This window comes from Diabrotica undecimpunctata, chromosome 7, assembly GCF_040954645.1.
Source record: "Diabrotica undecimpunctata isolate CICGRU chromosome 7, icDiaUnde3, whole genome shotgun sequence".
Lineage (NCBI taxonomy): Eukaryota > Metazoa > Arthropoda > Insecta > Coleoptera > Chrysomelidae > Diabrotica > Diabrotica undecimpunctata.
This window is the reverse complement of record NC_092809.1, coordinates 23,607,566-23,679,654: the sequence shown is the minus strand read 5'-3', so window position 1 is coordinate 23,679,654 and position 72,089 is coordinate 23,607,566. Positions and strand designations below refer to the sequence as shown.

The 72,089-nt window shown below is 33.8% G+C and overlaps 1 protein-coding gene across 1 annotated transcript; it reads left to right on the top strand.

Annotated features, from left to right (window-relative positions):
• The first annotated feature begins 16,488 nt into the window (after nucleotides 1-16,488).
• Nucleotides 16,489-69,177, top strand: LOC140446314 (uncharacterized). Its single transcript, XM_072538855.1, has 4 exons — nucleotides 16,489-16,711; nucleotides 50,242-50,952; nucleotides 51,025-51,422; nucleotides 69,049-69,177. The coding sequence occupies exons 1-4, from the start codon at nucleotides 16,489-16,491 to the stop codon at nucleotides 69,175-69,177; spliced, it is 1,461 nt and encodes a 486-aa protein (XP_072394956.1).
• The last annotated feature ends 2,912 nt before the right edge of the window (nucleotides 69,178-72,089 follow it).

The window sequence follows — 72,089 nt, the reverse complement described above, 5'->3', positions numbered from 1 at the left end:
AGTGTTTATGGCTACTGTGATACGGAAATGATCACTATCATATAAATACCTTAATGGGTCCCAATATAATAAAAAAGCTAGCGAAGGACTGCACAAAGAGAGATCTGTAGCAGAAAATAAACCATTTTATAAATTGAACCTTGTGAATTTACCGGTGTTAAGTAAAACTAAATTTAAATATTTGTCAGTTAGATTATTTTTATGAGCTTAATATTTTGGAAATAAAGGTGATTCTGCAATTTTTAGATTATTAGGCCAATAATTACACCTTAATATTGCGTTAAATATATATGTAAGAATAGCTATACATTGTTTAAGCAATTCTTTTAGCATTATTGTTGTTATTAGGTAAATTTCCGGTGACTTTTTGATATTTAGTCTCAATATTTCTTTTTTAAGTTCTTTTGACGTTGTTAGTCTTATTGGCTTTACTGCTTGTATGAGAGCAGTTGCAAGGAGAACGTCTGGTGAATTATTATTTTACTTTTATTTCGTGCTAAATATTTGCTGGGGTACGTCAAGGCACCACATCACCTGTAAGTGTAATTTTTGAATTATGTAGATAATTATATAATTACTGTTTTTTGTAGAAAAAATGGCTAGTGGGCCATCAAAAAAAGTGTCCTACAAAGATCTTAACTTTAAGGATACTGTTATGCAGTGGTTTAGCGATTTAGATAGCGACACAGAAGAGGAAACAAATAATGAAGTAAAATTATTGGACTCTACGTCCGACACAGAGCAAAGCGAAGGAATCAATGACAAGGATTTAATAGTGTTGGAACAGTCTTCTTTTGAGAGTTGTGAAGATGGACAAGCAACTAACGAAAGAAGAGCCTTTTATGGGAGGAACAGATATAAATGGGCAAAGGAACCTGCTTAGAGAACTCATACAAAAATTCTTTCTGTCAATCTAGTCCGAAAAATTGCTAGTCTCAAAGGTAATGCTAGGACTTAAGTTCCAAAAAAAGAATAAGACACTTTTAATGATTTCTTCCATGCATAGAAACAAGGTTACCGATGCTGAGACTGGAAAATAAAAAAAAACGGGTGTGGCAGTCCAGTGGGACTGCCGGTGGAAGTTACACTTCTATACACGCATTCGCCGTAACAAAATTATTTGGGAGTCAATCTGCACAATCATTACATATGTAATGCTATAGGTAAGACATGGCAGAAAGAAAAACATAATTAATAACAACTTACTAACAATTAATAAACTACTTTTGACCTGTAATAGGAGTATAGTAAATGAAGGATTAAATCAATATTTTGATGAAAATGTATAATTTTATTTTCATATATGTATGAAAGGAGTTGAATGCAAAAATTTTTTTAAACATAGTCTGCAGTAAAATTCATTGTTTATTTTGTTATTAATATAATAATACAATACAAATTAAAATGCAATATTCATAAGTATTTAAAAATGACAATAATATACATAAAAAAACACTACAATACAGTGCAACATAATTCAATATAATAATACAATACAAATTAAAATGCAATATTCATAAGTATTTAAAAATGACAATAATATACATAACTTTTTTACTTACGCATATATGTTTAATTTACCATGTAATAATATTAATAAAAAAGTCCTCCCTGACTGGGAATCGAACCCCGGTCTCCCGCGTGACAGGCGGGGATACTGACTACTATACTACCGAGGACATGACACAAACGTATTTCAAAATTGACAGTTCTGGGTCATACAGTGATTTATTGAGATTATTATTTTGAAATAAAAAAGAATAATATAATAATTATGAACATTTAATAAATAATACAAAACATATCACATAAATAATAATATTAATAAATATTTTATTATATATATAATATTGTATGTATATATATATATATAATATATATATATATATATATATATATATATATATATATATATATATATATAATATTAAATATATATACAAAAGGAACATTTTTATATTCGAGAGAGGAAGAGAGAGAAAATATATCTTCTATCTCTCTCTTACTTATTATCTTACATATGTAATGATTTCACAGATTCACTACCATAGAAATTTCCAACGTGGAGCGCGCGTATAGAAGTATAACTTCAAAAATTCATCCCTTCCTAAATTAAGCTTAAACTGCAATAATGCATACAAAACTAGTTAATTATTCTATTTGTCTTTTAAATTGCAATTTAGTGTTGATAATTGAAAAAGGCTTAATAATAATTATTTTTTTCGAGCTACGGCATAGTATAAACCGCGTTTTCTCAAAAGTACATTTTATGACATAGTGTAGTTAACCTCCGACACACACAGATTTGCAAATTTTTTTTTTATTTATTGCTTATTAAATACCCTCACTTGTATTATGTATAAAGGGATATTTATCATATATTTAGAAATATTAGTCATTTTTATCCGATCTTTCATCTAATTTCACTTCTTATTTTTTATAAATTTTAAATACATCTCTAGTGCATAATTTTAGTCACTTCTACTAAAAGTTGGCATACAGAGAATAGAAGAGTGAACTGTAAGTCCGTGGTGTTCATTTTCACGATTTTCACGCAACCTGAAAAAGGGGTGTAGCCGAATGCGTCAACTTCCCTTATTTCAGTAGTTTCGGCGTTTCAGTATATTGCAGACGCTCGAACTAAGCTCTTCGTAGACAGATTTCTGCATAGATTTTTCGAAAATCTTTCTTTTTCGCCGAAATCTTGGATAAAATATAGTGATATTAATTAACGTTAATATAACGGTGTTTTGTTTACTTTTGTGTGGCCGGTTATATTAAAAATAATAAATTGAATTTCGTCTTGATGGGATTATTTTCCTAATACTGTTAAATTACCTGAGTATAATAGTATAGTTAGTTATTTAAAAATCAATATAAATTTACAACTACAATATGGTAACATCGGTCATGTGTGTGAGTTTTGTGTGTAAAACAATTATCATGATTTTGGTATGACCAGAGTGGAGTGTCCCAGCAAATTTGAGAAACACAATATTAAAAAACGAAAGGTATGTCAAAGTTTGTTATCTTTTTGCAGAAAAACCAAATTAATATATGGCGAATTGGTTTTTTTGGGTAATGTTTCTATAGCAACGGCACAGAATTAGGTTTTGTTTCCTTCAAAGGGTATAAAAGGAAGTTTATTGAACTTTATTGTAAGCTTAGTTAATGATAAAACCGGATATTAAGTAATACAATATTTATTTTCATACGACTTGAATCAATAAATTATTTTTAAACATATTCTTTAAGCTCAGTTTTATAGTCTTGAATAATGAAAAGGCCCAATTTAATTTCATATCTAACTAGTTTTACATAATACCTAATTTAAGCTGACTAAAAAAACCTAATAAATTTCTATATTTTATGGTTGTTCAGCAAACATGAATATCCAAATATCTCCATGAAAATTGCAAAGAAATAATAAATGATACATTTAAATCTTTTTGCTTCAAATCACACATAAGAAAAGAATAATTTTTCATATCTGCAGTTCGGTCCTGATAGCGATCAAATAAACCACATTATCAGCTGTTCTGAAATATAATCTCTTAGATGGCAAAAGTAAACCATAGTTTAAAATTTTATACAAAGGCGGAATAGGTAATAAAATCTGCATTCGGCTGGATTTTTATTTAGGGTTGGGCACTTAAAAGTACTATTTAAAAACTCTTTTTACCAAATTTGTAGCTTCCTACTCTATGTAACTTTTGGCAAAATTCTTAAAAACTACTTTTTGTGTATTTTTTTTTGGCTCTTTTGAATGACTAAGTTAGATTTTTCATTTTCGCTCTGGAAAATCGTCCAAATTTAAAAAAAAAACAATTTTTTTATTATTTATTCACATCTTTTCAGCACATAAACTCAATTGTATGTCAATGAATAACGATTTTATATTTTTTTTATTTCTTAGCGCGAGATAACGATTTTTGTTTTCTCTCCATCTATATTCGAGTGGTGATAATCATTTATATATTTTTATGCCAAAAAAGACACTGATTTTTTTTTTTTTGGATCAAAATTAAGCTCAGGAGAAATAGGTAAAAGAAATAAAATAAGACTTACTCACAATCAATTTAATTTTACTACCAAAATGACCAGTTTCGCTTTCTACACTTTGCAAAGCATCTTCAGGTCAAACGGTACAAAGTAAATTAAACGCTGATATTATAAAAAGCCTATATTAGGGTGCCGTCTTATAAAGATAAAGATCAAAAAAATTACAGTAATTATGCCAATATTACATGTCTGTGTTTATTAATACGCATAAAATTGATTAAGCAGACAAAGTAAAAACCCACAAATTGGTAAGAGATAATCTATTGAATTGTAATAAATTAGTAACAAACAAAATACTACTTACATGCCGGTACAAGAATTATTAGTTAATGATTCGTAATACATAGTTCAAACTATCCTGTATTGCTGATGATGGGTGATCTTCAGGTAATATTGTAACTGTCTGACAATTAGCAAGGAAGTTTCTTGAGGGGAGAGATGTTAAAAAATGACAGCTTTGCGGACAGATTTCCGTGGTCAGATAAGTGAAAATTACTAAGTTCTAGGTGAGAACCGCGTTGAGAATTTAATGCTCGACGTTTCGGTACCCATTTTGGAGCCATTTTCAAGATGGATACGGTTCCGTTCGAGTTCGGGGTCTCAATCTGCATACTCCACTCACTCGTGACGTATCAGTATCGTGTTCTGTATAAATACAAGAACTGTCAAACGGCACTGAGGTCTCAATCCACCTACTCCTCAGTGTCGAGTGACAACACTTCAGTCACTCGACACTGAGGAGTAAGCAGATTGAGACCTCGGAATTAATATTGGACAAAATGAACAGCAATATCGAGAAAACCGATACAAATCTGACAGACTAAGAGAAAATAGACGAGAGGTCAATAATACTCATATACAATATGAGGAAGAGAGACAAAGCGACGAAAGCAGAAGCACTGAAGAGCAACAGTCGTTTTTTTACGAAAGTGGTCTCTAGAAACAAAAATCAAACAGGAATTTTTTGTCACCCAAAGGAATTTATAAAACTCGCAGGAAATAATACTCAAAGAAATGAAATAAATTTAAAATTTGTAGATGGATTTGTCAACGAGAAACTAATTAAAATTATGATAGACTGGATCGGAAAAAACGCTAGTCAACAGAAAGTTAATAGAAGAAGTTAATTTAACAAATTTAATTTACAAAATACCTAGGGTAAATTTAGTAGGCGCAAATAAACGGACATTTGTAACGATAAATGAAGGCATACGAATAAACGTATGATTGGGCAAGAAATTTTATGCAATATAATATATGATCATGCCAAACATGTCGCATGAGATGATCCTAGGAGTGGACGAATTGACAGAGAAACATGTAGTAATTATTGATTTTAAAAATAACAAGATGAAACCCACAGAGGAAAAAGAAGAAGAACAGGACAAATTGGGAAAGGGCAGGGAACATGAGAAACGGAAAATGGACGATTCAAATGAAGAACAAACGGTAGAGATGAATTTGGCAACGAAACAAGAACAAAGAAGAAAGAGGAGAAAGCCGCAGAAAAAGGTAAAAATAAAACATGGGAGTCCTCAAAAGATGAGATGAGCCCAAAAGAAGAAGAAAAAAGGATAGAAGAAACCAACACTTAGGATTTCTCATATGAGACGAGCCCAGAAGAAGAAATAAAGGAAGAAGAAAATAAAACATGGGATTCCTCAAAAGATGAGATGAGCCCAGAAGAAGAAGAAGAAAAAAGAATAGGAGAAACTAAAACTTGGCATTCTTCATATGAGAAGAGCCCAGAAAAAGACAGAAAGGAAGAAAAAAATAAAACATGGGATTCCTTAAAAGAAGAGATGAGCCCAGCGAAAGAAAGAAGGAAAACAAAAGACATTCACACATGGCATGTATGGAACGAGATGAGCATAAACGGAAACAGAGAGGATAAATTAGAAACAGTGGTTTTTGAAGAAGAGGTATGTGAAATCGAGGATGCAGAATATACGATAAACATGTATCAGGAATCTGATAAAAAACAAAGAGAATTAATATCGTATTGTGGTATTACCTTGACCACTGAGTGTTTTTCTGTTGTTAATTCTTTTACGAAAAGCATCTCTAAGTACTGTTCATCTTTATTTGCAATCTGGAACTATAGACAGTAAACATTAATTAATTTTAAATATATAATATTTATCTACATTCTTATTCTGAGTTTTATAGGGTTATTATATATAACCAATTAATATATTTTCTTATTTGTATGTTTGTGGGTTATGGCGATTCATTTTCTACAATTAGGTTTAGTTATAAATTAGGCAAATAAAAAATGTTAGAGAAATAATCTATGATACATTTTAAAAAATATGGACTACTTTTACACCATAAGTGATGCCTAATTCGACTTTGGAACCATGACGAAAAATAGAAGAACGATTTCTGGAACTATCCTAACTGTATTAGGGAAATAGGCGGCAAACATATGGTATTTAAAAAACCTCCGAATTTAGGATCTCTCTTTCACAATTATAAAAAGGAGTTAAGCATAGTTTAACTAGCCTTAGTTGATCCAGAATACAGATTTATCTTTGTAGACGTTAGGTTGTTTGGCCGAAATAGTGACGGGGGATATTGCGTTCATCACAGCTTGGAAAAAAAAACTGCTAACAAATAAATTTAATTTAGCGTTGCCTCCAACAGATATTGTTTTACCACATGTAATTGTCGGGGGAAAAGCACTACCCTTATTACCTTATGTAATAAGACCGTATTCAGAAAGTCAAGAAAACAATAATGAAGTAAACAGAATATTTTATTATCGCCACTGCAGAGCTAGACGTGTAAGTTAAAACGCATTTGTAATTATGACGCAAAACTTTAGATTTTTTATAAGATTAATATTTCGTCTGACCATATAGATACAATTACTTTATCTTGCACTGCATGTGATTCTTGTGCTTGGCAACATGGAGAACTTAAGAATGAGGAGGTGCCTAAAGATTTTGATGATATGGTTTATATTGGTGGTAATTTTCAGCGAGAAGCTTTCAACATCAGGGAAAAATTAAACAATTTTTTGAATTTAATCAAAAAATTGTGGCATAGCACCGTAAGAAAATATATGCCGGAAGATAATGTCTTTAAAAACTATTATATTATAAGTACAATAAAATTGGCATATTTTAAATTAATGAGCTAAACTTTAAATTTTAATAAATCTAGTACTAAGCATAATATTAAAAAAGAAAATATTTTAAATTAAAATAATATTAGAATTATTATGTAATAAAATAAATAAATACCACAGCTACCACAGCTTCATGTTTTTTTTGTTCTCGCAATCCAAGCGTTTTCTTTTTGATTCCTGTCATATTAGATACATAGTACCTATTTTTGGGATCATATAGTATAACATATAGAAGTAGATAACGGCATCAGATCATTCTGCAGTTTTTGCCTCTTCTATCATTCTCCACCGATGCCTAGACAGATGATCCAACCCACACACACACACACATGAGTTCATCCCAACCCCTGTGGAACATGAGTGTACCACTGCTAGACAGTGGGACCCCCATGTCCGAAGATCAGACCGGTCTCGTTCCAAAAGAGCAAGTCATTTTGGCTCGGTACCTATCTGACCCCCAGGTTTTTCCACCACCCCTCCTCTACGTCTGACATACGCAGAGGAGGCTTGAACTGTTACGTCGGGCGATTTGGGAAAAGAAACACCCTCCGTTTTCCATGACTTGTGGTTAGGCCACCTATCTGTAGGGGTAGCTTAGTGTAGCTTTTCTCCCTATTTACTTTACTGAGTTTACTATGGCTTTACTTTGGGCTCTGTGACCCTAAAAAAATGTGTGTCCGATCAGGGGGTCGACAGCAAACTGTCGGCCCCCTGTTCGGTTGTTGTGTGCTCGGTCACACAGTCGTCAATTTGGCAAAACAAGTTTTGGTCTCCTTGCCGACTGGGCGATCGATAGGCCTGGCCATCGAGCCCGTGTTTGTCGCACACGACCTCGATGCTCAGTTTTCGCGAGTTGCCTGTGGCAACTTAGTCCTGAAGGGCTATTCCTGAAGGGTCTTTTTCCTTAGGGGCGTGCCTGAGGGGCCTCAGCCTTGTGGCTTTACTTATTAGGATTTTGTCCTGTTTATTGATTTTACTTTATTGGCCTATACAGATTTTTGTTAGTGGGTTTTTGGGTGAAATAATAATAGGGGTAGGGGTTTTAATGGGTGGGTGGGATGTGCATTCCCAAGTGTATAATGCTCTCACACATCCCGTGTATATGTTTTTGGGTTTTTTGGTTTTGTTTTTAACTGGTTAGTGAAATAAATATAACTGAAAAAAAAAAAAAAAACACAAAAGAAAAATTTGGGGGATTGGGATGGGATTTAGGGTTTTTTTTGGTGAGCTAAGCTCTTTTCTGTTTTTTGATTTTTTTTTGTGTTTTTGTGTTTTTGTGGGCCAAATCTGCTAAGCCATAGATTAGGGCTTCTCATGTGAATATCTTTCTTTACGTTCAATTAGGGTTTCCCCTGTATCCAGCCAGCTGTTGTTTTGGCCGTCTATGTACTGTCCTTATATTAGGATCGTAGTTTGTCAACTCTCTTAGCGAACGGTTCGGATGGTTTCTGAGGTTTTCAAAAAGCTCATATGCATGTTCGACCATCATGTTCAGGACGCTCTTTTGCTGCGAATCCCTATATACGTACCTTAGTGGCACATATTTAGGAATTTTAAGAGCCTCTCTGATCATGTAGTTCTGTACAGTTTGGATTTTCTTTCTGTTTGTTTCACATGCATGCCCCCACGCTGCTGAGGCGTATGTGAGGGTTGGCAGAATGATGGCATTTGCCATTCTTATTTTCGTTTTGAACCTCAGATTACTTTTCCTCCCTATAAGCGAGGAGAGTTGACTTTTAAGGATTTTTGCCTTTTGAACTGTTCTGTTTATGTGTTTAGTAAAGGTGAGACGTTTATCTAGCGTTACTCCGAGATATTTGGCGTCGTCTTGCCATTCGACCGGAGTATCGAAGATAGATAGTTCCCTGTTGGGGATTCCGTGCCGTCTTTTGTACATGACTGCCTGAGTTTTGTCCGGGTTGACGGCAATTTTCCACGTAACACACCAAGATTGCAAATGGTCTAGTGCCGTTTGCAAGTATCTAGTGGCCAGATCAGGATTTATGCTGCTAGCAGCTCTAGCAGTGTCATCGGCGTAAAGGCTGAGCATAGTATGTTGATCACCACCAGGGGTATCTGAAGTGTATATGGTGTACAGGTAAGGCGATAGCACGGCTCCCTGTGGCACTCCAGCCTCCATGATTCCGACTTCGGATAGGGTGGGCCCTATTCGAACTCTGAATCTTCTGTTGGCTAGGTACGAGGAGAGGAGACATGTCATCGCTTCACTGTACCCCATTTCGTTCATTTTATACAGCAATCCGTCGTGCCATACTCTGTCAAAGGCTTTACTGACATCTAAGAAGGCGGTTGCTGTATATTTTCTTTCATTATACCCCTTAGTGATGTACTCTGTCAATCTTAGTATTTGCAGTTCGCAGGAGTGATTGCTCCTAAATCCAAACTGCGCTTCAGGGATTGCATCCGTTGCCTCAGATTCTTCTCTTAATCTTGCCAAGATGACTCGCTCAGCAATTTTGCTTACTGATGATAGTAGGCTAATGGGTCGGTAGTTCTGTGGAAAAGTTCCGTCTTTATCCGGTTTCTCTATCATTATAACATGGGCCTCCTTCCACCTGTCAGGAAAGTATCTTAATCTTATGATATGATTGATTATGTTCGTTAGATGAACGATTGCTTTCAGTGGCAGATTTTTTAAGGCCCTGTTTGTGATGTTATCTGGGCCTGGAGCCTTCTTAGCGTTGGTCATTTTGATAAACTGCTGGATTTCCTCGGGGGTGGTATGCCTGAGAGCTATGTCGCCTCTACTTCTCTTTAGACGTCTGCTCCTTCTTTCTACTTCGTCTTCGAAGTCTGGATCTTCATCGGGATGGTAGTTGTTTCTGCATCCTCTTTCTAGTGTATCTTTCATGACCTCCGCTTTGTCTTGTTCAGAATAAACTAGGCCGTTTTCCCCATGTAAGGTGGGTATTGGCTTTTTATCCTTTCGCAAGACTTTAGAAAGCTTCCAGAAACCTGATTTATTAGGGTCTAGCTGTTGGATGAAGTCGTCCCAGCTGTTATTTCTGTGGATTTCCAGCTGTTTTTTAACCTCCCTATTTAGTTCATTGGCAATTCTTTTATCTTCTATGTTCCTAGTCCTGTTTGCCCTTCTTCGCTGTCTGTTTTTCTCTCTTATAAGAGTTTTTAATTCGTTGCTGATGTCTCTGAACCTTCCTCTGGGTGTTGTTGAGGTTTCTTCTTTTGTGCTGGTTTCCAGCGCATTTTGTATGCTTCTTTCGAATTTCAACACATACTCTTCTAGTTCCCGTTTGTTGTTGATGTCAGGAACTATTCCTATTGTTTCAGAGACGATACGTTTGAAGTTGGGCCAGCTTGTCCTCTTTTTCTTGTATGGCTGCACGTAGTTTGTTTCTACGGCGCCTAGAGTTAGCACGATTAGGTTGTGGTTGGAGTCTCCTTCATTGAGTGAGATTATATCGTGTTGTTGTCCCACGTTGTGAAGAATTGCAATGTCCAAATAGGTAGGTAATCTGTCCCCTTCATGGAAGCATGTGGGCTCCATAGGACCTGTGACAACTGTATTTATTTGGTTTTCCAGATATTCACACAAGAGTCTCTCGTTTCTATTACTAGTTCTGTCAAACCAATTGGGCGATCTCGCATTTAGGTCACCAATTATGACGGTTGGTTCTTCTGTATCAAGAATGGCGTCCAGATCCTCGCCCTGGATCGGTTCATTCGGTCGGACATAAGCTGAGACAATCTTCAGCGTGTCGTTGGCCGTAATGATCCGAACTATGGTGGCTTCCATAGTGACCAGACCATCTGGTGTAGGTATTGATTGGTGTTCTATTCCTTTTTTCACCATAATGGCCGTGCCTCCAGAACGTGATCTATGGTCATTCCTGTAGACGCTGTAACCCGGAAATTTGGTTTTCACCCTTTCCGTAAGATGAGTCTCTTGTAAGGCTACAACGTCTAGATTGAGTCTGTTGGTAAACTCATCCAGATCGTTAATTTTTTGTCTCAATCCGCCAGAATTCCATGATCCTATTTGTAGATCGTCCGATTGTACTGGCATTATTGGTTTGTCCCGAAACTGCTCAAGGCGCTCATAACGGTTGTTAATTTCTCAAACATTGTTGAGACGTGGTTTATTTGCTCCTGGAAGGTAGCAATTAGTTTTTCATTCAGCACGTTTGTGTTTATATTTGCCTCCTGTTCCACATTATTGTTCTTTTTGGCCATTTGGGCGTAACTTACGTTTTGTTTTGTAGGAATACTTTGTGTATTCCTATTTGTTGCCTGTTGTTGTTGTGTTGGCTTTCTTTTAGGTACTTTTTTGCACCCTCTGTAGTTTGCCGTGTGAGCCTCGTTGCAATTAGCGCACTTTGGGGGAGTGTTTCTATTCTTTTCGCAGTCTCCTGACTTGTGGTTTTCTCCACATTTTACACATTTCGAACCGCAGTGACAAGCCTTCGAACCATGGAAGAAACCCTGGCAGTTGTAGCACTGCATGATCTCTTTTTTGTTTTTATACTCGTCTTCTATGTACACTTTCATGTAACATAGGTTGTTTATGTTCTTTATTTTCTGGTCATCTGATTCTTTGATCGTGACGTAGAACATCGGCATTGGCTTTTTGTCTCTTTTCGAGATCATGCTAGTCACTCTTATGACGTCTATGTCTTGATCCTCCAATGCTTGGTGGATGGTTTCGACGTCAGTTTTGGCTCCTAAACCTCTGAGCACTACCCTTTTTGTCCTTTCCAGGTCTATAGGATACGCGATGTATTCTATATTTTTATTTTCTTTTCTTTTTAGTTCTTCGTCAAATTCTTCCAGAATTTTGACCATTTTCAGGTAGTTAACTCTATCCTTCGTTTGCATAATAATGCTTCTTCCTGATTTCGCAAATTTGTTTGAGGAACCGATACCTCTGTTTGCTGCTACTTTCAAGATTTGCTGGCTGTAATCCACAGACTTAAGGATTATAGCTGGAGGTTTAGGCTCTGCTTTTTTTGGTATTTCAGTCTCTTGTACTGTTTCTGTTTCAGAAACAGTTTCCGGCTTTTCGATTTTTTTGGGCTTTGGTTTTGGTTTTGTCCCTGTTTCAGTTGACTTATTTTCTTTTGTTATTTCTGCTGGTTCGCAGTTGTTTTTTGGAGTGACTTTGTCAGTTTTTTCTACTTTTTTAGTGCTGTTGTTCTTCACTGTTTTTGTTTTTACGGTTTCGTCTGTCTTTTCGACAGGTTTATCGGCTTTTTTCGCCTTTTTTGATTTTCTGTTTTGTTGTATTTTCCAATCTGAACTTGGTTGGTTTTCTTCTATGTCCATTATTGTCTCTATTTCAGAGTCTTTTCCCTGGTCTTCAGGCTCCTCACTACGGGTGGCTGTTTGCTTTTGGCTTGGCTGTTTTTTATCGTGTTTGGAGTTTATGTCACTAGATATTTTTAGTATCTGCGTTGTTAATTCGCTATTTTGTTTGTCTTTGAAGTCAATGGTTTTTTGTAACTGATTTATCTGACCACTTAATCCCCGTATTTGGTCTCCGTAGGATGTGTGGAGATATTGTATTTCTTTTCTTAGTTGTTCTATTTCTTTTGTTAGCGTTTTAATCGACTGTGCCATTGCATTATCTTCCATTTCTTTCGATTTTTTGGTTTTTCCTTCCTCGGAGTAGATATCTCTTATTGCGTGCTGCCTTTTGTTTCTTTGCTTATTTGTAACAAACTCATCTACGGCGTCCTGAGCAGTTCCTAGATTGTCATTTTGGTTAATTTTCTCTACAAAATTAAGTGCCTGAGGGACATTTATAATTGCTTGGTACGTTACATTTTCTTTTAAGTTAGTCAAAGTGTTTACAATCGGAGTTATAAATATTTCGTTATCCTGAAGGGAATTTATTTTAATGTTATAGTTATTTTCTAGTACCTGAGGGGTCTGTTTTTCATTTCTACTTGTGTTAAAATTTGTTTCTATTGCCTGAGAGGCCTGTAATCCGGAATAAATTACCGTTAGCGGTTCGGTTTTATTGTCTTGTTGACGCTTTACGAAAGATTCCGTGACGTCAGGGTATTGTTGTTCGCCCGCATCTGCCTCCGATTCAGATGTGGGCTCTGGACTGCAGGGGGCGGAGTCAAAAGCCGTATCATCTAAGGACACTAGCTCTGAATCCGTTGGTGGATCGGGGGAAAGGGGTGGAAGGCTTTCGACTTCGTAAGCGGAAGCGCTTGGTGATTGCATGTTGCAATCGACGGAAATTTTGGATTTACTATTTAAAAGACTCTGTTTTTTGTTTTTCCAATCGACCGCTGTCGATTGGATTCTGGGTGTCTCCCAGGCCCTTACACGGTTGTTCACTACCCTATTAAGGCAGGGTTCCTCTTGCTGTTCTCTGAACACAGGCACAGGGGCCGTTTCTGCCAACGTTAAATGCAATTATTCAACGTTCACAGTGTCATCCCTGAACGGACGCTGTGTTTAACCCGATTTTTTTCTTTAACGGTTCCTCAGAGGTCTAACCTCCGAGAGGAGTCGGTAAAAATAACACCCCTCGGTTTAGTTATATTCTGATTTACCATTCATCTACGTATCGATAATACACGGGACGATTTTCGCTTTAGCTACTTCTCGTCTGTACCTCTCTCAACGCTGGCCGTCGCGAGACCCGTACTGTTTGACTGCTCGAGTCGAACTCTCGATGATCCAACCGATCCTTGTCAAACGGTCTTAAGCGGTGCGCGGTGGTTCATTTATTTTTATATATAGCAAAATCTGCTGATTGTTCTTAGCTGAGCCGACCGGTCTGTGACAATTCAATGCACGCCCTCCTTGGACAGAATATGGTGTATCATGGAACTTTGTCCTCTAGTGTTTTCAAAAGTTTATTTGTATTGTCCTTTATGAGGGAAAAATGTATTATTAACAGATTTCGTTTATGCTGTAGAGGTCAGTCAAAAAGTTTTGGTTTTATATATAACGTATGGTCCTAAAGTTTTGGTAAAAATTACACCTGTTCTGATTGAGAAGCAAAATGCATTTAACAAAGAAGGCTATGGAATTAAAATATCATCAGTTATTGACATGTAGTAAACAAAGCAGAATATTTAGGTTCCTGCTCTGCAAAATGTCTCATAAAATTGATATTCGTCGAGGTGTTTATAATATAGTTGGGCGAATGTCGAAACGAGATATTGTTAATATTTATCGAGATCAAAACATAAGCAAATCGACAATTTATCGCACAATCAGAGAATGTGAAGAAGGGATACCATGTGTTAACTTGCGTAAAAGTGACCGACCGCGGATTTTGAACCACATAAGAGAGGCAAGACTGATTGAAGTAGCTAAGAACACAATTGGGGTCTCACAGCGAAAACTGGCCAGAAGATTTTATGTTGGAAAGACTACAGTATACAGGACCCTATCGAGTAACAATATCATCTACCGGAAAAGAACGAAAGCTCCAAAATACACAGATGAACAATTAGAGAGAATTCCGAGATGTTCCGCGCGTTAAGGCGAGTGCATTTCGTCAACAAGTTGATCGTGGTGGACGATGAAAAATATTTTACTTTGTCCAACTCTGAGATGAAGGGGAACGACGGGTTTTACACGAACGATTACGAAAATGTACCTGATGAAATAAAATTCAAAAGTAAGAAAAAATTTGAGGACAAAATTTTGGTATGGTGTGCAATTTCTGAGGCTGGCTTTATCTCACAGCCCTACATTGGTGTTGTTCGAGGCGAAGCCTTAAACGCAAATATTTATATTCAAAGATATCTCTCTAAATTGCTTCAGTTTGTGAACACACATCATGCAAATGATCAAATAGTCTTTTGGCCAGATCTTGCTTCATGTCATTACGTGAGGATCACAAGGGACTGGTACGAAACTAACAACATTACCTTTGAACCGAAAGCAGACAATCCCCCCAACCTACCTCAGACTCGTCCAATTGTAGAGTTCTGGGCAATATTAAGTCGGAAAGTCTATAATAACGGATGGGAAAGACAAAATCAAAATATACAAAAATTAGAGAAATTGACGCCGAGGTCGTCCAAAGGATGATGCAACGTGTCAGGGGAATTATTAGACAAATCGTAAAATAATGGTCCCTTGTCTGTCATTTGAATTTTGATTTTTAATAAGGATAGTTAAGTTAAATTGTTAAATAATTTAATAAAAATATAAGATTATTGTGGTCAGAGTTATATGCTTTTGAAGTTTTTCCCAAAACTTTAGGACCATACGTTATAATAACGGATTGATTACGGCTGTCGCCGCTTCTCCATCTTTTTCTGTCATATGCAGTTGCCTCTTTTTTAGTTGCCTTTTTCTGTCATAAGCAGAGCATGGTACTTGTGAGCGTGATGCATGTTAACATTAGTGCGTCATTCATCAGATTAGATTAAGAGAACTCCATAGGGTACACTCTTGATTTCAAGCAACTTTGGTAATTTAAGATAGATTAAAATTTCTTATTGGTCATTTATGACCAGATTGTAATTATAAAGAAACAGACAAAATCTAATTTAAAATTATCATATTTCATTTTGTGTACACATTTTAACTGTCAAAATCGTCTATAAAGTTTTGGCCAAAAATGGTTTATTTTTTTCTAACTTGATTGTTTTAACATTATATATGGAAGACACAAAATTCAATAAAAAGTAATGTAGGTAGCCTACATATCCGATAATAACAGGCTTACAGAATTTTGATACTTTCCTATTAAAAGATTTTAAATTTTACACAGTATATGATTTCAGAGATAAAGTAAAACTTTGTACTATTAACGTTTAAATGAATATAACGGGCTCATCTAATCTTCTTGAAATTATATTTGCTTAAAAGTATATTAATTTAATGAAATGAGGGCTTATGTTACTGCAGGTAGCTAGCGATAGAAGGTTTTAATAAATTTAATATTTCATTTCGTCTCATATTTGCTCATTTATAGGATTGTATACAATGTGTTGTTTATTTACCATGCCAGTACATTATTAGTTCATCGGCATACATTACGCATTTGATTGTTGAAAGAATATTGCGACCTAATTTGATAATCGCAAGAATGAATCAGGATGTGATTAAAATTGAATCTTGAGAAACTCCATCAAGTTGGACGTGTGGAGAAGAATGAAGAAGAGTGGAGAGCAAATATACATCAGTGCTATAAATTAACATTTTGTGTAATTATATTAAATTATACAGAATGCTTGATATGCTTTTTATGCAAGGCTACTCTACTCTTCGATGACGTTCTCCTTCCGTATATCTTCAAGAATGGCAAAAGCTTCTTTTTGTTTTGCAAATGGGAGATGACGGGACACAGTGTGGTCCGGCATCAACGCAAAGTCCATCAAGTAAGAGGTGTTACCGAAGTGGAAGAAGGCGATCTAAATACGCTGCCCCTGGTGTTGGCCGCCAAGTTATCGAGAGAGAATTGGTCGGACAATCAAGAAGAGAAATATCTCGGCGCAACAGCTGATTTTTTAAAACCAAAAACGTCAAGAGCACACAAAATGTTACAATTGTGGATTGGTAGGCCATCTTTAACGTGACTGCAGACAATATATAAGATCATAGGACAGAAAATTGACCGGCAGTAAACTTCCACTACAGCAACGCAGTCCCATATTCTCAATATCCACAATAACCCTTAACCACTGACATGCGGTATGCCATACCGAGCCGAAAATATATTTTGTTGTAAAACGTGTTTTATAAAAGGTTCTTAGAACACCATCTGTGTACCTTCAAGTAGGGTTTAATTATACCTGCTCTCAACTGCTGCAGTTTTAGTACACGTTTAGTCTTTGAGCTATGTTGACATAAAGTTTTCTTGCGGTATCAAGTACCGCATGTCAGTATTTACGTTTCTATAGTTAAAAGCAGTGTAGTGTATTCTTTTGCTGTTAGTAAAACTAGGTAGCAAGTTCATCCATTTATTCAATTTGCGGCTAAATTTAGCCGCAAAACTGTAAAGCTTTCAGATGATGATTTTGAGGCTGTTTTATCTCAATGGGCTGATGAAGTACCTAGTGAAGACGAATATCATTTAAATGATAATGGTAAGTCATATTTTTATGGCAAAAATCGTTTTAAGTGGTCTACTACAGCACCCTCGAAAAATGTAAGAACTCCGTTACACAACCTTGTAACAAAAGTACCAGCTGTGCGGTCCAGAGATGTAAGAAACGAAACTTCATCATTTTTTTTAATTTTCTTATTTCTGAGGATATAATACAAGAAATACGTAAATGGACAAATAATAAATTACGTGCAATTCGTAAAAACTATAAAAGAATGAATAGACCAGAACTAAATGAAATTGATGAAATAGAACTAAAAGCCTTTTTGGGATTGCTTTTATACTCATCAGCTTTCAAATCCAATGAAGAAGATATAAATTGTATATTTGCTACAGATGGCACTGGTAGAGATATATTCAGATGTGTTATGTCAAAAGAAAGATTTGCAATATTTCTAAAATGTTTACGTTTTGATAACCCTCTGGATAGAGAAGAAAGAAAAATAAAGATCCAACAGCAGCCATTAGTAACATATTTAATATATTCATATTAAATTGTCAAAAACTGTATTCCGTAGGCACATGTGTTTGTATTGATGAAATGTTGGTCGGCTTTAGGGGAAGGTGGCGGGTGTATGATGTATATGCCTAATAAGCCTGTGAAATATGGCATTAAAATAATGTGCCTGACTGATGCACGGACAAGTTGCTTATACAATGCCTATATATATGGAGGCAAGGACACTGACGGAACTGGGTTATCTGAGGAAAAAAAGAAGATGAATAAACCAACTCAATCTGTTCTTCGGCTTGCTAAACCTATTTATGGAACTAACCGTCATATCACAGCTGATAATTGGTTTAGTTCTATAGAATTAGTAAAGCAATTAGAAGTAAAGAAGTTAACGTATATAGGAACCCTCAAGAAAAATAACCGGGAAATCCTTCCGGAATTCCAGCCACACCGATGTAGGCAAGTAAATTCAACTAATTACGGATTTAAGAAAAGTTTATCCCTAATTTCCCATGTGCCAAAAAAATCGAGAGCTGTTTTACTTATTTCTTCGATGCACCATTCAATAGGCACGGATCAGATTACTGGAAAACCAGAAATTATAGCTCATTATAATCGTACGAAAGGAGGTGTCCATACTTTAGATGCCAAGTGTGCCAAATACTCTGTAAAACGTCGTTCTCGCCGATGGCCACTTACTATTTTTTACCGCGTCATTGATATAGCTGCTGTTAATTCGCATGTTGTGTACCAATCACTAGAAGAAGATAATATGGAAAGGCTAAACTACACAAAGGAGTTGGCGAAACAATTAGTTTTACTTCATCTACAAAGAAGACTCGAAAATCCCAGAATCCCGAGAGAATTATTATGTGGTATTGAACGAATACTAGGACAAAAACGCCAAAAAGAAGCAGATTTTGAAGAAAGGCTTGAGAAAAAGAAGACGTGTTACTTATGCCCAAGTGCATTAAAGCGAAAGTCTTTTTATGTGTGCTTTTCTTGTGGAAAACCAGTGTGCTTAAAGTGTACAAAGAAAAATTGCGGACCTTGCGCGCAAAATGACTAGTTATTTTATTGTAATTTTTGGTTATTGTCAGAATTTTGTATTAGAGTCTCATTAATTTAAATCATCAGTCTGTTTCTTTTAACATTATTTTACCATTTGTTAGTCATAGGTAATCAATTTTTCTTTTAATTTAGTTTATAAACGATTTTGTAGTAACGTCCACCATTTTTTTTTAATATTATGCATGCATTCATAATATTCTTGAAAAAGTAAAGTTTATTTTACTTGTAGCAGTATATTATGCTACAGCAATGTGAAGAATCATTCCGTAGTTAATATAAAAAACAAATACAGTGATATAAGATAAATTCATATTAAAAACAAAGGAGAATAGGCAACGGTATGACATACTGCATGTCAGAGTCTACGTCCTGAAACATCCACGTCAGTAGTTAAGGGATAAGCTGAAGTAGTGATAGTTTAGTTGATGGACTTGGGAGCCATGTTATTGAAATCAGAGTAGCAGAGCCATGAACGCGTCATTTTGACCAGAAGTGTTGTAGTTGGGTATAAAAAGATCGTTCCAGTAAGGGTGGCCAACCCAAATGACAAGATTACTTTTAAAAAGGGGCCATGAAACTTGGAATAAACGAGCAAGTTGTAAAAATGACCAGAATAAAAAAAAAACGTGCCATCAGCTAACAGTACATACCAACTTTCTACTAAACTTTTAAAAAACCTAAACAAGTGATTGGGCCATCTATGCGAAGACTGATACCAAAAAGCAGACGAGTCCATCAAATACGAAAGTGACATCTCCTTTAAAAGGAAAATAACTGGCCGCACTAACTTAGTCCAAAATCGGATAACCACTGACAACTCCAACCCGATAAGGCAGGCACAAAGACATATCCCATTTGCAAAACAAAAAGAAGCTTTTGCCATTCTTGAAGATATATGGAAGGAGGACGTCATCGAAGAGTAGAGTAGCCTTGCATAAAAAGCATATCAATCATTCTGTATAATTTAATATAATTACACAAAATGTTAATTTATAGCACTAATGTATATTTGCTCTCCACTCTTCTTCATTCTTCTCCACACGTCCAACTTGATGGAGTTTCTCAAGATTCAATTTTAATCACATCCTGATTCATTCTTGCGATTATCAAATTAGGTCGCAATATTCTTTCAACAATCAAATGCGTATTGTATACCGATGAACTAATAATGTACTAGCACGGTAAATAAACAACACATTGTATACAATCATACAAATGAGGAAATATTAGACGAAATGAAATATTAAATTTATTAAAACCTTCTATCGCTGGCTACCTGCAGTAACATTAGCCCTTACATCATTAAATTAATATACTTTTAAGCAAATATGTTTCCAAGTAGATTGGATAAGCCCGTTCTATTCGTTTAAACATTTATAGTACAAAGTTTTACTTTATCTCTGAAATCATATACTGTATAAAATTTACAATCATTTAAGAGGAAAGTAATAAAATTTTGCAAGCCTGTTATTATCGGATATGTAGGCTACCTTCTTCTTCTTCTTAAGGTGCCCTCTCCTCAATGGAAGTTGGCTACTACAATTTTAAAATCTTCTCTATCTTCAGCTGTTCTTATTAGCTGTTCAAAATTTAGCCCTGTCCATTGTCGGATGTTTAGTGTAGGCTACCTACATTACTTTTTATTGAATTTTGTGTCTTCCATAATATAATGTTAGACCAATCAAGTTGGTCGAATAAACCATTTTTCGCCAAAACTATTATTATTAATATTATATTTTATTATTGGCTAAATTCGGCAATACTCTCTACAATTATTGGAGGTGGGATTTGTGTTTTTCTAGTTTTTCTTCTCTTTGTTGGACATATGACTTTTTGTGGTGAGGTCAATGATGTATCCATTTTACGTTTTTTGAAGTTTTTGACACGTATCCACTCTGTCTCCTCAGCTAATTCCTCCTCGTCAGTATGAAATTCCTCATTCTTAGGTTCTTTCTCTTTGGACTAGTTTTTCTCTAGATCTGCAAATTTTAAAATTTTAATTGCAAGCTTTCATTTAATTTTTGTAAGTTATCTAACTGGAGTTGGAGCTGATTTACTGTATCCGTAGCGTAAATCTTCTCCATTTGCGTCTGTTTCCATGCCATGTACAGCATGTGTTCATTCTAGGACCTTGCATAATTTTCCTGAAAGAGGGTACTATTTTGTTGTATTAACAGTACCTCGTCAGTTGTTTGCGGACCCGCATTTTGTTGGAACATTTAAGCGAGAACCAACAATCATAGCAGTCACTAGGTGCAATTCATTATTTCTAACTAAGCGCCCGCACTATAAACAATTTAAAAGTAATTTGGATTTATCTTACTAGTTTCTGTCACTTATCCATTTTCGACTTAATTATCCAATGATTAAGTCGAATGAATTAGCAGACACGGATACACACAACCTTTATGATATGGGGTTTAATGAATACTAGCAAAAAATAGGCATTAAAAAATCTATGAAAATTTTTTACTTAAAATGTGTCCCTCTATTCATTTGACTTCTTGTTCTAGTTCCATGACCGTTATCGATCGTTGGATATCATGTTGGCTACCATATTCGCTATCGTGACTTTATTGACAGCAGCTCTAAATAACGATGTAGTTGATTTTTCATACCATTGCCTTAGATTTTTCAGCCATGATGTTGTTCTTATTCTACCAGGACCACAACTACCTTGGACCTTTCCCTGAATGATCAGATGTAAAAGATTATATTTTTCAGCATGTCTCATAATGTGACCGAAGTATTCCAGCTTGCGTTTCTTTATTATATTGACCAGTTGTGTTGTTTGGTTCAGCCGTCTAAGGACCTCCTCATTTTTAACTCTGTCGACTCAGCTTATTTTTAGTAGTCGTCTGTATACCCACATCTCAAAGGCTATTAAGCGTCTAAGGATAGCCTCAGTTAGAGTCCACGCTTCCAATCCATACAGCAGGACAGGAAAATTATAGCAAGATGTCATTCGAACTCTAAGGTCAATGCTAAGATCGTGACTGCAAAGTACGTTTCTCATTTTTACAAAGACAACTCGGGCTTGTTCTATTCGGCTTTTAATTTCTGCGGTTAAATCCCAGCTCTCATTGATATTACTGCCGAGATACACGAGTTTCTCTACTCTGTCCAGTGTGGCATCTCCGACTTTTATACCGTCATCCTGTATATAATTTTGTTTGCCAACTATCATATATTTAGTTTTCTTAACGTTGAGTTTTAATCCATACTGATCACAAGTCTGTTTTATTTTGTTCATTAGATTTTGAAGGTCTTCTCCGCAACTAGAAAGCACTAAGTTATCGTCGGCGTATCTAATATTGTTGACGGTTACTCCATTCACAATAATACCTTCGGTTGTCTCCATTAAGGCTTCCTTAAATATTTCCTCCGAATACAAGTTAAAAAGTAAAGGAGACAATATGCAGCCTTGTCTCACTCCTCTTTTTATATTTATTTCATCCGACAGTTCTTTTTCAACCTTTATTCTTGCCACTTGATGCCAGTATAGATTTGTAATTATTCGTAGATCTTTATCGTCCAATCCAGCTGTTTCCAATATTTCTAGCATTTTGTTATGTCGGACTTTGTCAAAAGCCTTTTCAAAATCGATTGCAAAAATTTACACATTTTGATTTATATCTCTGCATCTCTGTACTAGCACCTGTATACTAAATAAGGCTTCTCTTGTACCCAAGCCACTCCTAAACCCAAATTGAGTATTGCTAATTCTGTCCTCTAACAGCATGTAAATTTTGCTGTGTATTACTCACAGAAAGATCTTCAAAACGTGACTTATCAGACTTATTGTCTGATAATCACCGCATGTCTTTGGACGATGTTTCTTAGGTATTGTGACAGATGTTGACTTTAACCAATCAGTTGGTAATATCCCAGTGTCATAAATTCTGTTAAAGAGATTACACAGAGCTTTAATTCCATTTTCTCCCAAAAACTTTAGTATTTCAGCACTTACTTCATCGGGGCCAAGTGCTTTTCCATTGTTTGCCGTTTGTATTGAACGTGTAACCTTACTTTCTGTTATAGATGGACCTGATATAGCAATCGGTGTATAGTGTTCTACTCTCTCATTTTCAAATAATTCAGAAATGTAGTTTTCCCATTCTTTTAACTGTTCATTGATGCCTAATATTCTGTGTCCTTTTCTGTCTTCTAAACTTTGGGATACTTGTTTCCGTTTGTTTCGCTGCGACCTCTTTTAATTTCTTGTGCACATAAAATGTATCGTGTTTCTTTTCATATTGTTCAATTTCATTATATTCTGTACTATAAAATTGTGTTTTCGCGTGTCTTATCTTCTATCTGATTATTGCGTGGATCCTCTTGTATACGTTTTTATCTTTATTTCTGACTTCTCTTCTTTTATCCATAAGTCTCAGTATTTCTTCTGTCATCCACCCTTTTTTTTTCTTCTTGCTTTTAGCGCACTCAATTTGTTTCTTGAACAGTCTTTAAGATGTCTTTAATTCTCGTCCAGTTTTCCTCAGTACTTTCCTCTTTGCTTGATGTTAACTTCATTTTTTGTTCTAATATACTAGTTATTTCTTGTTCATTTGTACAATTATTTTTAATATAAAAATTTTCGCTCACCGAGTCGGGGTGATATTCACCTTCAGTGAAAAAGCAGACATCGGTATAGGGTAGATTTTGCTTGTTTATGTATTCCCTCGCTAGTGTTAAAATTTCCAGGAAATCGATGCGCCTTTTAAGAAAGTCGGAGATGAACACCTTGATAAACTGGACTATAAAAGTAGTGCCGTTCAAAATATGAAGAGAAAAAATGTTTATTTTTTGTCAACAAATTACATATTTTATAATAATAATATTTGATCTAATAAATTATTTACTCCTATCTGTCATTAAATTACTTAAATATGTTTCTTCTACATTTGTGTTTAATATATAGTAATATATCCTAGATATGAAATATAATAAATAAAAAAAAACCTGTTAGTGTTGAGGTAAGAAATCTTCTACCCAGACGTTTAAAAATTATTCATGCTTTTTGCATATTTCATAAAACTTATACTCGTATATATCATTATATTTTACGGACATAAAAAAAGGAAACGTTATAAAGGGAACTCAGTCATCTGAAAAATGAGCTCCGTTTCTACAAATCCTAAGCAAAGCAGTTTGGAAAAATGTCTTTCGTTGTCACTTGACTGCTAGTTTATTTGTTGTTTTTAATAAACGAATATATAATTATATAACGGAATTTGTAATTAATATTTGACGTAAAAGATTTTATTGGATATTTTGTTTTTCAATGTTACGTATTTGTTATCAATAAAAAGATTTATCCATATTGTGTAAGTTTATAAGCGATACAAAAACTGAAAGACAGTAATTATTGAATTGTGAAAACAAAATTGTATTTAGCTATTTTTGCTGGTAGGTAATCTTTGTAACTATAATCCTTATCTTAATTTTCTTAGCGTATATTGTTCCGAAAGATTTCCGCTATAATTAAACCTAGAGCTAAGATTAATACTATTATAAAAATTAATATTACACTCAACAGTCTTCGGGGTTAAACCGCGTTGATTATCATTGTGCCTAACTTTTGAAATCCCCTTTGATGTCTTCTTCAGGGCTTCCGATGTCTCAGTCTTCCGAGCCATAAGACACTACTACACTGACCACTAATTCATGCATTACTGCTACTGGGAACAGAGGAGACTCATTTATACCATTGATGATGACGTGGTTTGGGTGGAGGTTGGCGTGGGGGTTAACGTAGCGATTTGCCCGGGAATTGGCGCAAACATTTCTGATAGTAATATTTTGATTAACGGGTGAAGCGGACGATTTTTTCTTTATGAGAGGTCTCCATATCAAAGGTAACCGTATGCCGTCATCTCTTTTATTAAAACAAATTAGCCTTTTTTTAATTTCCATGGCACTTCGGATAATTCCTGCTTTACAGAAGCAGATGGGAACTTTGTTCGATGATGATGATGGGAATCTCAATTTTGTGACCTGTATGAAGATGATGTTGACCTAGAGCGAAAATTTAATCGGAATTGCGAACGGAAGTAGAATGTTTATAAATCCTATTTTGGATTCTACGATTTGTTTGGTCTATATAGGATCATAGGATCGGGAGCAGTCTGCACATTCTGCACAGTGTCTTTGATTGATTGGACAAGAGATGAAAGTTTTGGGGGGGGGGGGGTAAATATTGTCTTTATTCCTCTTGATTTAAGAATTTTGTTGATATTGTCAGTGACTTCTTTGATGTAAGAAAAAAAAGCTTTGATGTGATGAGGGTCTGAGTCTTTGGGTTGACATTGAGTGGGACACTGATGTCTGTGGAGTCTGTGGATGCTCCTTTTGATGTTATTTTCGCAATAACCGTTTTGAATGTGGGCTTGTGGAAGAGCTAGCGAGTCTACTTGCATCATCGCAAAGGCGTATTCATCTGGAGATAAGGGTATTAATGACTGAATTAATTTGTGAACGTGGATAATGGAAGTTGCCATGCAAGTAACGATTGGTATGGGTGGGTTTTCGATAAACAGAGCAAGTGGTTTTTATTTATAACGTCGAGAAATAGTAGGGATGAATCAGTTTCTACCTTCATTGTAAACTGGGCACTGGAATGTATACCATTTAGATGGGTTTGAAAATACACCAAAGCATCCCTGCATTGGGGCTTAATGACGAATGTATCGTCAACATATCGTAGCCAACATGTGGATCAGCATTGATTTGGATAGTGCTTGGGTCTCGAAATCTTCCATAAAGATATTGACAATTACTGAAGATGGTGAACAACCCTTTGGAGTAACATTTATTTGCCTGTTTAATAGATTTTCAAAGATAAAATAAGTGTTGGAAATGTATGTTTAATGAGAGATAAGTGGTCCTACTAGATACTGTATTTAGTTTTCAGAATGTGTAGAGTTTTGCCTATAGGAATATTTGTAAATAGTTAATCGATATCTAAACTTACTAGAGTGTCTGATGATAAGATCTAAAGATAGAGGTTATTGTTTAAGAAGTTGATAAAATAAAAAGAATAAAGTATGAAGCATTTTCGGCGAGAGGTTGTAGAGTTTTGGCGAAATACTTGGCCAATGGTTGTGTAGCGCACTTGTATGCACATGCACTAAAAACAAGACATCAACGAATATTGGGTTTGTAAATTTTGGGTAGGCCATATATTCCAGATGTTCTGGAAGACTTTTTACGAGGAATAAGAGATTGTATCATAGCAACATCGTCTATGTCGCTATACATTTATCAATAATGAAGATACTGTGCAGAGCTCTATAAGTAGTTGACTTGTTTGTTTTTTGATATGTTAGGATTCGATTAATGGTTTATTTTGTATACAGCCAGAGGCCTTCTTTAAGTCAAAATTTGTAAATCAATTTTTATCTATAGAGCCCTATGATATCTTGCAATGTTGCTATACGTTAATTAATAATTAAGTCACTTTGTAGTGCCCTTTTGGTAGTTCCCTTGTTTGTTTTTTCTATCTACATATATTCGTGATATCCTTCCCTTTCATATAACGTATTACACGCTCCAATTGAACCATACACAAAGGAGATATGATTTAATGCCCTCTTAGCAATGCCGCAATGTATGTTTTTTTGTCTCAACTTATTCGCTACTGCCTTTGTTTTCCTGCGATCCGACAAACTATTCTACCCCCACCACAAAACGCTAAAAAAATATTCAATTCAACATAATTCTGTTTAACTTGATTTAATTTTATTTAATTCTATTTGCCTTTATTTGTTTTATTTAATCTTATTTAGTTGTAATTTTATTTGATTCTGGTAAAGCGTTGACGTTGACGTTGACGTCATTTTATTTTTATAGTAAGTGTATGTTTATTTTACCCAGTGACATATAATAAATATATCCTATACGCCATTGATCTTACCTTATAATTACAGTAACCTATATGTTTAGCAATTGTTGACAAAATTAATTAGCTCAGATTTCCTTGTTCAAATGGCGTTATGATTGAAATATCGTCGCCATTACTCCAATAGGTCGTATGTTAAAATAAACGATTTTTCAGAAGATGAAAAAAATAATATGAATTGTAGAACTTTCGTATCTTTGATCTGCTGTTTGACAAACTAAACTTTTGCCGAATTATATTAATGTTATAATAACAGATCAACTAACTAGGGCTTGGAAACCCGTTTTTAATGACATAAGATAATTTGCTCGCTACCGTTTGGTTACATTTTTTGACATAATGATGTATTGTAATAAAGAACCGAGACCTAATTGTATGATATTTAAATGTTTGATTTTCTTAAGTAATAGAAGGTAAACATAAGGCATACAATAAAAAATATTTCTTTATGTATTATGCAACAAATTTTCATAAAATAATCTGCAATCTGCAGGAATTGACTCTTTTAGTTCTTGTAAATAGGCATACTTAGTACGCTCAATTAGACACGGGCCTTCGTAAAGATGAGACAATTGATCATCGGTAATTATCGAACGCTGAAGATGAGGCATGTCGACCCAAGTATCTGAGAACTGCAGTTTATACAAAATTATTTCATTTGGATTGTATTGGAGGGCGCAGATATCGGTCACCGTTGGGTCTCCTGTTTTACGGTCGGGCCTTATGCTTGAATAAAAATTTGACCCAAACTTATAAAAATCTGTGCAGGGAGTATACCTTGCTTCTCTTATAATACCCAAATAATAAGAAGCGAGGTAGATTTCCTTTCTGCGTCTCAACTTTCGTTCTATTAGACTATGTTCTGATTTTACCTCCATTTGGATATGCCCTACTTCCAGATATTTCTGCTCTTATGGTAACTGAATACTTTTTGAAAATATTGAGTAAGGCGTTGGATAGTTTGATGTTTCTATTTTGATAGCAACAGCCATCGCTCCAAATATTGATCTTTGTAGGACACTGTTCATTAATCTTTTGGTTTAGGAATTTTGTCGCGATGAATTCGAAGATATATCTTTCAAGACCTCCTTGGTCCTCGTGTCATACAAAGCAGGTAACTGTCTTATCTCTTAGGTCATAGTAGGTCCAGTTAGGCATCCTTAACTTTGTTTTGTAGTAGTTTGCTGCAGTATTTAATCGATGAGCTAAAAGCACTGCTTGAAGATCTACTGCCAAAAACTAAAATATTCTTACTTTCTTGGCATTTGGTTTTGTCATTTTCTTTTTCTTGTCGAGCTTCCGATTTCCTAAGTAGGTGAGACTGGTAAACTTCTTCCAATATGGATCCATTCTTGTACCACGAACATGTATTGCACTGATCTTTCTTTGTTGTCCATATTTCTAAATTTAGCTTTTTGAATACTTTGAAAAAAGTGGTCCATGATGCTGTCTTTTTGCCTGCTTCCCAACACTTTTCTTGATACATCCGATAAAAATTGTAGCTACCCTATACTTGTTCTTAATACAGCTTTGTAGTTAAAGTTCTACAGTAATGAGACTTTAAGTGTGGTAAATTTGAAAGAAACTCTTCAACGTCTTTTAAACCACCTTAAATGTGCTCTTTTGATTCCTGAGTGGCAGTATTGCTTGAATGGTCCTTGTGATTTTCCATTATCCAGTTCTGTACTGTGTTTTCTCTAATACCTAAAGTACATAAAAACATAGTTTTGCAAACCAGTTTTTTGGATTTAGTATTTTGGAATGAATCATCTTCTCGATTGCTTACAATCAAATAGTATTTCAAACTAACATTCTTCCGTTTTTATATATTTTCGTTAAAATATTCGTAAATGAGTGGCTTACCTTCTATCACAAAATGATGAGAACTTTTAAAGCACTAAATGCAAATAGTACTAGTATATTTCTGTTTTACAAATAACAAAAACACTTAAAAACAAACCAACGTGACTTTTTGCTCTCAGAAGTTTTGACATCAGTCTGTCCCAAACCCTTCTTTCAGTGCGTCACTAATTTTGACGTCATATAAGATTTTAAGAATGTCGAGAATTATTGCATGACATTTTAATTAAATCTGACAGTTAAAGAATCGTAATCGGCTAAATGTAAAAAGGTTATTTTTTGAAAATGTAGAGTAAAAACTTTAAGAATTCAAATTTTTTTTTAATTTACTTATTAGAGGTCCCGTCCTGTATAAAAAAATTTATTGCGCATTATATTGGAACGGCATTTTGTCATAATTCCTATTCTATACATTCCAAGGAAAGTGCTTAATTAGTTAAGATTTATTTATGTATTTATTATTATTTATTACAAATACTATGGCTAAAATGTATGGCATTTAAACTACTAATATGAATATTTTTAGAATAATTTAAAACTTACTTCCCTAACGTCAGAAACTGGTAATAAAGTTGTCCCAGCCTCTTTTTCTAATTGAAAATAATTTAATAATTTTAATATTAGTCTTTGTTCATTCTCGGTATATCTCGGCATATTTAAAATATTTTTATGACAATAAATACAAAATTAAATTTTCACTGTAAAATGTCTGAAAATACTAACCTGGAATGACAATTATTATTTTATCAGTTGACACTGTCAAAGTACTGTCACTATCGAGACCATCTGCGTCAAATTATATTTATGCGCATCATTGATTGGATATCTATTTATCGTATTATAAACTCCAACCAATTATATCCTTTATTCGCTTTAATATGCAAATATCCGTGAACGATATATAATTTTCTAAGTTCTATATATAATAATCACAGACTCACGTTTTTTTCTGTCACTTCTAGCTTAATGCGTTAGAGAGAATTCGATTAACTGTGACGCACTGAAAGAAGGGTTTGGGATGAACTATACGTCTGGTTGCAGCAACCAATTTAACACCATAAATGCATAAGATATATTAGTTGAATTCGCACTCCATTAATATGTCGTATTCATATATGAGATTTTGGAGTTTACTAGAACAGATGATTTTGGTTTGGAAAATGCCTTAAACTGAAAAGTAAATAATTTTGACATACAACCTATTGCAGTAACAGCGACGATATGGTAGTTCATATTTCTTTCCTAGCTGGCGCCGTTAATTAACTGGACAAACGGTTTGACCTGTCATCATAGAATTTTATACATATAGATATTAACAAATAAAGTTTTTTTCAGTAATCTTTTTCGATCTTTTTATTGTTAGATTATCTCAAAGCTTTGATTTTGGCCCTGTGGTCCTTTCAATTTCCACTGTTCAAGTGCTTTCTACACTTTACACTTTTATATTATGATATATCCATTTTCAAAAATTAATTAAATAATTTCCAAAAATTTGTACTTTCTGTTTATATCACATTGTGGCATATACTTCTAAACAAAATTCATCTTTAAACATTTTTTTTTTTTTTATTTATTTACGCTGCAACCACAAGGGTTATTAGCGACCTAAAAAATATAATACAGGTAAAGGTAGAAAAGATTACAATAATTGATACAGTTCTGAGTCTTTAAGATAACTTATTGCGTTTTTTAATATTCATGTTTTTTCCTAAGACTTGTGATGGAACAGACATGAAGTCAACAGTGATATTATTATTCTTTAGAGGAATTATTTACCGATGAGTCGGAATCTTCTTCCGATAATGAAGTTTTTACTGTAGAGAGTAGACCTATGTGTTTGCCAAGTTTTCGTATTAATTTGGTGCTTATGGTTTTCATTCTTTTGTCGATGTAGTATGAATGTAATTCCGTTAGAAACTTTATAAGTACATAAGAGTCTTCTGAGTACAATTTTGTTACGCTGATTATGTCTTTTGATCCTTGTATATTTTCGAATAGATCCACTACTTGATCGAAGCTATTGCTTTTCCCTTTCTACATATTCTCTAACTGGTTCCAATAATGTTTGGAGATTTGGTATATCATTTCTTAAGTTTTTGTCATTAGTTTTGGTTTTTTTCTTTAATTGAAGTTTAGGTTTTTCAAAGTTTTCTTCGGAGGGTGGCGTGATTGCATCTTCTAGAGTTCTTTTTCCGGTTGCTTGGTTCGAAGTTACTTGGGGTTCGTAAGAATTAAAATGTGTATTTTTATTTGGAGGTAAGTGTTGACTTGTTTCGGGTAAGGTTGATTTATGTTTTTGGGTATTAGAGGATGACTCAGACGATGTAGGTGTTGCGATTGTAGTGTTAACTGAAGAAGTGGTCAAATGTATGGATGTATTTTGTAGTGAGCACTGTTGGGTTTGGTTTATTGATAAATTTGGGATTGCTACTATTTGTAATGTGGTTTGAGAAGACGTAGTAAGTGTGGAGGGAGTGGTATTTGAGATTGCGGGAGTATTTTGTAGATTATCTTGTTGAGTATGATTTATTGATGAATTTTGTCTTATTTCTGTTTGCATTGCACTATCATTGTGAGGATGGTTAGAAGGTGAAATATTTGGACAATTAGCTGCCTGGTGTCCAGTTAATTTGCATTTGAAACAATTTTCGTTTTGGGCTATAAATATGCGGTATGATGTTTGTTCCAACTCGATAATAAAAGATTCAGGTAGTACAAAGTTGTCTGGAAAAGGTGAAACGAAAATTTATCTTCGGAAGCTTAGAATATGACTAAAGACAGGATTGGTTGCTCCTATCCGTAGATATGATATGTCTGAGAGAGGATTTAAACCTAGTTTTATTAGTTCGTCCATTATTATGTTAGAAGGTATGCTTGGACATACATTGGACAGAATTAAGCGGACTGATGGAGTTATTAATCTTCTCGCTTCTAGTATATTTCCATTTACTATTATTTTCTTTGTTTCTGCTATGAATTTATCTACTAGGTTTTTGGATGATAGATATATGCATATTCTACCGTTTGATATACGAGATGCGAAAATTATATTTTTCGGTTCTATATGCTGACTCAATCCTTCAAGATAGTCATTAATTATACAATTCTCTAGAGTGTTAAACAAAATAGCTTGATCTCTGCTTGGGATTAATATACTACGTGGTTGACTAACTGCTTTTGAGTATGATGTATTTTGTGGTAGCTGATTGGAAGATGACATCTTTTAAATGGATTTTAAAATCCGACTAAAACCGATGCTGTTTTACAGCTTTCGTTGTGATACCAGTTCATGTAAATTGGATAATACTTATAACTGATTGCAGTTTTTTACTTAAATATATAAATCCAAATAGATGAAAAAAGTATATTTTATCTACTCACGATTCCAATATTCAGTATACAAATCACTTTCACTTTTATACTTAATTACTTTTCTTAAGTTATTAAACCATTATAAAATTAACTTCTTTGCGAGCTATTTTAGATTAGACTCGAACATGATTTTGATTTTAATATAATTCACTATTTACATGTTCAGAACTGAAGAAATAATCGTTTAAATATTTAAATTTTTAAGAGAAACTTTGAAATGCGTCTAAACACTTTGACAGTTTTTTGACGTTTCATTTTTTAACATTACTATGCGGAATAATCAAATATTTTGCACTATAAGAAATTAAATCAGCAAGGTTTTTTTTAAATACTTCATTTATCAAAGGATAAATTTATTTAAACTAAATTTTAATTAAAACGGTTTAGGTGGTGTTTACGTTCGTTAACAGTTGTTGTTTGGAAACGTTGGCACTAAGGCCTGAGAAAATATTTGGAAGGGCTCAAACAATTATTATTTTATATCACATTCTGTGTGGATAGTCTAAGTTAACGACCAAAGTAAATATTTTGTGGATTACCAAATATGTAAATATGTATACCACAACTTAATAAAATAATAAATATATTTTATTAGATGGTAACTCTTAATTTTGTAAATTATGTATAGGGTTTCGGAAAAATATTGATGTTTTATACCACGGATTCCATCCATTGAAATAGCGATAGACCAGTCATCGAGAATTGGCCTCTAAAAATCTTACAAATAAGCTTAATTTTGCAGAAAATTTAATTTTGGGACCGCGTTAGGTGAAATTTTTTTAAGTTGTGTACTTTCAAAATTATACTTGTACAATCGAAAAGAAAGAGTTTTAAATTATAATACATATTGGATAGATCTTTGATGTCAGTCTTATTATTGAGAGAATTTGGATCTTTTTTTATGTATATCATCGCTAATACGCATTTTTTGTTGTAATTTTGTATCAATACCAATCCAAATACCAATTCCAATACCAAACCAAAACAAACCCAAACCATAACTAGGAATAATAATAAGAATAATGTCACTAACTCAAACAAATACCATATATATTTACTTACTTAGTCCTAAGCCTTTCTACGTTAGGTGGAAGGCTGGTAGAGTTAAGTTTTGCACTGTTTTCTCCATGCTTTCGGGTCTTGTGTTAGATTTCGTGCACTTTCCCATGTCAATCCTTTCTTCTCAACTTCTTTTCTGATTTTGTTTACCCACCTAAATCTTGGTCTTTCTCGTTTGCTTTTCCCTTGCACTCTCGTTTCAAACACTCGTTTTGTTAATATTTCATTCGACATTCTACACACGTGCCCGAACCACCTTAGTTGTCCCTCTAATATTTTTTTGTTTATTGGTTCTAGTTTTAGGTTTTGTCTGATTGTTTCGTTGCGTATTTTGTCTGTCCTCTTTTTGTTTGCTATTTTCCACAGGAACCTCATTTCCATAGCATTGACTCGAGATTTTTGTCTCCCAGTCAATGTCCATGACTCGCTATTATACATGATTGTAGGTCTAACTACTGATTTAACGACTGCCGTTTTTACCTTCTCCGGTATTTCTTTTTTCCCCAAAAATGTTGTTTTCATAGTGTTAAATAAGCTTCCTGTTCGTCCCATTCTCTCATTTATTTCCATGTCTTGTTTAACGTTTGATTCAATTATTACTCCTAGGTATTTAAAATGTTTCGCTTGTTCTAGTTGTTTTCCGTTTAATTGTATTGCGTGTGTCTTTCTCTTATCTGAAGTTATCATTGTTTTTGTTTTTTCTGTATTTATTTTCATATTTATGTTTAACAGTTCTTCTTTTAGGATTTCAAGGTTGTTCTGTAGGTCTTCTCTATTTTCTGAGAATCAAAACCATGTCGTCTGCAAATAGAAGCTCTGATAGTTGAGTCTATTTCATTTGCCAGTATCCTAATGTTAGTTTTCTCATTCTTCTCTTTGCTTTCTTTATTGATTCATCCAGTACCACTGAGAACAGCAGTGGGCTCAACGTGCATCCCTGTTTGACGCCTTGACTTGTAGTAAATTCTTCGGATTCCTCGTTGTTGGTTCTCACCGTATTTGTATTATTATTGTACGTATCCTTTATTACATCAATTGTTATCCTGTCAACTGCTCTTTTCTTTAATGGCCTCCATACGTCCTTTCTTTGTATTATGTCAAACGCCTTTTCCAGATCAATAAAGCATATATGTATTTCTCTATTTTTATTGATTACTTTCTCACTTACTTGTCTTATTGTGACTATGTGGTCTTGCGTGCTTCTGTCCTTCCTGAATCCACATTGTGTATCTTCCATAGTTGGTTCTATTTGGGTTTTTATTCTCGTTTCTATTATTCTTGCGAATACCTTCTCAGGAATACTTGATATAGTAATACCTCGGTAATTATTACAGTTTCTCTTGTCCCCCTTTTTATGTATTGGTAGTATAATGTCTTTCTTCCAGTCCTTCTCTTCTCTTCCTTTTTGACGTGACAACGTCTTAAATTAGGTTGTGGCTCGGAGTCATTTAAGAAAAAGTGTAACGCCCGCTCACGTCTGTTACAGTGAGTCGCCGAACGAGAGAGAGGCCCGCCGGACCGGCGAATGCCTTGCGTCTCTCTCCCACTCAAACATGATCGGTTCGCTGCGCGCGGCACTAGAGAATTAGGCGCGTTGAATCGCTAAAGTTGAAAATCGTTGAAAGTATCGTCAGCTGTGTCTGTAGTGAAAATGTGGAGTGCTTAGATTCGTCATTTACAACAACTACAACAATAAAGGTAAATAATTGTACACTAATATTTCATTATCGTAAACTATGATTGATTGATTAATTGTTAGATTGACACAAAAGTTGAGAAACTGAGTTTATAGGTTATGTCATACTATTGACAAATGTTGATAGTGTTAAGTAAATTATTAGTTTAAATCACTCTGCAATCAATCGTAATTCAGTCGATTGAGAAGAAACAGCGCGTATTGCTAGTCAAACATTTAAAATAACAAATTATAACTTCTAACCTGTCAAAACAGGGCGACCAAACAAACGAACTAAACCGACCAATCACCACGCGCGGAGTTAGAATTTAACTGTGTTTAGCAAGAATTTCAAATTCCAATTTTAGTAAATGTTTTAATTTTCAACTTTACCATTTACATTTACAAATTTTAATTAATTTCAAATTTATTTAGCAAAAATTTGAACCTTCGATCTGAATAAGTGTTTTGATTTTCAAATTGATTCTTTAAAATTAAAAATATTAAAATATATATAATCAGAAGTGAACGTCACATAACATTATCTGTACTTATTATTATTTAATATGTAGGCAAATACATGTGACCATACTTGGTAGACACAATTGGAAATAGTAATTTTTTATAACTGAAAAAAATAAATATATAAAATACTGGTAGCAAACAATAACTTCAATGATCGATATCTCCGCAACTAATTGATATATCGAAAAAATTTTTAAATAAATTTTGTAGAAAATAATAAGATCAATAATATAATATAAAATAAATAATATATAAAATAATATATAAAAATATAATATATAAAATATAAATAATATATAAAATACCTAATAAATCGGTAATGCAATTTTTATTTTCATTCAATTCCTTGTTCCTATTGTGCAATTTAATAATATTCATATCAATAAATATTCTACCGAGAAAAAGACGTTGTCACGTAAAATCTTCGCCCGTAAAACCGACTTTACAGGCAACCGATTTTTTTTGCATCTTCATTTACTCCATAGGCTGTTATTATTGTCCCTATTTCCTTTTCTATCAGTTTCATTTACAGCGATAATATTCTCTGGTTACCATATGTTTCTTCTATAACGTATTGTAGTCTATTCGGTGCAAATATTATCCCTACGCCTTCTTTTGCTCTCACCTTTGCATCAGCTCCTACCCAAAATAACCAATATCGTTTGTGTATCTTCTTAAAACCTCTTCCTTTCATTTTCGTTTTCATTATTCCTAATAATTCTATTTTTTGTCTGATCATTTCCTCTACAAGTTCTACCTCTTTTCCATTGATGCTTCTTACGTTCCATGTCCCCATTTTTATTTCTCCTTTTTTCTGCGGTATATCTTTCATCTTCTTCCTATTTTCATCCTTGTTTACCTTTGCATCGTGCTTTCTCCTATCGTTATTTCTATTCGTCGCCCTGGTCGTCATTGTCAGATCCTTTTCGTTGCTTTGGTCGTTATTAATATTCCTCTTGTGGGTGTAGTTTTCTAGTTTTTTGGATGTTTTTCCAGTTCCTTTTTTATATTGTTCCATCTCCATTCTTCTTGGTTTACTAACACCTTGTTGTAACCAATTTTGACGTCCTTGCCTTTCTCTTTTTCGTTTTTTGCAAAATTTCTTAGGTGTTTCTGCTTTTCTTTCTCTTCTCTAGTCAAGTCATCATTGATGAATACTTTCTCTTCTACGACGTTTTTTAGTTTATATTTTTTTGCTATGATCTCGCGTTTTTCCTCTTTATTTCTTAGTTCTATTACGCATGTATTCTCCCCTATTTTTTTTTACTGTTTTAGGTGTAATATCAATGTGAAGATGTTTATTAAAAAGTCCTTTTATTCTTTCTCTTAGACTGCTTGGTTCATTTGTATCCATTTTTAGACCATTCATTACAATGTTGTTTTTTCTTATATTTTTTTCAATTATTTCGACTGCTTTTTTCATTTCTTGTAACTCTCTCCTTATTTCTGAATTCTCTTTTCTTATCGAGATTTTCTTTTTTAATTGTTAATTTTCTACTGTCAGTTTTAGTAGAGCTTCGTTTGTTTTGTTTTGTTGGTCTTTAATTTTACCTATTTCAGTTTTTATTTCTTTCTGTTCTTGCTTCATATCTTTTTGAGTTGTGTTCATTATTTTCATCATTATTAATAACTGGTCTAATTTCTAAGATTCAGTTGTTTGGCGTTTTGTAGGAGTTCTTGGTGTTTTTTTGCTGTTTACAAAAAAATCTATATTTTCTTCTTTTCTTTCTTCTTTCATCTGTAGAGTTTTCGTCGCTGTCCATTCTTACGAAAATTAAAAACGATATTTATTTATTCACCAACGCCACTTTGCCGTCGATTTTAGTGTGTGGTCACCTTTATTGTAGCGAACCGTAATTACTGTTTGGCACAAAAACGTTACTTACAATATAAAAGTTAATATGTTAAAGTTGATAATACTAAAAACTTTTACTTTAACTTTAAACAGTAATTTAAGAATTTTAAACTTTTCTCCTAATTATGTGAATTGAATTATATTTCTGAACCGCCTTCGTCTCCAACTCTTCTTTGCATCTATAGGTATAGCGTCTGCCAGATTTTTAATTTAAATATAAAGTGTACATACCCAAATTCACAATTTTTCCGAGAGAGCACTTTTAAACCTACTTGCTTGTAACAGGTGACCACACAAACTCCCTATATATCCTTACCAGACATTAATGGATTTTCTAAACAAATGTCAAAAATGTTGGCAAAGTATGATATAAATATTGGATATAAATCATCAAAAACATCTAAAAAATATTTTTTTAAATTTAAACCCAAGGTTAATGATGATCATTAATCAAATGTAATTTATAAAATAAATTGTAAAGACTGTAATTCAACATAGATTGGGTTCCTTCATAGAACTTGCTGAAGCCTTAAACTCTTCCAAAGATTCAAGCCCAGGACCAGACGGTATCCCCTTGACATTTCTACTACATCTACCAGACAATGGAAAAAATTTATTACTAGACCTTTATAATTTTATCTGAAGTAACCAGGTTTTCCCATCAACTTGGTCCGAAGCAATAATACTACCACTTCTTAAACCTAAGAAATCCCGGACATCACCTGAGTCATATCGACCAATATCTTTAACCAATATTATATGTAAAGTGTTAGAGAAAATGGTAAATAAAAGGCTAAGATGGTATTTAGAACAACAAAAAATCCTTATTCCACAACAAAGCGGATTTAGGCAAAATAGATCCACTATAGATAACCTAATAGACTTATAGTCAGAAATACATGAAGCATTTGCAAATAAGCAAGATTGTATCGCAGTTTTTTTTTATATTAATAAAGCTTATGATACTGTCTGGCGATACAATATCATATCAAAATTGCATAATTGAAATATCAGAGGCAATATGTTAAAATTTATTTCCAATTTTCTTCATTCTCGCAGCTTCATAGTTCGATCAGACAACGTTAACTCAGATAAAAAAAATTCAAAAGAACGGAGTACCACAAGGATCAGTTATAAGCTCAACCCTTTTTCTAATAGCCATAAATGACATACTTCAACAATGCTCACCGATTGTTAAAGGAAGATTATACGCTGATGACTTAGTTTTATTTGCCAAAGGAAAAAACTCTACATCTATTCAAAAACATTTACAACAAACAATTAATCAGTTAGAATCATGGTCTAGGATTATCGGATTACAATTTTCACCAACAAAAACTAAATGTATTTAATTCACACGAAAAAATAACACTCTAACTCCACATCTAAAGCTATATAATCAAACCCTTAGTTTCACAAATAATATCAGATTTTTAGGTATGGTTTTCGACCAAAAGCTCACCTGGAAAAACATACAGAAGAACTTAAAAATTCATGCCAAGCAGGACTAAATTTTATGAAAACTATTTCCAGCAAAAACTGGGGAGCAGATCAAAATACACTATTACATGTATATAAATCTTTAATTAGATCCAAACTCGACTATGGTGCGATAGTTTATTCATCAAGTAAAATATCAGTATTGAAAACATTAGAAACTGTTCAAAACACAGCTCTACGAATAGCTACAGGTGCGTTTCAAACGACACCAGTTGAAAGTTTACAATGCTTAACAGGAGAACCACCACTAAGTTTACGATGCAAATACCTTTCTCTCTCATATGCCTCTAAAATAGCTAGTAATAAAGAACACCCTACTTATACCAATACGTTCACAGATTGATTTCAAGACACTTTCTCTACAACAAGACTAGATCCACCATTTTACGAAAGAGTTAGAAGAAACCTTCATGACCTACATCTTAAATTTCCTGAAATTCTCCCAAAAAATTTCCTAACTTCTCCACCTTGGTTAATACCGATTCCCAAGATTAATACTAACCTTAGTATATATAAAAAACGTGAGACTATGTGAGAGTATATATAAACAAACAGACCTGATCAAACAATCATTCTTAACAGAAATGGAAACTTATAAAAATCACTATAAGATATACACTGACGCATCCAAATCTTCAAACGGTGTTGGTGCAGCCATCCTTACACCCAATACATCCTTAAAATTTAAATTCAAGCCCATTACTTCGTCATATACTGCGGAGTTGTTTGCAATATTACAAGCACTTATCCACATAAAAGAGTCAAAACGGTCCCCGTCTCTCATAATAACCGATTCACTAAGCTCACTTCACACTATCAAACGTTTATATACCAATAATCCAATTGCCTCACATATCAAATCAGAAATAGAGATTCTAAATAATAATAAGATCACTGTTGACTTCATGTTTGTTCCATCCCATTCAGGTATACAAGGAAATGAAGAAGCACATGAACTAGCACGCTTAGCATCCTTCAGCCAGGACTCCATTCTTATTAATGAGGTTTCTTCAGATGACTTTAAGTTAGAAATAAAACATAAAGTGTTAAGTGCGTGGCAAAATAAGTGGAGTGCATCACAAAATAAACTCAAGGAAATCAAACAATTAGTGAAACCATGGTTCCAACCCACAGCGAATAGACAGGACGGACCAAGTGAGAATAACACGTTTGCGACTAGGACACAGTAACTTTGCACATAAACACCTCTTTACGCGAACTGTGCCGCCAATGTGTGAAAATTGTCAAGTAACACTCACCGTGAAGCATATACTAACTCAGTGCAAAACATATGAAGCAGCAAGAAAGAAGCACACACCAAATAATATAAAGGAAGCCCTAGAAAAAAACATGAACATTAAAAACACAATAAGTTATCTTAAAGACTCAGGACTGTATCAATTATTGTAATTTTTTATAACTTTACCTGTATTATATATTTAGGTCGCTAATAACCCTGGTGGTTACAGCGTAAATAAATAAAAAAAAACATAGATTGGGCAAACATACCAATACCTACATAGAAGAGTAGTTGCACACAAACATAGTGTACAGACCAATGGATTAAACACAACAACCCTAGCCAAGCATGCTCTCTCTAGAAAATTACCATTCTTTTGATTTTAAAAATAATTCATTCTAAATTCAGTTATACAGGTGCTGCGACAGAGGAAGGAATGGTTCCATACAGAATGCGAAATCAAAATGAAAAAGAAAAAAACAAGCAGGAAATAAATAAATGGATATCAATTAAAGACAAAGATCATCGAAATAACACAAAAAAAAGTAGAGGACTAAAGTTGCAAAAACAAAAAAAGGTGTGAATGAAAGAGTTGTTAAAAAACCTAGAAGAGAATAGTAACGACAGCGCTAAACTCTTTCAATACCTAGAAACTTGGCAAAGAAAATAAAGATGAATGGTTATTATTGACAATAGATCATGGGAAACATGGGATGCAAAGAAAGCCCTAAAGAGGAAGATTGCCCAGTGGAAGACAGAGGATATCGAAATATGATGAATATTTACACGTAATTGATAAAATGAAACAGAAAAGAAAACACTGGACCTAAATGAAATTCCAAACGAGCTAATTGAAAATGGAGAAAAAATGTTATTAAGCATCTACAACCTAATATTTAAGAAAGAGGAAGTAAAAAACTGTAACAACTATAGAGTAATATCACTACTGAGTACAACGTGCAAAATTCTAACAGCTTTCATCAGACAATAACAACTCACTCAATTTACAGAAAAAAATTGAAGGACTACCAACAAGTATTTAGAGAAGGCAAAAAACAATCGAAAAATGCCACGAATACAACATAGAACTCTACACCCTCTTCGTAGACGTCAGACAAGCCTTTGACTAAATTTAAAGAAACTAATTATAATGAAATATAAAATCAAGATATACCGTCAAAGATAATCAGAATAACAAAAATGATTATATGGATCTCGAGCTAAAATAACTACAGAAGGTAGCACAAACTCAATTGCAATAGAAATTGGAGTGCGAAAAGACGATTTCCTGTCAATTACACTATTCAACATAGCAGTGGCCCACTTTCCACCACAAATATAAGCATATGCAGATGGCATAGTTCTTATGGTCAGAGACAAGGAAAGATTAAAAAAAGCAGTAATAATCCTGGCAAATGAAGTACGGAAAATGAGTCTATAAATTAACGAAGAAAAAACAAAATATCTACTTTGTTCGAGAAATCGAGATAGAAAACTACACTTTTGAAAGGGTTTAACAATTTAAATATTTGGGGGTATTTGTAAATAGCACAAAAAACAAAAGTGGCAAAGTAAGGGGGCGAATACTAGCAGCAACAGAACATACTGGAGATAACATAGGCTAACGAAGGACAAGAACTTATCTAAAAATACAAATTTTTAAATATACAGAGTTGCAATCAGACCAGTAGTTACATGCGCAGCTGAGACAATGTGACTCACAGATAACGGTAAACAAAAATAAGAGTATTTGTCACAAAAATCCTTAGAAAAATTATAGGATCAGTAAGAATGGAAAATGGAGAAATAAAAAGAAAAATAAACTAAAAACTAAAAAAACATAATGAAGGGAGAGGATATAGTTAGATTTATTAAAGCGGAGATATTAAGATGGCTCAGACATATTGAAGTAAATAAAAACGACTGATTGATTAAGAAGGTCACCAGATGAAAGCCAGAAACTGAAAGACCAGTGCAAAGACCCAGAGAGAGGTGGGAGGACCAGGTCATGAGAAATATCCAAATGCAAAAAGTGAGAAACTGGAAGAAACTATGCACATATTGAAATGAGTGAAAAAAACTTGTATCGAAAGCCCACTCATACAACAAACTCTGACAATACACAAGAAGAATGCGTAAGGAGCAATAAGCAAATCTGGAGCTCGAAGTACGAGCAGCAAACATTCCATGAGGAATGGAAGGATTTGACGATGATTAACGCTCTTTTTTTTTTAAAGTAATGATTTATTATAAAAGCAATTAAATGTAACGCCTATATTTCGATGTCTATATTTTTTTCTATCACCTCAGAAACAAATAAAACTGCGTTTTTCAACAAGAATATAAAACTATATTAGAGATAACGTAGATAACTGAACTAAATTAATAAAATTTTTACTCCATAAATGGTTTACCTATTAGTCATATTTAATTAGATATTAAAAATTATGTTTATCGACGTCCATACAATAAACTGTTCACCCAGTTCTCGTTAAGAAAAAATTTAAGAAAATCTCAAGTCGTTCAAAAAATAGCCAACCAATTACCCCGGATAGACGCAACCAACTGTCTAAATTACTATAATAGTTATAAAGAGACTTTAAAATTTTGCAAAAAATAATAAACAATAAAATAATTTAATTATATAAAACCGAAAAATAAGAACAGATGCGAAAGGTAAGAAAGAAAGAAAAAGAAAATGTAGGCTCGGCCATGTAGCGCTAGTATGCTTAAGGAAAATATTTAAATAATTATTGTAACTGAAGCTGGAACAAAAAGGAAAAGAGAATTTCCGCCATCTTCCTGTATTTAGTTTTGGTTGACCTTTAATCGATTATGTATATGAATATTTAAATTAACGGCTCGACGCTGACACCAGCCTGTCTGCCTGTATCCTATGTGTTGATGGTATTTATTATCCTGGATTGTAGATTCAGAGAATAATATATATATATATATATATATATATATACAAATTTCGTAAAATTTATTTCAGATCAAAACAGGATAAAAAAAAGAATTATTAGAGAAATCCAGGATAATCGAGATGTCAAAAAATCTCAAAATATCTAGTAAGGTATATACATTAGAAGTTGATAGTTTTGAACAGTTGTAATTAAAAACTACATGCGCTTAAAATTTTAATCGAGAAAACCAATGAATACAACCTTCCGCTGTACTTAGCATTCGAACAATATGAAAAGGCTTTCGATAGCATTAAACACTGGGCGGTGGAAGAAGCTCTGGTGAATAGTAGCATAGATTCAAGATACCGACAATTTATACATTATATTTACCAAAACGCAACCATGACCGTAATTCTGGACGACAAATTAATAACGGATAATATAAAAGTTAAACGAGGAGTCCGACAAGGCGATATAATTTCACCTAAACTGTTTACCTTGACCCTCAAAGATATAATAAAATCAACATATTGGGAAAACAGAGGAATATGTATTAACGAAAAGTACCTAAATCACCTTAGATATGCGGATGATATACTCCTGATCTCCTCGGAACGACAAGAACTAGAATTAATGCTGTATGAAAAATCACTGCAAAAAGGCCTAAAAATTAACTTCAACAAAACAAAAGTAATGACAAACACGAAAGACCAAGAGGCAATAAAAATACAAACAGAAAAAATAGAACAGGTAAATGAGTATATCTATCCAGGACAAGCAATCAGAGCTAACAGAGAAAATCAAACAGCCGAAATATCGAGACGAGTAAGAATGGGATGGGCAGCGTTCGGCAAACTTTCTTACGTTCTAAAAAATCAAACAATCCCTCTATACTTACGAAACAAGGTATATAACTCCTATACAATACCGGTGCTCACCTACGAAGCACAGACATGGACATTTACACAGGCCAATTTGGATAGGATAAGGAAGGCACAAAGAGCGATGGAGAGACAAATGTTGGGTATCTCACTTAAAGATAGAAAACGTAACCAGTGGATCAGAACCAGAACAAAGACAGTAGACGCGATAGAACAAGCAGCAAAACTGAAATGGAAATGGGCTGGACACAATGAACGTCTCCAAGACGGACGATGGAACAATGTCATCGGAATGTGGCGTCCATACAATGCAAAGAGATCAAGAGGCAGACCACAGATGAGGTGGAAAGATGACATCAGGAAACAAGAAGGTCCCACATGGCAGAGAACAGCTCAAGATAGGGAAAGATGGAGAGAACTGGGGGAGACCTATATCCAACAATGGAAGGATAGAGAATAGGTTAAAAAAAATAAATAAAAAACTACTCACAGACAATCGGAAAACAACTTTCCCCATTGTATGAACGATGTAGTAGAAATATTAAAGGGATATTATCTGGTCCGGGGTTTGTATCTTTGTAAGAGTTTAAAACTTTAGCGAGCTCCATTAAGGAAAAGGAAACGTTAAGGTGATTCACGTGTCCATCGTTTTCAGTATGTTATCTTCTGCGTTATTTTAATGTATTTTAAAATCGTTGTGTAATTTTTATTGCTGAAATTTGATTCTTATTGGTTTGCTGACATATCTACAATTTCTTTTCTATCACTGATGATTTTGTTATTTTTTGCTAGAAAGGGATATTACATGGTTAAATTTTGCCAGAGATTTGCCTTAAATTTTTCCAAACTGTACTTATGGTTGTAGAAGTCTTTAAAACCGAGATAATTTTTTTCCAGGATTCTTTTCTGTATTCCGCTATTTTTTCGTTAACTTTGTGATGCTTCGGTCTATTGAAAGCTTTTTTATTTGCTCTTGAATCTTGGCTGCATTCAAGTGTCCCATTTAAAATTTTTCTAACTAATCAAGTAATCAATATTTAGAAATATAAACATAAATAAACATATAATAAGATATTTCATAATAAATAATATTTTTCCCAAAAAAGTGATTTTACTGGAGTTGATTTATTATTAAAATATTAATATTTTATTCATTTAAACAACTTCTAACTAATTATGAAAATTATATTTCTTATTTAAGAAAGTTTGACTAATCAACAATTACTCTAAATTACTAAACTTAACCAGTGCTCTAATTTTAAAGAATTAATTATAAAGAATGTCAGCTGTGTCAGAATTCTTGGGCAAGAGCTTGTACCGAATTATTCGGTTTAAGATTACATTTAAATAATAAATGAGAAATAACTTCATAATCGATTGTACTACTTTAATAAAACTCAACAGTATAAACCGAATACACGTTTAATATCTTAATATTCTTTAATTTTGACAGCCAAAAATGTTTTAACAATATAAAATGTAAATAATTTCTTTTTTTGTATGGATTTTTTTCTTCTTCTTTATGTGCCGTCTTCTACCGAAGGTTGGCGACCATCAAACGATAGGGTTCTCTGTTTTGTGCCGCATGTATTATATTCGCAGCTTCTGGTATTTGAAACCATTCTCTCAAGTTTTTCAGCTAGGATTTCTTCTTTCTGCCCAAACCTCTTCTACCTTCAATCTTGCCTTCCACGATAAGCTGTAGTAGACTGTACTTATCATTACGGAACACATGGCCCAGGTATGACGCTTTCCTCCTTTTAACAGTTGTTAACAATTCCACTTTTTTACCCATTAGTCTTAATACCTCTGTGTTGGTCACTCTGCCTGTCCAAGGTATTCTCAGTATGCGTCGATACAGCCACATTTCTAGAGCCGCTAACTTCTTTATAGTTGCTGCTGTTAAGAGAGTACGTAGCATTTCGTGGCGCGCCATCGAAGGTTAAGGCTTAGGTGGCGGTTGCTTAAGAGCTTTCTTATTTTGATGAATTTGGATCTTGCTATTTCAATTCGGATCTTAATCTCTACGTCTGGGTCCCACTTATCATTTACTGTATATCCCAGATATTTACATCGGTGTACTCTTTTAATACGTTCGGCTTCAATATTCAGGTCGATATATTGAATGTTCTTTTTACTGATCACCATAAATTTAGTTTTCTTTCTATTGATCTTCAGTCCAAATTGGTTGCCAGTTGTATTTACTCTATTTAGCATCATCTGTAAATCTTCGATGTTATCGGCCAGTATAACAGTATCATCTGCATGTCGAAAATTACTTATTGGTACGCCATTAATCTTGATGCCCTCGTTGTACTTTTCCAGTGCCTCTAGAAATATTTGTTCCGTGTACAGGTTGAAAAGCAGTGGCGAAAAAATACAACCCTGTCTAACCCTTCTTGAAATGATGTTTTCACTCACAATATGTCCATTCTTCATGTGGGCTGTTTGATTCCAATATAGATTTTTTTTATAATCTGGATGTCCTTAGTGTCAAGTACTGTAAGATGTAATAGTTCTATGAGTTTGTCATGTTTGATAGTATCGAATGCTTTTTCATAGTCGATAAAACGGGCGTAAACATCTTTCTGTTAATCCAGACAATTTTGAATCAAGACTTGTATTGCAAAGAGCGGCACTCGAGTTCCAAAATCGCATCTAAAACCGAACTGTGTTTTACTTATGCTGTGATCTAATTTGGCTCTTATTCTGGAATGGATAATACTCAAGAATACTTTAAGGGTGTGACTCATTAAACTTATAAGGCGATATTCACTACACGTCTTAGAATTCGATTTCTTGGGAAGGGGCACAAATGTAGATTTTAACCAGTCCGACGGAATTTGACCAGTATCGTATATCTTATTAAACAGTTCTAATACTACATTCAGGTTGTTCTCGTTAAAAACTTTTAAAAATTCGACTGGTATTTCATCGCATCCTGTTGCTTTCCCATCTTTCGTTTGATCTATAGCTTTTATCACCTCACTTTTCAATATTTTTGGTCTATTCAGATCAAGAGTGTTCGTAGAAATATAACGATAATTCGTAAACAAATCTTTTATGTAATTTGCCTAAGTCTGTAACTTCTGTCTGTTCTTCTTTATTTTTATGGATTTTTTTAATTATGTATTAATGTTAAAAATCACAATCTGCATATGATTGAAATTTCAAAGAGTAAATAGATCGCTCGGCTGATTGGTTTGAATGTGGCTCTCAATTTCTTTACATATAATTGAAGAGCTTATTTCCAAAGTGTCTTAAATCCAAAATTTCGATTTTTGAGGTTTTTATTTAATTGAAAACAGCTTAGCGCATAGAAGTCACGTAACTCATCATGGCTGTTTACTCGTTTGCGTTTAGTTGATGCGTACAGTAAGGGTCAAGCATCTGTGTTACAAACGTGCATTGTTTTTGGTATTTATTTGTGTGACACGGTTTGTACCGCGAGAAAAAGATCACGAACACCTGCACAGTGGGCGAAAAATATAGATAAAAGACATAAATACGCCAGTTATGGCTCATCGCCACGGGTAGCTTGTAGATATTATGGTGGACGTTGTCAAGCTAATTTGATTACTTCTAGAGACTGTTAGCGTTTTTATACAATCTCTTACGGTCTTGAAAGTAAAGCAGAAAAAGACTCATTTATTAGATACCAGTGTCGTACAAGTACAAAAAACAAAACGTTTTACAGGAACATTAAGTAAAAGAAATAAAGAATTTTCAATATCCTACTTTGTTCAAAAAGAAGACGGTAAAAATATAAACGTGTGCTCTGCCAGTTTCTGTAGCATTCTCAGAATATCGACCAAACGTGTTCATCATCTTGCTGCGAATTACTTCCGAAATAATTCTTCCAGATAAGAAAGAAGAGGAGGCAAACGCACTAATATTCGTACTTACAACATAAAGGATTTAATTCGTCAACATATCTTGAGTTTCAAGTGCAGTTCAAAATATTATGGAAGAAAGAAAGTAAGTTTTTACTGACATTATTAAAAGTTTTGCTACTCAATCAATTAATAATTATGTAGGTTAAATAGTTACTAATTACTTTTTTGTCTTTTCATAAGTATGTTACAGTGATTAACGTTTATTTTCTCTTTGTTTCGGACATTTAACCGGAAATATTTTCCTTTACAACTTTCTGTAAGAGTAATATGGAAGTTATTTCTGGAGGTAAATAGAGAAAACGCAAAAGCTAAGTCTTGTAAATATCACTTATACTACAAAATATTTACCACTAAATTCAATCTTGTATTTGGTACGCTCCGTACAGATATTATGTGGCTATTGTGAAAAACGTAATCAACGTCTTAAGTGTGAAAAGGATGAAGAAGTACGAAAATTAGTCTACGATTTTATTATCAGATGTCGCTACATTGCGTCTATACGAAGCCATGTTAGAGTTGCTTCCTAAGACAGAAAAGATTTATTTCACGTTCAGAGCGATTGCGAAAGCTTCTGATGAGGCCTATTGGGCCGAAATATGTATAAGCAGATGCGCAAGCGCCCTGTACGTGAAATCAAGTCTTGACTGTCTTTTCCTTTTTATTTCGATATACTCTGTACGAGTACTAGAAACCATTTCGCTAAGAATTTTGCTTAGTTGATGAGATATGTTGTGAAATGCAATTTTTAGATTCCCCATGTCTCTCTTAACATCCTTATCAACGTCTGTTTTGCCTTGTAATTCTTAGAAGGCACAGATTAAAGCGGAATTCTTAAATTTGGTTTTGAAAATTAGTCTATGATTTTATTATCAGATGTCGCTACATTGCGTCTATACGAAGCCATGTTAGAGTTGATTCCTAAGACAGAAAATATTTATTTCACGTTCAGAGCAATTGCGAAAGCCGTTTGGGCCGAAATACGTATAAGCGGATGCGCAAGCGCCCTGTACGTGAAATCAAATCTTGACTGTCTTTTCCTTTTTTTTTCTTTTTTTTAACTACGAAAGATTTTAGTAGCTGAATTAGGTAAGTTATAAATTGTGAATCTTAGTGATATATTGGAATAAACTGTAAGTGTATAAACTCTTTACATAATATCCAGTTAAATTAGCATTAAAATCAGCAAATTTCAATTATTTGTTATTGTTGTCAATAAACAAATCCAGTTTTACCAGCAAATAACCGCTTTTAGTAAAGACCGACATACCTGTTTTAGCAGGTGTACAGAGTCGGACTTACTTTTCATAAACGTTTATTGAAATGAATTCAAACATGGAATCACACAACAGTTCTTCAATACAAGGCCATCAAAATCAAATAAACACAGTTATACTCTTCGGCAGCGTCTAGAGTGCAATTTCCTTTAAAGTCCCAAGCAATTATCTTTAGTGCCTTAGAAAACACCAAACTTTAAGACTACCTTCTTCCACTTGGAAATATAATTCAACCGAAAAATATAATCTTCTCTTCTAGATTATCTTATAATCGCATATGTATGTATTTATCCAATAAACAAATAGTGGACGATTTTATGAATAATCATGGTCAAATAGAAATACAAGGTGAAATTGTCAGAGCAAGAAGGTTAGTTACACCAGCAGAACGACTTGTGCTCTCCGGCGTATGTCCTTCAATACCGCACATTTGCTAATCAATAAATTACAAAAAATCGGCATAGTTCCTGTCTTCCGTATGACCTTCCTCAAAATAAGTGCTTCTATGCCTGAATAAAATCACATCCTTAGTTTTCGAAGACAAATCTATATCAGTCCTCACAATCTAACACTACCAGAGTCATTTACTCTTGTTTTTGACAACACGACATATAGAATATTCATTTCTCAAGACAGTTTAGTTTTCTTTAGATGCAAGAAGCCAGGACACATCGCTTCACAGTGCTCCGAACCACTAGCTCAACTAAACCCCAACCAAAACAATGAAGCATCGGTATCCAGCGCAACAAATATATCCTTGCAAGCATCCAATGACACAAACCCTTCCCAGTGTGAACAAATGTCTATTTCTAATATCCCGGAGACACCGAACAAAGTAGATGCATCAAATAAGGACGGTCACATAATTAATCAACCAAAAAGAAACTTTGATGAAATTATTTCACCTGAAGCAGATCCATCTTCAAAAGAATGTAACATTTTTTCACCACCTAAAGTCCAAGCAAAATCTAAAAAAGCTAAAATTAGTTCAGCAAGCACTTCTGAATGCTCATTTTCTCTCTTACTTGACCCTGCTAAAAACTTCATAGAAAATCACCCTCTACCTTTCCCTCTAAACGTTGATCAACTTAACATGCTCCTAATGAATATAACGGGGTCAACAGATCCAATAACCACAATTAAAGAATATACCACAGATCTATCAGCTTTGTCCCATATGCTCAGTCAAGTTTATCCCCATTTAAAGGAAAGATCCATAAAACGTAAATTCACGTCCATAAGGAAAAAAATCCATAATTATATTAACAGTGAGATATCGGAAGCGGAAAGTGACACATCTCAGTTAAGCCAACATTAAATTCAAGTCTCTACTTCAGTGGAATATTGATGGTTTTTTCCATCGCCTTGCTATGCTCCATCATCTAATTGGTGAACAATCTCCTGATGTAATATGCCTACAGGAAACTAATCTGAATCCCTCAAAAAAATATAACTCCAACCAATATGACTGTTTTCGCAAAGACAGGATAACAAATAATAATTTTTCTTCAGGCGGTGTAGCCACACTAGTAAAAAAATCACTATCGGCGAAAGAATTTCCAGTGGCTACAAATCTGGAAGTTGTAGTCGTGGAAATACAATCATCAAACAGGTATTTTATTTGCAACGTTAACTTACCCTCCAGTCGTCAAGTAACGTACAACGATTTAAAGGAGTTATTCAATCAAATACCATCCTCTCGCATCATCGTGGGAGATTTTAATAGCCATAATATTATTTGGGGCTCCTCTTATTCAGATGCTAGAGGAAAAATTGTCGAAAATATAATTTCAGATTTTCAATTGAATTTTCTTAATGACGGATCTCCAACCAGATTTAACATAAATACCGGAAATTCTTCAGCAATTAATCTAAGTCTTTGTGACCCTGCACTCACACCTCGATTATTTTGGGAAGTTTTACAATACACTTATGGGAGCGACCACCATCCTATAGTAATAAAAAACTCTATGGCTCTGACCCATGACGTTTTCATACCCAGATGGAAAACTGAAACTGCTGATTGGTTGAAATTCGAAAATTATATCGAGAACTCAATGCCTAACTGTAAAATGAATGAAAGCATTAATGAATCCTTACACAATTTGAATATCATTATCATAAGCAGTGCTGAGCAATTCGTTGGAAAATCAAAAAAGACAAAGAATAATCAGATTCCTGTACCTTGGTGGAACTCAGAATGTGGAGCAGCTATTAGAGCAGGTAAAACTGCATTTAATAAATATAAAAGACATAAAACACCTGAAAATTAAACCATGTTCAAATCACTTAAAGCTAAGACACAACTTATTATAAAACAAGCTAAGAAGGCTTCCTGGTCCAAGTATGTTTCAGAAATAAACACCTCAACTCCTGTCAGCGAAGTATGGAAAAAAATAAGAAAAATTTCTGGTTTGAAATACACGCCAATGATTTCTAAATTAAAAGTTGACAATAGGATTTCAACTTCTCCTCAAGAAATAGCTAATACCCTAGCTGAATCTTTTATGGAAATGTCTTTAAACAGTAACTACAATGATACATTCCTTGAAAGGAAAATAATAATAGAAAATACTGATCTTTTTGCAAATGACAATTTAAATGATCCATTAGATCTACCTTTCACTTTTGAAGAACTGGAAAATGCTTTATCCGAATTAAAAAATACTAGCCCGGGCCCAGACGATATCCCGGCAATATTTCTAAAACATCTTCCTTACTCAGCAAAATTATTTATTCTTCAACTTTTCAACTTAATTTGGCAAAATAATAAATTTTCATCAATTTGGTCTAAAGCTATTATATTACCTTTTTTAAAACCTCAAAAATCAATCCTAGAACCTGACTCATACAGACCAATCAGCTTAACATGTTCTATGAGCAAATTGATGGAAAAAATGGTAAATCTTAGATTAACGTGGACATTAGAATTATCAAATCGTTTAGTTCCGGAACAAAACGGTTTCAGACAAAATCGTTTGGGCATTTACAATATTCTTGATCTAGAATCTGACATTCATGAAGCGCTAGCAACCAAACAACATTGTATTGCAATATTTTTCGACTTAAAAAGGGCATTCAATACTTGTTGGAAATTCAATATTCTGAAAGAACTACATTCATGGAATATTCGTGGAAATTGCCTGAAATTTATTAAAAACTTTTTACAGAACCGGTCTTTTTGCGTAAGAGTATATAATACTTACTCAGAGGAGAAAAGTGAAGAAAATGAAACACCCCAAGGATCAGTCCTAAGCCCTACTTTATTCTTAGTGGCAATAAATAATATTATTAACAACCTTACTAAACCTCTAAAGGCTCGACTTTTTGCAGATGACCTTGTTGTCTATATCAAAGGAAATAACACCGAATCAATGACAAACGCTTTGCAGTGTTTTCTAAACCAATTAGAACAATGGCCTCTAACGACCGGATTCAAATTTTCAGTAACAAAAACATCAGGTATACTCCTCTCCAAAAAGGTTTCATCAATGCCCCCTACATTAAAATTATACAACACTATGCTACCATTTAAACCAACGGCAAAGTTCTTAGGTATGTGGTTTGATCAAAAACTTACTTGGCAAGAACATATAAAACAAACAGTTTTAACATGTCATAAAAGACTGAATCTAATGAAAACATTGGCAAACCGAAATTGGGGATCAGATCAGGAAACTCTGTTGAGAATATATAAAACACTAATTAGATCTAAATTAGATTATGGATCAATTGCATATGCATCTGCTTCAAAAACACTGCTTAAAAAACTTGACAGCATACACAACGCTAGTATTAGAATTGCACTCGGAGCCTTCCGGACAACTCCCTCCGAAAGCATACTGAGCGAAGCCGGCGAGCCACCTCTAAATTACCGAAGAATATACTTAGCTCTATCGCATGCTACATCTATAGCCTCAAATATAAAAAAACCCCTCTACTTTAATACTTTTAATAACAAATATATTAATTATTACAATAATAAGCCCCGTGCCCCCAAACCTTATTACGAGAGAATCCGATTATATAGCTCCAGACTGAACATTCAATTCCCAACAGTATTTCAAACAAATACCAATAACTATCTACCTTGGACTATCGAACAGCCCAAAGTCATTACACCGTTAAGTATATATAATAAACATGAAACTAGTCCTATTATTTTTAAAGTTAAACTAAATTCAATCCTAGATCAACAATACAATGAGTGGATTAAAATTTATACAGATGCATCCAAAGGTGAACTTGGCGTTGGAGTAGCAGTGGTAACACCAAATGAAACTTTTCAATTTAAACTTCCTCTAAATTCCAGCATCTATACTGCAGAACTATTTGGTTTGCTCAAAGCCATCAAGCAAGTAAATCTTAAAAACATCCCTTGTTGTCTAGTCCTTTCTGACTCTCTCAGCGCAGTCAAAGCTATTCAAAATGTATACCCTAAACACCCCATTGAGAAAATTATCAGTGCCGAATTAATGAAAGCTCAAGAAAATTTCAGATGAGTACACTTCCTATGGATACCATCTTATATAGGCATAGAAGGGAATGAAGAAGCAGATACTAGTGAGCGTAACGCTATCACCAGTGACGTATCAGAAACAGAGTGTCGGAGTATCGCAGGCGATCTAAAAGTTTATTTCAAAAATAAGGTGTTAAGTGCGTGGAATCGGGAGTGGAATGACTCTAGTTCGAAAACCATCAAAAGTGATATTTTTTCATGGAAGTCCACAGCCAGAAGTAGAAGATGCCAAACTATCATTACACGTCTACGACTTGGACACTGTAGGTATACTCATGCCTATCTCTTCTCAAATAGTGAACCTCCAAAATGCGAAACCTGCAATACAGTAGACAGTATAAAGCACTTCTTGATAGACTGTCCTAAATATGTAAATCAAAGACAGTATTACAATTTGCCAAATAACCTGAAAGCACTCCTCAACAAAAGTTTAGTTCCGAACAATTTATTAGGTTACTTAAAATCTATAAATATGATACACAAAATTTAACTTAATTAATTGTTACAAATGTTCAATTGTTCACAAATTGTAATTAATTGTTACAATGATTGATTGTTATTATTATTACAAATGTTACAGGAGTGTCGTTAATAACTTTTGGGTGGATGCGACTTTGTTTCTATAAATAAAAAAAAAAAGAAGATTTTATGAATTAATGAATGATCCTGTTATATCTAATTAGACAGCGTGTTTTGTATTTTATATGATGCAAAATCAACCTTTGCCCCGTACTGCCTTATGTAAAGCATTTTATTCCAGTCAGCTGTAGTAGTACTATCTGGGTATTGTACGCCATTATGGTTACAAATCTAAACAATAAAACTGATGTATTATCTTATGCATGGTGCAAAAATGTGGATATGAATTGTAGTTCACAGGTTTTTTGTGCTTTGTATTACCAATTACTGCTTTTTGTGCCTCGAATCCAGCCATAAAGAAAATTAATCTATTTTGTGATAGATGCAGTGCTCAAAACAAAACTACAATATTCTGTCAATGCTCATGAAAGTGGCTCAAATGTATGACTCAGCAATTAATATTACATTTTTCGTACCAGGGCACAGTTATTTTCCAGTAGATCGTGTTTTCGAAAGGGTTGAAAAAACATTACGGAAAACTGAAGAAGCTTTGTTAACAACTGATTACCACATCTTATTTGAAAAGTTTGGAGATGTGTTTATTCTCGGCAAGGACTGGTTTACTTATGACTGGAAAATATCGGTTAGGAGGCACATAAAATCCTAAATGAACTTCAATATAACAGAAATGAAATCCATGGAGATAATAGCTATCAGAGCAAGTTGCAAGTCCAGCTACTCGGATCTTTCCATATGTTTTCATACACTGTTAAAAAGAGGGAAAAATTGTCATCTCCTTATCCAATCAGAGAGTCCTTAGGCCATTTAATTAAGAAAGAGAAGTTGAAAGATTTTAAATTACTTTTAAGTAAGCTAGGTATTTTCGAACAGCATCATGCCATGTCATTTTGGCAGAAAATATTATCACCTGACACAAGTAATGCTGTTAAAAATTCAAGTGACAATAACGATGATTTAATAACTTTTTAAAGCTGTTTTGTCTAACATTACCTATTATAAACTAGAAACAAATAAAAAAAATTCATTAAATATCCAATATTTGAGTTTACTAATAAAAATTTACCTAATATTAATCCTATTAAATACCCTGTTATTCCCAAAGCTTCTTAAATCCAGGTCATATCATTTTAATTTTAACACTTCCAAATCCTTAAGATTTTTGTACGTCTGTATAAATATTGACAATATAATTTGTAAGACACTAGACCTCTTCCTAAAGTTGTATCTTAATTACGTTTTTCTTAAATAAAAATCTGTAATCTGTGAGTTTCACCATTTTATGGATTTAATACATTTTGGAAATAAGCTCTTCAATTGTGGTTGTATTGCTGTTTATCAGTATTGCATCTTCGTTTTATTTCTTTGTTAAGGTCTCTTAAACTAGCTTTTTCCGTTCACTATGTAAACCACTTTGACAAAAATTTGTTCAATTTTCAATTACTTTAAGCGATTCATCAGTAATCCAGTGGTTCTGTTTCGGAGGATTATTCAGCTTTGGGCAATTAATTCGTGTTGTTACACAATGTGTATAAGTTCCTTTCATATTTCTTGTGTTTTACCCTGCCAAATAGAAGGTATACTTTTTTGTACTTCTTGCACAATGTCGTTCTTTTTTAATAGTTCAATCCTCTTTGTCTCTCTCCGTTTGTTGGTCGCATTAACCCATTTGATCCCAAGACATTTTTTTTCGATAATTAAATTTTTTTTGAATGTCCTTGTTGGATCTGGGTTAAAAAGTAACAATTCATTGTTATTTGGCATAAAAAAATTGAATTTTACACAATGGCACAAAAATATAAAACATTGTGTAGTGTGTTTTTACAGTAGTGTATTTTTACAATATACTTATATGGATTTGCTTGATATGCACTTCGCTTGTGCCGCTGGTTAATAATCAAACTCCGTGCGAAAACAAAAACTGACTTTATTTTGAATTACACAATACATATAATATGAATGCTACTAAGTATTATGTCCGCTCGCGCTGAATGCTGTATCACCGATCTCGTCTCGTATTTGAGTGCTGTCATCTTTGGGGTGCCTTTAGGGACTCGCCTTATCTTCACATATGGCATAATATATCTTCCTACGCTACTATGTTGCCGGGTTGTAAAAATGTATAAAATAAACTTGAATTGGATGGAGGCGTGAACACTATATACAACGGATACCTACTCTTTGATGGTATAAGGACATCGAAGTTGTTTGTCTATTTTTTTTGGGAAATGACTGCTTTCACCCATTTTTAGACCAACTGGTACATATCCTGCTAGTCGTTTTCTAGAATAAGTAGATTTACCAAAACTTCTTAAGTCTTTTCTGACGTATTACATTTCGTTGAAAAGCCCAAAGATCCATTTCTTTAGTTGAGCATGTGGGTAAAAATAGACCACCACCATTTTATACTGTGTATTCTGACTCGGTATTTATTAACCGATTGGTCAAAGAGATCAACACCGCCCATTAAAGCATTGTGTGATGAGAAAAGTTTATTTTGGGATACATTAATTTTTCGTTTGCTGGTGGGCAGCAGCACACCAACGATTCACTTTTAAAAGTGGTTCAATACTATTGTAATTTGATGCCATTGTGACCATATTGTTGTCCTTCCATTTGACAAAAAGTAGTAGACTTATTTTGTCAAAGCGATATTCGAAATATCCACGATTCTACTTTTTCATTACAGCGGAAGATAACAAAGGACATTTTTTGCTCCACTGACGCTGATGCTCCACAATAATGTGTCAAAATTGTAGCAAAAACCAGTCGAACTACAAATCATCCAGTCCTTGTAACCAAATCTTACTGGCTTTCCCCTTATGAACTGTTTAGATGAGTGATGCCCAAAATACTTTATCATCGCTTCATCAATTGGTAAGGTTTTGTGAAATATGCCAAATTGTTGAAATATTTTATTTAGTTTGTTCATGAAAACTCACTTTATACATTCTGTCCCTTGTATAATTTGCGAATTATCTGCCAAATGTAGGTATTTTTTAATTTCTCGGGAACGGTTCCTTGAAATTGCATTAGTCACGAGGGCAACCTGAAGATCCTCATCTAAACACCAATAGTTGCGCTCTCGTGGTAATCTATGGTATCCAGTAAAGAGTAAAATAGCCAGAAATATCTTTATCTCTTCCTGCGTTACATGAAATTGATGATTATTATTTTGAACGGCATATATATTTGTGTGCTGTGTAATATTTTCAATAGTTTCATTATCGAAAAATTTTCTCAAATATTTCTATAGGAGATAGACCTCGGATTTGTTCTTTTATATTATCCAGATGACCCTCGTAACTGTTGTAGATGTCATACTAATGTCAGTAATTTCTTTCGTCCAGTCAGATTTCTTGGTTTTATTTTGACCCTTCAGTACATTTTCTCTTCTAATGGCAAGAGCAAGATTGTCTTCTTCGTTGTTATCAGTCATCGCTCATATTGTTTTATTTTTTGGATAAAATTTTTAAAAATAATTTTTTTATGATGTGGAATTAAACAATACATACAACCCTTAATTTTCACCCTTATATCACGAACTTTTTAGTAGCGAAATTAATGTTACAGAGTTATTAGTGTCACGAAGTTACTTTCCACATTCCTTAGAAACGGCTGTGCAATGGAACAAAACTGACTGTGAAAAGGCTAATAAATAATGTCATTGCGGCAACGATCTTCAAGGTAAAAAAAATAAAGGAGGTGATGTCTTGATCCCGCGTATACTGATGATTTCAACGAACGTACCATTTGATTTTAAACGTTTACAATTTCTCGTGTTTTTGGCTTTGACAATGACAATAAACAAAACAGAAAGCCAACCGTAGAAAGTTTGCGGAATTAGTTTAGACTTTTTATATTTCGCGCATTCGCCATTATTCGTCTATCAGAAAACCGTTATCGTTGTATAACGCAAAAAAAAATATTTTTATCAGAAAGCATTAAATTGATTTAACTTTTTTTATGCATATTATGTTTGAGTTTTTTTTCGTATTATTAATTCTAAGACGGTACGAAGTTTGCTGGATCAGCTAGTCTAGTATTTATAATAAAATAGATATTTGTGATAGTAATCTCAATTAAGAGGTCTCCTAAGTTTCGAGGATGAGTTTCTCTGACCTATGCCGAACTTTCCCAGTACATTCTTCAGGTCGGCATCCTATGTAGTGTTGCTGCCTTTTACGTTAAAATCACCGAATATTAAGATTATTACTCGAAATGTTTAGAATTGTTGTTTTCAATTTTTTGTAGAATGTCTCGACTTTTATGTGTGTGCTGTGCTGGTCGGCGCATAGACTTGTACGATATTGAATTTATGGGGTTTGCTTTCCAGTTTAAGGAGAACTATCTTATAGGTCACAGCTTTGAATTTGACGATATATTTTTTAAATCTTGGTGAAACCAGATAGGCTAGAGTAAAATTTATTTAGGCACATACAAAGTAACTACCTACTTTCAGAAATACTTAATTATTTATTTGACAATAAAATAACCCTAGAAAATTAAGCAAACTCCATATAAAACTAAAACTAATTACTTTAAAACAAATAGTACACAGTAGTTTTGAGAAATACATAACAACCAGCTGGGATTAAATCCAGCTTGGATTAAAATTAGCATGAATTAGAGCGTACTATGGCTTAAAAGATTGAAAAAGTCGATAATTTACAAAAATAAGCCTCGAACTTAAAACAAACCTGTAATTATAATCGCACACCTTTAGTTATATATATATTTTCACAAAAAATATAAAAAGAAATTAGAAAATCTGATAGGAGATTTACAAAGGTGTAATTCATAAAAATTTACATATTATTAATAACCGTTACATATTTTCCTTGGTTTAAAAATAATATATCGGTCCAGTTTTAATCATTGCACGTGACTTTTTAAAATAAAATGAGAATCCTTATGAAATAAACAGAAAATATAAGATACTAAATTATACATTAAATAAAGTATAGAATTTGTCCAATATATTATTCTGGACAAATTGTAGTTCACATGAGATCTGTAGCATCTTACCTAATTCCTCATTCTTCTTCTTTATCTTTTGGCAGCTTAACCTTGGATGTGTCTTTACCTGTCTAGCATAGTTCTTCTATTCAGACCTCTTTTATGCCCTTCTTCACCATTGTTATACAATAATAATTTTTAGGTCGCCTTCCACACCATCTTCCAAGTGATCCAACCATCTCGTTCTGGGTCTTTTGTTTTTGTCTTCCTATCAGCTTTAATTGTAGTATTTTTTTTGTTGATTGTGTATCTTCTTGTCTCTGGACATATCCGAGCCATGGTATTCTTTGACTTTTCACAAATCTTACAATATTGTGCCCTTCACTTAAATTATTAACTTTTGGTCTACATTTGGTCTAAACATTGGTCTAACAGACCAAAACCCTCAAATATCTGCTTATTGCGGCAACCGTGCAAGCCTTTAGGAGACATCCGTTTAAATACTTTCTGAGCAGTCTATATTAAGTTTAGTCCTACAGTATCGTCGTGACCCTTATAGTATTTGCATCGTAGTAACGGTCGTTTTGTAAACGTGAAGGTCCAGTAGGCCAGGTATTTTGGATTCATCAATTAGTCTATATTTGTCCACTGCTGAACGTAGGCCTCCTGTAAAATTTTCCACCTATTACTATCTTGTGCTTCTTGCATCCAGTTTGTGATGATGCGCTTGATATCATCCGTCCATTTAGTCGGTGGTCGTCCTCTGCTTCGATATGCCTCTTGCCTTGGTCGCCATTCCAGAATCTTTCTGGTCCATCTGTCATCCGTTAATCTGGCAACATGTCCGGCTCAAGCCCATTTAGCCATGGCTATTTTTTCCACTGCATCTGTGACTCCTGTTCTTCTTATTTCTAGGTTTGGTTTTTTATCTCTGATGGTAAAACCTAATATTGATCTTTCCATAGCGCGTTGTTTAACTCTTATTTTATCTATTGTTCTTTTTGTCAGAGTCAGTGTTTCTGCACCATATGTAAGAACCGGTAAAACACACTGGTTAAAAACCTTTCTTTTTAAACAAACTGGGATAACAGACTTGAAAATGTTATTCAATCTACCAAAGGCAGCCCATGTGAGACCTATCCTTCTTTGTATTTCAGTTGTCTGATTATCTCGGCCTAAGCGAATCTCATGCCCTAGATACTTGTAAGCTATTACTTGATCGATGCTATGGCTCTCAATCAGAATTTTACCGCTGACTACAAGGTTGGTCATAAATTTTGTCTTTGAGGTGTTAATTTTAAGACCAATTGTTTTTGACACTTTATAGAGCGTGTGTAGCATTTTTGTAGCTTTATCAACTCTATCAGATATTAAAACGATGTCATCGGCAAATCTTAGGTGGTTCAGATCTTCCCCATTTATATTAATTCCCATGTTATGCTCTCGTTCCATTTGCTTAAACATATATTCAAGAACAGCTGTAAACAATTTAGATAGTATCATCCTGTCTAATTCCACGTTCTATTCGAAACTTCTTGGTATCTTCATGAAGGCGGACACAAGCTGTACCAGTTTCGTTAATACTTTTAATCAATGCGATATATCGGTAGTCAATACGCCAGTCAGCCAATGCTCGAAGCATTTTATGATGATCTATAGTATCAACCGCCTTTTCATAATCTACGAATATAAGAAAGATAGGCTTGTTATACTCTGTACACTTTTCTATTAGCGTTTATATAACTTGTAGATGATCATTTGTTCCGTATCTGGAGCGGAACCCAGCCTGTTCACAAGGTTGGTAACTATCCAGTTTGTTCACAAGCCGTTTTGTTATTATCTTCATGAATAGTTTGTATGTATAGGAGAGCAAACTAATAGGTCTGTAGTTCTTTAGGTCTAAAATGTCACCTTTTTTGTGCATTATGGTTATTATTGCATTATGCCTCTGGGAGGGGGTTACGCCCTCTTGTCAAACAAGTATTGAACATATTTTTCAACACATTTACTAACGTTCCTTCTCCTTCTTTGATTTGTTCAATGATTATCTTATCTTCTCCAGGTGATTTATTGTTTTTCATCTCCGAGAGAGCTGATTTTAATTCCTCTGTTGTGATATCTAGGATGTCTTCTGAGCCTACATTTTGAACTTTTGGTATTTGATTTTGATCAGGATCTGGAAGTTCTTCTTGCTTATACAATTCTGAGTAAAAATCTTAAGCAATTTTTAAAATATCTTCTTTATTTGTTATAGTTTCTCCTTTTTTATTTACAAGTTTACAAATATTTTTCGATCCTTCAGTCATTTGTCGGGGTAGAACTTTTAAACTTTTATTTTTATCAATGACTTGAGTTATGTAATCAGTGTTGTAATTTCTGACATCGTTTCGAATCGATTTTGTGATATCTTTGTTTAACTAACAAAGTGTTATAAAATTATCTGTGTATTTGTCTTTCAATTCTCTTCTTTTGTTTATAAGATCTTTAGTAGCTTGAGTGAGTTTATCCATCTTGTTTTTTCCTTTTTCCTTATATTTTCTATGAGCGTTTCGAATCGCACTATTTATTCGCATGTTTGTCACCTCTATATTAAATGCATTTTCATTTAGATGTTCTACTTCTTTCAGTTCTGAAGTTATGAGATTCTGATAAGCCACTCTATCTTCTATCGATTTCCATTTATTAGAATGCCTCTCTGTTATCATTGCTGTACTCTCTCGTCTAATGTTGATCATTATTTTTGCTCTAACCAACCGATGGTCACTCCCAACAGTGATTTTATTAATTACTGTAACATCTTGGACAATATTTATTCTATTTGTGATGATGAAATCAATTTCGTTTTTTGTTATGCCATCTGGACTAGCCCACATCCACTTACGTTGTTGGTTCTTTTTGAAAAATATGTTCATCACATTGAGCTGATGATGCAACAAAAAATGTACTAGCACACCTCCTTTATCATTTCGCTCACCTTATCCAAATAAGCCCATAGCCACTTCTGCGTTACCTTCTTTGAATCCAAGTTTAGCGTTAAAATCGCCCATTAACATTAGGTGGTGGGTTTTATCTTTGTCTATAGCTCTATTTATATCTTTATAAAAGTTTGCGATTTCTTCATCGCTAAGGCTCGTCGTGGGATGTCAATGTAGCAGATGTCCTGATTTTAAAACTAATTGGTTTTCTCCTTTTCTTCGTATTTCAGAAAGTCCCAATACATCCCATTTTATGCAGTTAAGTTCTTCCTGTAATTCAATGAGCTTATCTTCAGTTGCAAGCGTCCTTACGTTATAAGTGGCAATATGCAATGTTCGTTGTCCATAGTAGCCGTGTCTATCCCGGTGATAGACACGGCTATAGATATTTTGGATTAGAGTGATTTTATTTATAAAGTGATTATGGTGTTTTTACTTATTACAGATTGTGTATTGGTGAAAAAAAAATATTGTATTTTATATTTTGTTTATAATAAACATAATTATTTTAATAATTCAAATTTTTTTAGTAAGCATGAGTAGATCACGATGCAGCGGAACTGATGGTACTAAACCAGTAAATTTGGCTGACCCAGATTTTGATAACAAAATACATGCCTAGCTTCGTTCTAAAAAAATTCAGATACTGAACTTTTAAAGTAACATTAACCCTCGTATGAACCACAACAATCCATAACCGACTCTTTCGGAGTGAATCATGTGAACATCTGTAAAGAAAAAAGTGGCTTTCAATGACAGGGGACGGAACCTTCAAGATATACAAGGACTCAAAGACATCATATTATCATAGGGTTACCAGGCCTAACAGCGTTAACCCAGATACTCCTAAAACATTTTACCTTAAAATTTTTAATAAATTCTGCTATAAATGGCTTTTTAATATTTTTTTGAAGCTATTTTCTTGTGGCATTTTATTAATTGAATTTACTAATGTTTGTATTTTGATAACGATTTCCGAAGTGGAAATTGAAACGTCAATAAACGTCCTTTAACCTTTAATTGTGGCTTATTCCCATTTAAATAGTAATTATTGGCTTTTTACTTAAATTATTATTCTATTATTTGATTTGTTTTTGTTGCAGGTAAGGAGTTGACAATGAAATCGTCCAAGACGGTGAAATGATAAAATAATGAAATTAAATGTGTGTAAGTAAATTAATTTTTCTTGGATATTTTTTTGGATTTTACCCTTGGTTTTTAAACACGTAATTAAATACAAATATTAGTATTTTACTTATTCAGGATTGTACAGTCAGGACAATTTTCACGTTCAGGGGTTTATCAAAGCGACTTTATTATAACACACATGACATAAATCAGAGTTAGATAGGTGGGCAACAAATAGGTACACACACAAAGGAAATATCCATTCAAACGATCAATTTTTCATTCACACCTTTCATTTAATTTTTTTGCAGAAATAACATCAGTTTAAAAATGTTTGTATTATCTACACTTAATCTTCTTCTTCTTCTTAGCCTTCTGTAGTCCATGTTTGGACATAGGCCTCTCCCAACTCCTTCCATCGGTCTCTATCCTGAGCAACATATTTCCAATTTATTCCGGCTATTCTTTTAATGTCATCAAGCCATCTCATCTGTGGTCTTTCTCTTGGTCGTTTACTTTTGTAAGGTCTCCAATGTTGTATTGTAGTATTCCAACGTTGGTCTTTTTGTCTAGCAGTGTGGCCCGCGAAGCTCCATTTAAGTTTGGCAATTTTTGTTGCTATGTCCTCGACTTTTGTTTTTGATCTTACCCAGTCGTTCCTCTTTTTATCTGACAGTCGTATATCTAACATTGCTCTTTTCATTGTTCTTTCTGTTGTGGCTAGTTTATTCATGTTTGCCTTGGTTAGGATTCAGGTTTGACATCCATATTTCATGATAGGAAGGATGCATTGGTTGAACACTTTGCTCCTCAAGTATTGGGGTATTTTGCGGTTCTTAAGTATCCAACTAAGTTTTCCAAATCCTGCCCATGCTAGTCTTGCTCTTCTAGTAATTTCCGCACTTTGATTCTCTTTGTCAAGTATCAGGATTTGGCCTAGGTAGATATATTCCTGGATTTGTTCTATCTCACTGTCATTTATAGTTATACGTCTGGGGTCTTATGTGTTTGTCATTATTTTTGTTTTTTTCATATTCATTTTTAGACCGACGTATTGGGAGCTGCTGCTAGTTCCCCCATCATAATTTGCAGTTCCTCGAATGTGCTCGCTATAATCACTACGTCGTCAGCGAATCTGAGGTGGTTTAACTTGTTGCCATTAACGTTAATGCCATAGGTTGACCAATTTGTAGTTTTGAAGACGTCTTCTAGGGCTAGGTTGAAAAGCTTTGGCGATATTACGTCTCCTTGTCTCACTCCTCTCTTAATGGGGATGGGATTTGTATTTTCGTCTAGTTGTACGATCATAGTTGCATTTTCATATATATTATGTATTAGTTACCTATATCTCAAATCTATTCTACAATTATTAATAGCTTGTTCTATGGCTTACATCTCGACACTATCAAACGCCTTTTCATAGTCGACGAAGGCAAGAAATACGGGTAGTTGGTATTCATTTGCCTTCTCTATCAATATTCTCATTGTCAGCAGAGGGTCTGATGTACTATATCCTTTGCGGAAGCCAGCCTGTTCAACCGGTTGGTAATTGTCCATTTTGTAGGTTAACCGGTTGTTAATAATTCTCATAAATAGTTTGTATACTTGACTAAGCAACGATATAGGTCTATAATTCTGAAGATCACATTTGTCCCCTTTTTTGTGTAGGAGTATTACTAGACTCTCGTTCCAGTCTTTGGAGATATCTATTAAATAGCTCTGTTAGTACAGGGATTGTTAATGTCTTGCTTGTTTTTAACAGCTCGGCAATTATACCGTCGTGTCCTGGAGCTTTATTATTTTTTAGCTCTTTTAAAGCTCTTTCTATTTCGAATCCCTTTATGTTTGGTAGTACTTCTGATCCCACGTTTTTTATTTTTCTTTTGACGTTCTCCTTTGTTGTTTCATAAGGCTGGACTTGCGAGCTGTACAAGGATGTGTAGAAGTCTTCGACAATATTTGATATTTTATATTTGTCCTTCTCTTCCTTATTGTTGTCGTCTTTAATTTTCATGATTTTTTGAACTCCCAGTGTGGGTCTTAGACATTTTAAGCCTCTGTTGTTGTCAATGACTGGCTCTATTAAGTTCTCGTTCCATTTTTGTATATCGCGTTTTATTTCTGTTCTAATTGTTTTATTAAGTTCTCTGTATTCTTGAGTATAGCGTTTGTTTTGAGCTAGTAATTGTCTTCTTTCCGTCATTAGCTGTTTAGTTTTATTGCTTATTTTGTCTTCTTTAGTCCTTGTTTTCTTTGCTACCTATAGTCCTGCTGCGAGAAGGTTTTTATTTATGTTTTTATTAATCTCGTCACTTTGATCTTGATTATGTGGAAGATCAGATTCGAACTTATCCGCTAAGACCCCTCGGAATTGCTCTTCATTTGTTCTTAGTTTAAAGGCATGTATCCTCGTTGTTTTTTAAAAAATTCTTTTTCTCTCTTCTTTCTAGTTAATATTTATTTTTGCTTTAACTATAGAATGGTCACTACCCGTTGTTACGTTGTTTATTGTTGTGACGTCTTCAAATAGTCCTTTGTTGTTTGAGAGAAAATAGTCTATTTCATTTTTGGTAGTTCCTTTAGGTGCGACCCATGTCCACTTTCTGTAAGGTTTCTTTTTGTAGAAGGTATTCATAACATACATGTTTTATTGTTCCAGGAATTCCATTCTATAGTTAATAGTACATTTAATTTTAATGGCATCTTTAAATCTGCTTTTAGCAATTCTTGAAGCAAACACTTGTATTAAGATTTAAGGGACAATTAAAAAATATGTGATTTAGATCAGCTATGATAGTTCTATGCTCACATCTGTTTGTTGGGGGAACTTCAATTTTATGTAAATGCTTCCAAAAACATCTAGGTACATGATCTACTTTTAATCTTAGAATAGTCGACACTTTATTTCTACTTGGTGCAACAACTCTGTAAAATTGGTTCGCAGCTACTGTTGGTTTTAATTTAAGCAAAATAGTGCCAATTAGTTTCACCGAACTGAATCCAACGTCTATCCCATTTAAATTTATTATGCTGTTTCACATATCCAATAAAATCACGTATTATTCTTCATGTGTTATTCAAGTGGATTTTTGGCTATTGAATCCACAATACTATTAATCATATCTGAATGAAACTAACACTAATGAATGAAAATATTGCCGAACATGTATAATTAAATTTACCTGTTAAGCTATATCCTAAATTAGGCCTATACTTATCTGTATATTAAAACATATAAGAGGTCAAAGCAAAAAACGTATATTATTTTAGTAACAGAATTGTAAGCAAACTCGAAATATAACTCTGTTTCATTGTAGGTTGGGTCTCAATTTACTTTTTATTATGTATTTCATCGCGTCTGGTTCGGAGAAAAGTAATGAGATAGAAAGGAAAAAAGTAATATGTTCTTTCACATGTTCCTTTGACGCCTGTATTAAAACGGGGGGAAATGCAAAATTATTTTACCACATAAACTCCTCATTTTAGAAACCTACGAATAAGAATAATATGTTAAATTTGAAATTGAAAAATTGGCGGCGTGGATAATTGAAAGTGGGATGAAAAATCGTGTAATACATATCTATAGGGACGTTACGCCATAGAAGTTATAGAAAAAAAATGTCGATCTAAGGAATCGAATAAGAAAGTCAGCGATTAGAGTTTTCTAATCTCGTTTTAAAGTAAAATTTTTATCGTTCATACTGATTGTTTTACCGTTTTCATCATTTTTGGACTCCCTATTGTATATACACAATTTATATACCGTGAAATGGGGTGAGATTGATCAATTTTAACTTTATTTGATTTATATTTTAAACGTTTTTGTGACTGTTCTATATTTAAACACTTCACGTGCCATATTGATATTCAGTTAAATGTGTCGATAGCAATTAAAGTAAATTGTATACTCACGCTTAATCAAGCCATTAAGAGCGATGCTGGGAATATTTATATTCCACTATGCATCAACAACTTACCCATATAAATAACCATCATTCTTGTACTCATTGCGTCGAGAAAGGACGATAAATATACAAAAATTGCTTTTTATTTGCTATCGACACATTTAACTTCATCTTTCCTCACTAGATGTCTCTAGTAGCATACTTTGGTAATTATTTTTTCTATAATTTCCAGAGTAGACGGTGCGTTTTGATTTGGTTTGAGACAGGATCATAGCGACAATGCGCTCTAATGAGTTTTGCAATCGGTTAGGAAACCATGTTGGGGTTCTATTACCCAGGACCTCCACATGAAGAGCATTTGGCTGATAGTTGTGCCCCTATCGCGCATCAGAGTGCTATAGGGGGGAAGGGATGGTCTTGAGCATTGGAGTGCGGTGGGGTGACTCCTGTTTTACTCAAGTTAACACACCTCGCTCCAATGAATTGTTACACCCGAACGTAATTCCTAGGGGTGAACATTTCTCACAGGCTGGTTTCAATCAAATTACTTGCTTGATTTGGTTTGAGTCTTCTTATAAACTCTCTCTAATGACGGGTAGACCCAGAAACACGTTTTAGGGAGTGGTAAGAGACTCAAATTAAATCGAAACGCAACCATTTTCCTATATTAATATCTAAAGAATAGTGATTTATCACTAGTTTTGTTTTAATTATTAAGAAAATCCACTTATCTCATAAAAAAGGGTGATCAATCTTGGACTCGTACTAGTGCTTTTAAATAGAATATGATCAACCTTAACCCTGACCAGTTCGGTCAGACAATTTTTTGAATTTTTACAAAGGGCTGAGATTGATCATGCGGGGTGAGAATGATCACACTATTTTTATTGTACTATTCTTTATTTATACAAAAAAGAACATATTTTAACAACTAAAAATGTAATTCAGATCAATTTATAAAAAAAGAAAATTTGATTTAACATTTTTTATATTAATTTCTCCGCGAAAATGATATTTTTGTATCCTATCCTATCCTATGTAACTACTTCCTATCCTATGTAACTACTTCCTTAAAGGGAACAGTGGATATATCGTTTTCAATTATTTTGAAAATTTTTCTCGATCATGCTGATTTAAAGCCTTGAACTTCGATTTCTTCTCCTTCTAAAACTTCTTCCTGCCTACCTGACAAACATAGCAAAATTTCGTCTTATTCCGAGAACCCAACAAAAATCTCACTAACAGAAATTTTCCCTTCGTGATGTTTTCTAATGAAGGACAAAAATATTTAAACTCCTCTTCATCTTTGTTAATATCAACATCACTGTTGCTGTCATCTAATTCTAGGTTTTCATTTGAATCATCGTCACTGGACTCCTCTGATGGTTTAGGTGCTGTAACACTTGACCAGGTGACCAGTTTCGGCTGCTAACAGTTTTCTTTACCGTCTAGGTTTTTCAGAGCCGGAATTGTACCTCAAGTCTTTCAAAAAGTTAGTAAGAGAGCATCTAGGCTCGGCTTGATCAATAGAGTCTTGTGGTGGGTTTTTCAAACCTCGATTGGGGTTGAATGGTGCAATGCCACATTCTTCAAGACCAGAAAGTAAATTTCCTTTATTCAGGATTTCAAGTGTTTGCTTTAGCAGTTTACGAAATTCATTTTTCGGAATGCCAGAGGTTTTGGAATTTTGCATTTTCCATAATGTTAAAGTTTTCCTCCAGCTTTCTTTTTAGGGCCTGAAGAATGCGACATCCGATGGCTGGCAAATATTAGTAGAGTTGGCTGCTGAGCATGCAAGTATTATATCATTTTATTCACATTTTCTCAGAACATCTTGATTAAAATGAGGTGCTATCTCATTTTAATATATATTTATGTGATATATATCGCACCTTGAGAACTATAGGCATTAACTGCTAAAAAATCCTAAACTGAGTTGACTATGAGGAATTATTAAAAAAAATGCTGTATGTCATTGGTTAAGATCTCCGAAATAAGTGTACTGAACGTGTAAGTATGATTATTATTACCAATATTATAACCTATAATTACTTACTGTTCCTCTGATGGGTGGCCTTCCTAGGAACGACTACTACTGAGTGTTTTTTATTTATTTATTTATTATTTGGGTATTTAGCAACACGAATTTAAATAATTAAGTATGTCAAGTTTCAATGAATGCACAGTTATATAGGTAGTTTAAATTGATAATTAATTTGTTTAAATTTTAATTCAGTTACCACCCTTGCTAGAAGAAGGGACTTTATTCTCAAGAGAAAATGAAATTCAAACAGAAATTTCAGAGCTTAAAAGAGTTGGCCGAGAAGATAGTCCTACAGAAATAATCTCAGAGAGAGATACGTGAAAGAATGGAAATCCATCAACAATGTTAACTGACAAAGCTGCAAGTCGTGGAGAAGAGCTGTTCCAAGCAAAAATAGCCTCTGAGGTATGTTCGTAGCGCATTCTTTTTTATTAGAAGTCAATATTTGTTCCTACTTAAATAACTGGATTGATGGCCTCTCTATATTAGTTTTTTTACTCCAGTTAATTATTGTTGTAGAAGCATAATTTCATAATCGATCATCTGCCCCAATGATTGCGAGAAGCCTGTGCTACTAAATGGGAATAATATCTAATTAAAATTAAATTAATAAAACTAGTGCCATGATATGATGTTTACAATTAATTTTATTTGTAGTTACGGGATATTAAACTTTTTGTTTTATTTCAGATCACCAGTAGTTTTGTTGGCTGTAGTGGTGTGAACCTAGATCAAGACCATCGAACTGGTAGTGATCGTCAAACAATTGTAAATACCTAAGTCATTCATCATCATTCTTAGTACCTATGTTGCCAGTACTAACCACAGTAATATTCGCTTTTTACAATTATTTTATTTTACAGGATGAATCTTCACTATTATCAGCATTCAGCGATGACAGCATTGATGATCCAACATGGTGGCCGGTACTGCCACATGAATCAAGCGGTGAAAATATTACCGAAGAAGATGCCATCATCGAAAAAATGTTGATAAAAACTTACAAGTTGGAGCAAGCGTAGTGAATGAAGATTTAAATGCAGAAAATAATATGTCAGTCAATGCAATGGATGAAGAGGAGAAAAAAAATACAAGGAAAAGGAAGCGCCAGCCAGGAAAATGGAAGAAAAATTTGAGGAAGACACAAAGAAATTTAGGACAGGCTTATACTAATGCCAAAAATGTTTAAGTTCCTGCTAGAGGTATGAAAAATAGGTGCAATGAAAATAAATGTAAATTTAAATGCAATAAAATAACAGATGAACAGAGAATCCAGCTGTTTACAAAATATTGGAGCTTTAGAGACCTCATGTTGCAAAGAAATTTTGTTTTAAAATTCAAAACATTTTTTATGTCAACTCTGAGCATAAGTGATAAATTTATCAGAAACATTCAGTTAAAAACACAGGATAATTTCATACAGAAAGACCAAAGAGGCTTTCACCAAAATCATAAGCAAGTAGGGCACGAAATCAAGCAAAGGATCCGAACTTATTTCACTGAAATTCCAAAAGTTGAATCGCATTACTTAAGAAATCAGACAAGCAGAATATTTATAAGTGGCGAAAAAACGTTAGCAGACCTTCACAGAGACTATGTTTCTCAATCAATCGCACAAGAACGTGAGTATGGAAATTACCACATCTTTAGAGATATATTTAATACAGAGTTTAATATAGGATTCTTCACACCGAAAAAGGATCAGTGTTCACTCTGTGAGTCATACAAAAATGCAAGCGACAAAGAAGTTCTCAGATCTGAATTTGAGAAACATCGTCACGAAGTTGAATTAAGTAGAAAGGAAAAGACCAAAGACGCCGCATTAGCAAAATCTGAAGAATGCATAACAGCATGCTTCGATTTACAAGCTGTGTTGCCTACTCGGTGTGGTGAAATATCAAGCTATTATTATAAGCGACGACTTTCTACATTCAATTTCACAATTTTCGTTATCGGAAAAGGACTGGGACATTGTTTTATTTGGTATGAGGGCATTGCTCATCGTAGTCCCAACGAAATTGGAACGTGCCTTTTTCAATACCTGCAGGACATAGGAAACGGCACCAACTTGGTGTTCTATTCAGATAATTGTTCCGGACAGAACAAGAATAAGTTTATACTCGCCTTATACGTATACGCAGTGCATACATTTAATATACCTAAAATAACACATAAATTTCTGATTACTGGACATTTCCAGAACGAGGGAGGTAACATGCATTCCCTCATTGAAAAACAACAAAAGCGAGTTCTTAAAGGAGGTCCTATTTATGTACCAGCCCAATGGGTGACCGTTATCCAGTCAGCTAAGAAAAATGGACCACCATTCAAAATAAATGAAATGTGCACTGATGGATTTTATGACCTTAAACACTTATGTTCAATGATTGGCAACAATTTCAACATTGATGAAGACGGAAACAAAATCACATGGAATGATATTAAAGTTTTGGAGGTAGAAAAGAACAGGCCATTTTCCTTTAAAGTGAAGACTAGTTTTGAAGGACCCTTCAAAACAATAAACCTGCGTCGCCGATTAAGGGTTCAGTTTACTGAACAAGAAAACTTATAACTAAAGACAGCATATGATACTGCACCAGGTATCACTGCAGTTAAAAAGAGAGATCTCTTATCTTTATGCGAAACAAATGCAATTAAACCCCAATACCATGATTTTTTTAATAATTTAGTAGTTGGAAATGATTCACCATAATATTAATGATACTTGCGATATAAGTATGTATAATATATATTATTGTATTGTCTGATGATACGTTTTCATTTTCTGTGAAGCTTGTAATTTTTATTACATACTGTTTTTTTTGTCTGTAATAAAGTTACCATTGATTTGATTATGTGCAATTTTATTATTTCAGTTCAGAGCTATAAGGAATTATTTGTAAAATCTACCAAAATCAAACATTTTTTCAATACGTATTATTTGGGATTAAAGCCCCTTAAAATTAATTATTTTTATTTCCAAAAATTTTGGTTTAACATTTAATATCTTAAGAGTAAAAAATTTTTTAGTGTTAAAATATTTTTAAATTCCCATTATCTCAGAAAGATATTATTTGCAGTTAATGCTCTATAGTTCTGAAGGTGCGATATTAGGTACAAAACTACAATTCCATTCAGTGATATTCAGCTCAATATTAAACAGCACGTTAATATAACGTTAAAAACGTTAAAACTGGATCTAAACTACAATTTCCTGAAAACAGAAGGCAACA

What these genes read in the sequence shown, in the direction of transcription:
- LOC140446314 (XM_072538855.1), top strand. Translation starts at nt 16,489, where the DNA reads ATGACGGGACACAGTGTGGTCCGGCATCAACGCAAAGTCCATCAAGTA. An exon ending in TGGAGCAGCTATTAGAGCAG is followed by an intron (nt 50,953 to 51,024) that starts GTAAAACTGCAT and finishes AATCACTTAAAG; the next exon opens with CTAAGACACAACTTATTATA. An exon ending in CGGGCCCAGACGATATCCCG is followed by an intron (nt 51,423 to 69,048) that starts GCAATATTTCTA and finishes ATTTTAATTCAG; the next exon opens with TTACCACCCTTGCTAGAAGA.